General features: G+C 39.7%; 3 protein-coding genes across 3 annotated transcripts; all 3 read right to left on the bottom strand.

Annotated features, from left to right (window-relative positions):
• Window positions 1-13,561: 13,561 nt before the first annotated feature.
• Window positions 13,562-15,317, bottom strand: LOC131241873 (protein UNUSUAL FLORAL ORGANS). The gene has a single exon (XM_058240314.1). It carries the CDS (start codon window positions 15,221-15,223, stop codon window positions 13,994-13,996), a length of 1,230 nt encoding a protein of 409 aa, XP_058096297.1. The 5' UTR covers window positions 15,224-15,317; the 3' UTR covers window positions 13,562-13,993.
• Window positions 15,318-48,530: 33,213 nt separating this feature from the next.
• On the bottom strand, window positions 48,531-51,150 carry LOC131241857 (pentatricopeptide repeat-containing protein At1g79490, mitochondrial). Its single transcript, XM_058240313.1, has one exon. It carries the CDS (start codon window positions 51,116-51,118, stop codon window positions 48,629-48,631), a length of 2,490 nt encoding a protein of 829 aa, XP_058096296.1. The 5' UTR covers window positions 51,119-51,150; the 3' UTR covers window positions 48,531-48,628.
• A 2,886-nt stretch (window positions 51,151-54,036) lies between these two features.
• On the bottom strand, window positions 54,037-71,516 carry LOC131241841 (uncharacterized). The gene is made up of 2 exons (XM_058240312.1): window positions 71,083-71,516; window positions 54,037-54,416 (listed from the first exon to the last, which is right to left on the bottom strand). The coding sequence occupies exons 1-2, from the start codon at window positions 71,443-71,445 to the stop codon at window positions 54,327-54,329; spliced, it is 453 nt and encodes a 150-aa protein (XP_058096295.1). The 5' UTR covers window positions 71,446-71,516; the 3' UTR covers window positions 54,037-54,326.
• Window positions 71,517-72,089: the final 573 nt, after the last annotated feature.

The raw sequence follows: 72,089 nt of genomic DNA, 5'->3' as shown, positions 1-72,089 counted from the left end.
ATAATCCGACCGTTCACGGTCGCCTATAAAACTTTGGCTTATTTCAAACCACTCGCACCATAATCGCAACAATTCACGTAAAGCCACGAGGAAGTGACCACTCACTGGAACACGCAATCCGACTATCTCAATATCCAAATGTCCAAGTAAGAATACTACTCACACCTTCGCATATAAACCACAAATTTTCTCCTTTTATTTTTTATGTAAGACAAAAGCAAAAACCGCACTTTTTATTTTTCAAAAAGTGTTTTGGCGGCAAAAAAATATATATATTCCCAAAATTTTCAAAATGTTTTTTGATTGTTTCAAAAAACCACAAATTTCAATCATCAACACTTGAAAGTTGACCGTTGATATGACGGGCCCCATACATAAGGTCAGTGCGTCACCAACGTCTTAAAACATGTATGGAATGGCAGGCAGCCGTAGTTCGTTTTCTCTTCTTAATTGTCGTCTCAGCGTTCGGCCTCAACGCGTGAAAGACTTGGTTTCAACGACTAACCAATAATAAAAGGGTTTTGGCCGTTGAATCAGACAAAATGGACCATTATTCGAAGACTACCCTCATTGACACTTTTAATTACTGAATTGCCTCATTGTCACTTTAAATTACAGAAGTTATAGTGCTCCTAGTCGCACGTGTCCACATTGACAGTCGAATTCATTGATCCAGACTGTTCATTAGGTCCAACCCATGTTTCCTATACTACCATACAAACATCACACCAAAATATTAACCATTGATCAGTGGCCTTTAATATCTATGGTTAATATTGTTTAATCAAAAGCAGGTCCCATCAACAATCTGATCCAACAGTATGTTGGGGCTATCACCCATAAATCACTTTTGTTAGGCAATCATAGCCATCCCATATATAGCCTCGCAAAATGATGACTATAAAAAATAAAATCAAGTTAACTGATAATTCAATCAGTGTTTCGGACTTAATGGATGGTTTGGATTAATCCATATCCAAATGGACAGATGACTATGCACTCTATGACTTACAGTACGCTCTGAGAGCAATCCAGCATTTCTCATTATATTATATCATAGGGCTTTGCTAGGCACGAGGTGCACACGTGTAACATCAAGGCATATAGGTGTGGGATCCAATATATCTACACGTGGGAAATCTGGTATACTCAGCACCTCAGCTCAAATACTGGAAATAGGTGGATTGGTTAAAAATTCTCGGTCAATTTTATAAGAGCCGTACATTGTTTCGCAAATGGTGGTCCACGCGTGTGGGATTAACACGCCTCATTATATTATACTATATTATATTAGCCAAGTTGTAGTTTGGAATATGTATTTAAGGAGTGCGTTTCTCCAACTTCTCCATTGCAGGGATTTGAGTTAGTATTTCTTCATTTGAATCTCACCGTTTTCTTTTTCAATCTCATTCCTTGATAAGGTAATTCTCAACTTTTTCATTTTCTAGTTTCGAACATCTTTTAATCTTTTAAGGTTGTTTTTGGGTAGAATCCCATGCAAGCATTGAAAACGATAAATGATTAATTGAAGATGAAGTGCAAGATTAAATGGAATGTTTTTCATGATGGGGCATGTCACATAATCACACCCATTACATAATTCTCACCGTCCAATCAATGGAGCTTGATCAGTGAATATAAACCATTCTTTTGGTCCATTCATCTGTTTACAAGCCTGCTGATTTCTCCAAGCCTTGCATATTGAGAACCTTACCAGTACTATGAGTAGTTGTCCCATGTTCTCATGAACATCAACATGGTTATATAAGATTAATGCATGCATGGCCAGTAGCTTTGATTTCTGCTTTCTTCGTTGCCGCTATCATATGAATTCTCTTAATGCCAACATTTTTTTTTCCTGTTTTTTGTTGTTCTAAAGTGGGTGCTTGTAATGCAGAGGTGAATGGCGAGTGAGGTGGTTAGCCATCTAAGGGAGACATCGGTGGCAGCATACTCCAAAGTGCACAATATGGTTCTTAGCATGGTCTTCAGATTCGTGAGTGAAGAAAAAACTATTAGTTTGGACGTTGGAGGTGAACAAACACTCAGTGTCCAGTCTAGCAGTGAAAGCACAGCAACAACTAGCGTTACACAGCAATCGAGAGCTGTTGGACCGAGTGAGGGAAGCAAAAGACCTGTTCGTCCGAAGCCAAAATAAAATTCTGATGCTGTTATTAGACTACTGCATACTAATTCCCCAACAAGGATTGGTTTAGCGCGACAGGGTCTTTTGATTTTATTTTTCTCCTAGGACATGATCATTATTATTAGATTTTTTTTTTTTTCTTAAAGTGGTCCTTAACTGTTAGTTTTATTTTACTTTATTTTGTTCCGACGTGGTCATTATGTTAGATATATGCATGTATTTGGGAGTTGTTTATATTTCGCTTTTAATCCATTTACTTTTACATGAAATTATCAGTTATTGAAGAGACTAAAGCAGACATTCCTAATCTGGAGTTCTCAAGTTTTACCACTTTCACTTTAAATCCACAACAAAATTGAAAACTGTGGAAATCTCCATTCTCAAATTAACAGACTTCATGAATCTCAATGAAATTGTATGCAGTTATTACCTAAGACACTTTTTTAATTTTAATTTTAATTTTTTAATCAATAGTTCACAATTGTGGACAAATATGTAGAAAAAGTATAAGTGCATGACCGCATTTGATTATAAGGCATCCTTGAATGGAAAAATAAAAGAAAAATTAATAATTATCCAACCATGCTCTCAATGAGCATTATTGAAACATAAGTTCCCTTTGTATAAGGCTTGTTTGAATTGCAGGTAGAGATCTGATAATTATGAGACCATGGTCACTTTGTATCTTGTGACAGTGAAAATGAATATAAAATAGGGTAATTATCACTATTAGAATCCATTTTATCTTTGCTAACATAGTATAGTGGCAGTAACTCATTGATTGTAATCACTTATTATGTAATTGACTATTAGACAACACTTGGATTGTAATCAATCTATGCAATAGTCTATTACATTGCACTAGTAGGAGTTTGGAGCTTTCATTGCTGATCTCCAACTTGAATAAAGGAGGGGTTATGTCAGGTTGGCAGCCAGCATTAAAATTAAGCCATAACTTTTATAATAATGCCGGAATAAGTTTATGCAACCCAATTAATTGGGATAAGGCTTAGATGATGCTGATGTTGATGTACTAAACATACTAAAACATCCCATCATAAGAAAAAAGTGGCCCACCGTGAGAAAAGTGCTTTATTTTCCACTCTTTTCTCTCTCAAGGCATGATTGCATTGCTTCTAGTAACTACAAAATTGATTCTAAAGAAATAGCTCCGTGGAATTATTTCTTAAGAATTACTTATGTGACAAAGTGTGCTTGGTAAACAGGCATAGAAAAATAATTAATTTGCCCATGAAGGTTTCAATAGTAAATGTTGAAACCCCACCGTTTCTTGCGTTGTGGCCCGCTTAAGTCTTGGATATACCTCATTTTTAGAGTCATGCCTTAACAGCCATGGAAGTATAAGGCTGTGCAGTGGATTGCGTTGGCTGGTGGAGGAATGCTATTTGTAGCTGTGTTTGTAACTGCCAAATCAAAGCACAGCACTAGCCATGTGACGCACTTTTGTGTAACCCAGTCCATTCATCCGACTTACCTTGTGTTAAAATTTTCTTTTTAGTCCATTCATCAAGTAGGTCACACTAGTGCAACAATAGATGGTTAAAAAATGGATATCCAATTGTTCATATTCAACTTGCATGTGTGGCCCACCAGGTAGATGGGCTGGCCTACATGAGGCTAGCATATTAACCATGGGATTCCTCATTGACCTTGCACATGTCTGCTGCATTAGCACAGTGTTTGATCGGATTGGACAGATTGAATTAGAAAGGTCCACTCTCCTACACTTATATCCCTTGAGCCTATAGGTCCTATTGCCTAATACATGTGGATGGATTATTTCAATCTGGGAATTTGTTTTGGGGTCTATTTCTTCCAGTATTCAAATCAACAAACCAATGATATGGGTTCTTTATGTTCATCTGAGCATGGAATAAATCATAAATCAGCTAAAAACACATAGCAAACATTATAAAGAAGAGCTTCTGTTGCTCGAAGTTGGCTTAAACTCGGCGCTTGAAATTGGCTCAAAGGGCTGGTGGATCAAATTTTATCCCCATAGAAGGTGAATATATATCTCCCTTTACAGGAACAGAAAATAACTCTTAACTGACAAGCATTCAAGAACAATAAATAATGATAACTCTCACATCCAATATTACCATTATAAGAAATATGGATTCTCAGTGCTGAGGAAAATTGTCTAGTAATAAGAGTGACCATGTAGACTATGCACAATCTAATAGAGAGGAGCATCAAACCTTATCATTAGCACATAGTGTTAAAGAAGATGATCGATTAGATCAGGCACATGTGCTTCTTGAATTATTACTAATGGAGCAGTGCACATGTATGTTAACCTAGATCAGTACTATTGCTCATTTCGCTCATCAATCCATTTTCCCAAGCTTGTGTTATCCCACATTATAGTTAGATCAACTTAATAGGGGGCTTATGCATCTACTCAGCGGGTAATGAATGATAAGCAGCTTGGATCTCTCGACAAGTGTTTGTTAGGATTTGATAGTTTCACATACTTGATGTCGATGCTCATGAATAAAAGCCACTGTAAAGGTGGGTCAGGTCCTTAACATGCCTTAGTGGTAGACTCACAAGTTTCAACACAAGGTTCTGGGTTCGAGCACCCATTGCCGTGAAAAACCCCTATAGTGTGAGTGCATCTTTAAAAAAGAAAAAGAAAATAGAAAAAGTGAGAGTACATCTATCTCGTGCATACAGATGTGTGCCTGTATATGGATGGCCATGTTCTCCCACTCTAAGTCTCTAACTTGTTTGGGATTTCTACGGTGTATTCGCCTCAATAGTCATTGAAAAAACAATGGTAACAGTCAGAATTGAACAAAGATATGGCATCATTATCACTGTTTAGTTCCTGAAATTTTCAGGACATTCTCGATCAGAACAAGCACTGCATTTGGACTTTCTAAATTCACGTATGCTAATATGCCCACTTGCTTAAGAGTTTTTTTTTTTTTTTTTACAAAGAGAAATTAGTTCATTGGCTCCAAATAGTTATCAGAATCCAGGTAGGATTTCTCCCAGTTGATTCTAGCCACCCAAAATGCGAGTCAACGGACCAATGGTATGGATTACAGGGCCTTAGGCCTCATAAGGGTGAGTCAACCTGAGTCATCAGGTATGACTCAGCTTAAGAGACGGAGTCGTGGTCTTAAAACATGTGTTAAGGATCTGCGGCGCAATCCAATCTGATAAATGTACTATTATTTAAATACAAGATTGGCACTTTTAATTACAAAATTGCCATTATGTATTTCCGTACTTATTTGAATGAGTTATAGCACTCGGTTCCAACCCCATGGGTTAGTGGGCTTCAGCGGATTCCCAGATCCACTGAATTGGGTGGGTCCCCTGACTGTGGGGGCCCACATTGACATATTTTCCTTAAATCTCTGCCATCCATCCATTTTTACAGCTAATTTTACGCATGATTCCAAAAATGAAGCAGATCTAAATCTTTGTTGGACCATATTACATTAAAATCATCTCGAGGTTTACAAAAATGAAGTAGATCTAAATCTTAGGTGGACCACGTTACATTAAAATTGTCCCGAGGTTTATTTACCACCCAACCTCCTAATAAGGGTACAAAGACCTGGATGAAAGGACCACATGACAAATATCGGCTTGATCCAAAACTTTTGTGGTCCACACTTTGTCACTTTTGTGGCTCACAATACTTAATTTAATGGTCAATCACCACTACTGTTTCCCATGGTGTGGTCCACCTAAGATTTAGATCTGCTTAACTTCTGGAATCATAACCTAAAATGAGTTGTCAAAATGGATGAAAGGTATGGATGTCATGAAAATACACAACGGTTGACCCTAGAGTCAAGGACCACCCTTGGTGGATCCCACCGAAGTCATGCCGGGCTTAGTAGGCGATTCAACTATTAGAAAAATGTGTTGGAAATACTGAAAAATAAAAAATAAAATAAAGTTAATTATTTTTATTTTACCATGCTTAATCGTTATGGATTAATAATCTGATCATTCTCAGTCGCCTACAAAACTTCGGCTCATTTCAGACCATTCGCACCACGATCGCAACAATTCACGTAAAGTTGTGAGGAAGTGACCACTCACTAGAACACGCGACCTTATCGTCTCAATATCTAAAGCTTCAAATAAGAATACCATACACACCTTTACATATAAATCACAATTTTTTTTTCTTTTCATTTCCGACATGGGACAAAAGCACACATCGCACTTTTCATTTTTCAAAAAATATTTTGGTGGCAAAATTTATTTTAAAAAAAAAAAAAAACCCAAAATCTTCAAAATAATTTTTGATTTTTTCAAAAAACCACACATTTCAAACATCAACACTTGAAAGTTAACCGCTGATATGATGGGCCCATACATAAGGTCCGTGCGTCACCGACGTCTTAAAACGTGTGGAATGGCAGGCAGCCGTAGTTTGTTTTCTCTTCTTATTTGTCGTCTCAGCGTTTGACCTCAACGCGTGAAAGACTCAGGTATCAACGACTAACCAATAATAAAAGGGTTTTGGCCGTTGAATCAGACAAAATGGACCATTATTGGAAAACTACCCTCATTCACACTTTTAATTACTGAATTGCCTCATTGTCACTTTAAATTACAGAATTGCCATTTTGGTTGGAAATTTTCAGTCGACTTTTTCAGAGCCGTACATTGTTATGCAAACTGTGGCCCATCTGACCATTCGATCAACCTAATCCTTTGGCTTGGAAATCAATATAGTTGATCCCTTCTGATAGATGGATTGGATCTAAGATTGTGCCATGTTCCGACATGTGTGTCGATTACATAAGCTTGATTGGACCCGCGTGTGGGCAGTCTCATTGGAGGCAGATTAGATACTACAGGTTGAGCAGCGAGACTCGTTACTGAAGTTACGTCACCCAGTTATGTGGACCCGTCATGATGTATGTTTTGTATCCAAAACATTCATTCATTTGGAGAGATCATTTTAGGGCATGAGACAAAGAATGAGTCAGATCTAAATATGGAGTGGACCCACCATAGAAAACAGTGGGAAGAGTGACCCCTACCATTGAAACCTTCCTAAGGTCCACTATGATGTTTATCTGAGATCCAACGTGTTGATAAGTTAAGACAGACATAAAAGAAAGGTAAAACACAAATTTCAACTTGATCGAAAACTTTTGTGGTCCCTAGACATTTTTAACAGTGGGCATCACTCTCTCCACTGTTTTCTGTGGTGGGGTCCACTCAAGATTTTTATCTGTCTCATTCTTTCCATCATGCCATAAATTGATATCTCCAAATGGGTGGACAGTGTGGATACAACACATACACCATGGTGGGTTTCACAGAACTTGGTGACATCACTTCAGTAGCGAGTCCCGCTACTCAACCTGTCAGCATCTAATCCGCGTCCAGTCTCATTGTAGTACGCTATATTATATTCTGTTATATTAATATCTTATAATATTATATTAGCCAAGTCGTAGCTAGAATATGTATTTAAGAAGAGCATTTCTCAGACTTCTCCATTGCAGGGATTTGAGTCGGTTCTTCTTCACCAAGATATAAGCGTTTCCTTTTTAAATCTCATTCGTTGCTAAGGCAAGTCTCAGCTTCTTTTTTTTTTTTTTTTTTTCTAGTTTCTACCATCTTTTGATCATGTAAGCTTGGTTTTGGGGCAGAGACGCGACCATTTAAAATGATACACGGTCATGGCCAGATGAAGTGCAAGATTAAGAAAAGGAAGCCTTTTGTTGATGGACTGTGTCACATAATCGCACCCATTAGATAATTTCCACTGTCCAATCGATGGAGCTTGATCAGTGAATGTAAACTATTGTTTTGGTTCAATCATCTATTTGCAAGCCCACTGATTTTCCCAAGCCCCCCTTCATATTGAAAACCAAACTGCTGGTGAGGAGAGATTTGGATCATAAAGGTTGAATAATTGTCCCATGATCTCAAGAACAATCATGTAAATTACTGAATCCAGAATCGTAAAGGAACGAGCTATGTATCAAATATGGAGATCTAGTGAAGTTGTATGAATGGATGCTGAAGTCTTCAGCACCTTACACCCTTAGAGAAGCACTAGGATGGGAATATAAGCTCTTGTGGTGTGTAGGCCTGAGGACCCAACACTATTTATATAGCTTAGAGGGGAGTATGGAACCCATTGATACTTTATTCTCTATGCTCTACGCGAATTTGGTAATCCTAGTCCAACTAGAACACTATGTGATACAATTGTAGCACATCACACTTTACACTATTTTAAATGTATTACAAGTGAGTGGGGTGCACTGGTACTCCGATCACACTAGGCAATCTGGACCGTTGATCAATATTAAGACCCAACTTATAAATTAAATTCTTACCCATCAACATGGTCAACCAGACAAATGCAAGGGCCATATGTACCGTAGATTTGTCTTTTTAGTCAGCACCATTATATGAAATCTCAAAATACCAACATAAATTTATTTATTTTTTTTTTTTCCTGTTTTTGCTTGTTCTAAAGTGGGCGCTTGTAATGCAGAGTTGAATGGCGAGTGCGGTGGTTAGCGTTCTAAGGCAGACATCGGTGTCAGCATACTCCAAAGTGCAGAATATGGTTCGTGGCATGGTCATCAGTTTCGCAAGCAGAGAAAACTCCATCAGTTTGGATGAGGGAAGCGAACAAACATTCAGTGTCCAGTCTAGCCGTGAAAGTTTAGCAACGACTACGGTTACAAATCAATCAAGAGCTGCATCGCTTGCAGGTGTTGGATCAAGTGAGGGAAACAAAGGGGTTGTTGTTCGGAAGCCAAGATGAAATTCGGACGCTGTTATTAGACTACAGTGTATCAATTCCTTAAAAAAGGATTGGTCGAGTTCCACAATTATAAACTCTCTCTCTCTTTCTCTCTAGCGACGTGTTCAATACTCGTAGATTTATTTTTATTTTTTCTTTTTCGAAGTGGTCATTACTATTAAATATATGTATATATTTGGGAGTTGTTTATCTTTCTCCTTCACTTTCATCACAGATTTGGAGAATCTAAGTAAAATTCGGATCTTTCCACGTTCAATGGAAGAGCGAGGTTAGAGGCTCGCTGCTATCTTGCAGGCAGCTACGTCTCTCTCTCAACTCACACTTGTTCTCCCATGGAGCGGATTGGCTATGTGGGCCGCGTCATGATGTATGTTATATATCCAAACCGTTCATCCATTTTGACAGATTATTTTAAGTCTTGGACCAAAAACTTGGGAAGATCCATATCTCAACTGGATCATGTGGCAGAAAGCAGCGTGGTTAGTGACGCATACTATTGAAAGCTCCCCACGATGTTTATTTGCCATCCAACTGTTCATAAGGTCACAAGGACCTGGATGAAGGGAATACACAAATATCATCTTGTTCCAAAACTTCTGTGGGGCCAAGAAGCTTTCAATGGTAGGAGTTCAATCGTCCCTGCTTTATGTGGTGTCGTCCATTTGAGCTTTTGATCTGCTTATTTTTAATCAACAAAGTAAAACAATCTCGTAAAATAGATGGAAGGTGTGGATATAACACATATTATAATGGATACTACAAAACTTAGTGACGTCAACACACCGTGGAGGTCGACACCGAGCACCCTACTTCCCTTTTTGTTTTTTTTTTTTTGGCTTGTGAGTACAAGCACTGTCAGTTCACACTTTCACTGTTAGCCAATGCCAATACCTTATTGTTGAAACGAGGTATCTTTCACTCAGTCTACCACTTGAGCTACGAATAACGGTGGATCTGCTTCCTTCTCCCACGGGGTCCCACTTAGACAGGGATTATTGTAATAGCCTTCTACAGTAACTTCTGCGGAAAAAAGCTAGGTATGCCATCTTCATGCTTGTAAGAAATATGGACCAAAAAATGAGACAGATCCAACAAGTGGGCCGCACAAATGGAAAAAGTGGGGAGGAAAATGTCTACCTTTGAAACCTCTCTTCTCAATCCACCGCGATGTCTATGTGTTATCCATGTCAATCATTAAGTCATTTCTAGTAAGATGAACTGAAAGTACAAAAATATCAAGGGTCATTTAACATTTATACAAAGAATAGCTTATTTGTTTATTTCTTTAAAAAAAAAAAAAAAAGCTTTTAGAGTACCGTTTGGATCAAGGTGGTTATATGTTTAGAAAGTAGCAAATAAGATCCAATTTTATAAGTTGGGGAGAGGTTTCTTTTTGAAAAATAGTTTATTTGGCTTAAGGGATTGAGTAAACACATAGGTCTAATTTTTGAACAAGTTTGTCCTTGAAACTTTCCAAGTAATTCTCATCTTACTCTCTTCCATTATCTTTATGATTTCTCTGAGGAAAGCCCACATGAAGAATGACCCATATTGAAGGTGGGTCCCACATGATAAATAGTCCATATCAAAGGTGAGCCCATATAATGCATATGGCATATCCAAAGTGAGCCCCACATGATGGATGGCCTATATCAAAGTGTGGCCTCACACGATGGACAATCCAAATCGACCATAACCATAGAGATGCATAATTCAAAGAAAAGACAAAATAGAATGATCATAGGGTTTTGATGTATCAGGTTCTCAGTACTCAGATAAGAAACAAAACATACACATGAAGGACTCCCTACGTAAGTAGGGAGCGTACAAGTAGGAGATGGTTGCAATATATGTAAACAAGCAAAGGACATGCAGAGATAAGAATCATGACACATCGAGGTGCCAACTGATTTTGTATTTCCACTAGCAAACAAAAGACTTTTTAGCTCATTTTTTACATTCGGCCGAGCTTGAAGAAGACTTTTTGGGGTTATTTGCCAGCAGCTGGACCCTCAGGGAAAAACACACGCACCCATCACACACCGACGCACACCATAGTGGGATTTCACCACCTATGGGTTTCGAACCCAAGACCTCGTGTTGAAATTCCTCATAGTCTACCACTCGGGCAAGGACTGGAACCATTAAACATCCCTTACCTATCATTAGAACAATCATTAAACATCTCGAGCAATGACTGGAACCATTCAACATCCCTTACCTATCATTAAACATTCCTTACCTATCTTAAAGATTGCAGGTAATTCATGTTGCTTTCAGTTTGTTGTTTAGTTCCTCATGCTTGGTCATTAGGGTATGGTGTATACAGTTGGGATCTTCTAATTGGGAGACCATTAAACATCCCTTACCTATCATTAGAACGATCATTTCAAGGCCACTTGATGTACTTAGTTGCAGGATAACCATTCTAAGCTATCGTCCCATAATTAATCATGAGTCAATGATGATCCTAACCTTCGATTTATATATAGAATTAAATGGAAGCTATTAAAAAGTTTCTTTTTAATAGCCAAAATTCATCTAAAGATACTGATGGTCAAAATCATCCATTCAAAATAACTTTGTTATTATGGCATGCGCAATATAGTGTCCATAATACAAGTAGTGAAAGAATCGTCATTAATTAATCATGTATGGGACGCACCATCCCTTCAAATAAAGGGTTAGTGAGCACAGAAATGTTGATTTGGTTGCCCCATGTCAGTCCCGATCATAGGCCCTGCCTTCTATGCATATGAATGCCATAATCGTTATAACCTTATATAACATAGAATCCAACATATGGATGGTTCCATTTTAATGTTTCATGTAGGCCATGATTTTATGTTTCATATATGGGTCTCAACTCATACGTGCATTTTACAGCGTATAAACAGTGGGGCTCGCGCAAAGGCAAGCTAACCCAAGTCAGGTTGAGGATTTTCATACCAAGCCCAACCTAACTCCAACCTCAACCCAACCAAACCTAACCTAAAGTGGTTGGACCGATCAGGCTTGGGTTGACCCAAACCAAGTTGCAACCAGTAGCATATTCAAATAGGGAATCAAAGAAGCATCTGTCTCAAAAGAGAAATGATCACATGCAGTAGCTATAGTCATTTCATTCCAATTCATGAGAAAAGGTTGTCCACATCATGATAATCACATATGACGGAAAATTGGCCCAAACCGATGGTTGTCGATCTAGCCACAGCGTCAAAAGACATGACCACAATTTCCATAATAAGAGGATAATCATGATATAGCTCAACTCTTGCAAGTACTGTACACTAAATAGGAAATGTTTACATAGTTACCATCAGTTGGATACTCCCCCATCGTATCCCTAGATCTCAAAAATCTAACCTGATCCTTAACTCAGTGAGCAACACCAAAGTGAAAAATGGAAGACATACCACAGAAACTTTCAATACAATGTGGGGTCCATGATTTTGTCATCCAACCAAGTCATCAAGTGTGTTTTGTGGTATTTCATAACAGCAACAGTCGCCCTAACAGCCCCAACATTAATTAAGTCTTTTCCTATATATATATATAGACGACATAGCAGACCATTATGGACTAATAAGGCTTACCACCGTCATTGTTACGTAATAGCAGTCATGGCTCCATTTAGAATCTGTTTTAGGAGTGACAGTATATGGCTCTTCGTGGTGTTTCCCACCTGAGTTTTGGATTTGGGATTCATTCATATAATGGGTAGGCCCCGCGAAAAAAATGGATGCATGTGAAAGTTCATTGTATCTGATCATTTCAAATTATTAGTAAGTATAAATAATTAGGATAAGTTCAAAATTGTAGTGCACCTGGATGGACAGTTGGAAGAGCTGTAGCAGAAGATTCAGACCATCCCTAAAGTCACATCAATCAAATGTTTTATTAAAGCGAGTGGTGTGCGTGTGGACGGTAATAGTTTGTTGGCCTTTGCAATATAAGACTTACATTATTATGTTATTAGAAATAAAAGAGGAGAGAAGGAAACCCTAATCTGGTTACCATAATAACATATCTAGAGTTTTTCAAACCCTAACCCTAATTCCTTTTTCTTTCCTTACCCACCATCATAATGTACCACCACTGCATCTGCGCCCTGTCGCCGCCGCTGTCATCTCCATCGGCTGCACCTCCAGCTCTCACATCTATGGTATGCTTTTCTAACACTAGTAAAAAAGTTCCTATGCATGAGTCGTAAATGACTGCGGACGGTCCAAGGATTCTGGGCAAAAGGTTCGTGCAACTAAGATTTAGAAAATGGGCCAACTCACAAGTGGGCCATCCATCAAAATCACACCAATCAAATGTTACCATCTCTCAAATCAATACTATGTTTTTTCCCTGGGTACCAATCAAAAAGTTCCTGCAGAACTAAGATTCTGACAATGGCCCAACTCGTAAGTGGGCCACCTCAAAATAACACCAATCAAATATTACCATCTCTCCCATCAATACCATGATTATGGACACCAATCAAAAGCTCATATACATCATTATTTCTCCAGTCTAAAAATAACAATCCAAAGCAATCATAGGAGAATGATATAGTATCTAAAAAGGGCCAATCCAACGGACAAAAAGAAATCCATCCACCACACTAATACCCAAAACAAACAACAGAAAATGCCATGTATGTTTATCTAATAACACGAATCCATCCTGAGTAGTTCAAAAACAGCATTCTTGCGAAAACCAAACATGCATGATATAACAACCACTATCCCTACTATTGCTATCACTATTATAGTAGAATGATCGATCTTGGCACACGTGGCACACATGAATGAGATCTGGACCGTTCATCTGATTGGCCCTATAAGGGATCGTCACGTTCCAAAATCACACATTCATATGATCAGTACTGCTCACTAAATGTAGACCAATGAAGGTTGTGATTAGGTTACTAGACCAATCTGATTTCAATGCGACCCCATTTGCGGTGGGGCCCAGTGAATCTTTGGTCCATATCAATTACATGATTTGCCACACGTACAAGATCACTACTAACTACTAACTACTAACTACCGGACTTTGAAATATTAGAAAGAGAGTGATGAAGGATGAAGCAATCCCAAAGCAGGAGTGGCCAAACGGGGCTCATATGCAAATCCACGCAGACCCGGGCCAGGTGCAAACGGGCATGGTGGGACCCAATTCCATCCCTTCCGATAGAAGTCGAACAGCAGCACTGCATCCGAACCGCAGATCGTCATAACAATGAAGTCCCCATTCCCGACGCACTCAAACCCACGGCCTCCCTCCGCTTCAGCGAACTGCTCGTAAAGCTCCTGCGGCATCCGCTCCACCTCGACCCACGTCCGCCCGCACGACTGCAACCCCCACATCCGCACGCTCTTCGGCACGTTGAGCTTGTTCTTCTCCACAGCAGCCACCAACACCAGCTTTCCACGGCACTCCAACAGGCTCGGCGAGCGGAGGAACCTCCGCATCGGCGCCTGAATCTTCCACCACTCATTCGCTGACCCGTCATAGGCCAAGACACTGAACGGGCTGTAATTCATGCAGTAGTGCTTGCCGCTGACGAACACCATCCGACCCGACTCCAGACTGCAGAGTCTCGGAAGCGGGCAGGTGATGTCCCACATCGAAAAGAACCCACCAGCGTCGGCGTGGAAGCACTCCGTCGTAAGGTTCTTTACAGCGAAGGGCGATATCATGTCGTCTCCCGCCACAACTACGTTGAGCGACGAATGCCCGACAGCAAGCCCAACGGTCGGATAGAGCCTCGGTCGCTGCGTCTGGGGTAATTGGGCGATGGCTCGAGATAGTGGGTTGTAGAGAATTAGATTTTTCTCAGCCGCGTGATCGGAGACCCAAGCAATCAGGCCTCCGGATGAAGAGACAGGAGAGAATCCTGGCGGGATGAGGTTGAACACGTGGCGGTACCAGGTGTTATCACGTGGGTCGAGTATGAAACCTTGGCAGGCAACGGTTGAATCGTTGTTGGCTCTGGTTGTGAGGTTGTTGTTGTTGTTATAGACGGCGGTCGGTAATGGAGTTTTGTTAATGAAGAAAATGAACCAGTGCAGTCGAGGAGAGAGGGAGAGGTGCATTTCAAGAAAGCTGTCGGAAAATAGGAGGGCGTACCAGCGCTTGCATACGCAGCGGGATCGGAAGAAGGCGGGAGGAGGGAGGAAGGCGATTACACGTTCGAGGAGTCGCTGTGGGAGTCTGCTCCATATCCTGCTGTCCATCCATGTGCTGCTGCTGCTGCTGCTGCTGGGAATGGTGATGGTGAAGACGTCCATTTCGCTGTGGTTGTTGTAGTAGAAGATGATAGGATGCTGCTGCTGCTGCTGCGGTTTCTACTTCTACAGCTACATCTCATGAGAGGGGGTTTTCTGTTTCTCTCTCTTCTTCTGTGTTTGTCTTGTCTTTTTGGTGTATGCATGAGTACGGGTACTGTGCACGTCCGGAGGAGGTTAAATGGTGTCTGGATGATCGGGAGCGTCCATCTTGTGGGTTCTATTTTGAATGGTATTTGATTCAGTAACCACAACAAAAACCTATTTGATCGTTGATTTAGTTAGTTATTGAAATAGAAAAAGACTTTGATACTCTGGAAAAGTGTGACAGATGATACGCTTGCACTTGAAGTTACAGTCAAGTGTCTATGAAGCATTGCGTCTGCGAACCGAGCGTCGTTCACTGCCATACCATCAAATAACAGTCGGTTGTGAATAGGAAACGGATGGGTGCTGACCCCAACACCACCCAGCAAGTGGTGTGCTGGTGTTGGGTGCTGTGGGACCCACCAGGATGCTCTTGTTTTATATCCATGCCTCTTTGTGGTTATGCCCGCCCATTTTAAAGTATAAGCCGAAATGAATATAGGGTTGACTTGACTCGATTTAGCCCCGGTTCGTTTGTTAAATAGGGTATGATTTTCTTTATATTAGAGTTAGCCTGACCTAACCTAAACCCATTTAGTAAAGGGATGGACCTGGTCTATATGCGACGAGGCATCCATTCAGACTCATACCTGTTCCAGTAACGTGAGAAAATGAGAATATAAAGCACAGTAGAAATTGAATGACGCACATCCAATGATCTGCCTAATCACTATAGGATCAGAGAAGTCTAGGGGCTTTATATTCGGCCATCGAATTGTGTTAGCAATTTTCAGGTATTATTTATCAATCTCTTTCATAAATAATTGATTTTGCTTAATTTATATTTTTGTCGCCACATGAGAAGAAATATTGGGCATTGAACGACCACCACTAAAACATTTATATGGCCACATAAGTTTTATATCAGGCTAATTTTTTATTTTTTTATTTTTTCTTTTCAATTCATCTCTTTCATTCCAATATTTACCTGTGCCATTATTTACATTTTTGTTATTATGAGAAGTTGTTAAATTTATTTTTTTTATTAATTGACATTTTTATTATGAAGTGTTATTGATTAATCTTGATAAAATTAAGGTAACCCCAACCCATTAGATTTGTTTTTAAATGAGTCTACTCCAAGATCTAGATATCTTTTAATCAGACCCATTATACCTGACCCATTTATAAACGGGTCTGAGTGGATCTTCCTTTATAAGACGTTGACCCATTTATAAATGGGTTTGATAGGGTTGACTCAAGTCCAACCTAGGCCTAGACCTGCTGATTTAGTAAAAGGGTTTGGGTTTAAAATTTGGACCCAATTTCATTTAGTAAATAGGTAGTTTAATTTTAGCTGGACCCATTCTAAATCGAACCATTTACAACTTTAAAAGAAAAGCAAGCATATCTAAAGTTTGCACCATAAAATAGGAAATTTTTCTGAATTTTAAGGCATAAGCAGAGAGGAAAGCTAATACGAAGCCCAAATGAACCGCAACACAAAAACGTAACATCCACCATGAAACCATTCCGGGACTTTCATTAGTTTCGCCTGATCATGTCGAGGTGTAAGCGGAGAGAAAGCAGATCCAAAGCTTAGATGGACTACAACATAGAAAAATATGGGGATAATGACATCCTCGGTTAAAACCTTCCTAGGATCGATTGCAATATTTATTTACCATCCAAACCTGTTGATAAGGCTATATATACCTGAATGAAGAGAGAACACATGTACCAGCTTGATCCAAAACTTTTGTGTCCCCCAAGAAGTGTTTAATGTGGGCATATTCATTCAGCGTTGCTTCCTATGATATTGTGGTCTGCTTGAGCTTCTGATCTACTTCGTTTACACATTGACGGCATGGATAAACACATATATCAGGGTGGGCGCAACAGCCCCGGACACCACCTGTTGGGGTCACCACCCAATCCGCTTCCCTGTAAAAATATTTCCCCAATGGGCTAAATTCAGCTGCCTCTCATACTTCCTTCTCATCTCAGACCGTGTCCCATCGAGATTAGCGCACTCAACACGGACGGTTCTGATCGATATATAGCCTCAACGAATGCAATATATCCCAGCGATTTTCCACGTAACTCAAAATAAACCGTCCGAAATTCTGATTGATCATCATAATCGGATTAATGTACTTCCTTTTTTAACTTTTTTTTTCAACCGTCCATTATCTCCACGAATCAGTTAGTTAAGACATGTTTCAATCTAAATTTTCGTTTATGACCCGTGTAAAGTGGGGCCCATGATTTTGCTGGTTTAGTTACTGTGGCGTGTACGCCTGTGCACAGCTGTGTTTATCCGTGTTGCTACTCAGGATAGCCAGCTCGTCTAGTCCAATCACTGGGGTCCACATGCTGAGATGGTTGGATGATCCGAACCGTACATGTTCTCACTACTAACACTTAAATAACCTGTAGTTAAGATGATGCACCTTCGACTTTTAATCTTGCGAAAATTTTCACTTCAACGTTCTAAATTCATCTTCACGTGGAATGGTGACACAGTTTCAGCGAGTTTCAACGGTTTTGATCGTCTGATCATCTCGTGGACTTCTTCTCTTTTACTGTCAAGACACGGTTAAAAAGGATACAGTGGGCCAAGTGTACATAAACCTTCCCATGCACACAGTTGCATTTGGACTCGATTGCATTCAAATCACCTATCTGGACAATCCATTAGGTCCAACCCCTTTTTCTTCTAGAACGATCTAGTCCGTCAATTTTTCTGTGTCACTTGACTGGATGGATTAATCGGTATGATTTTTTCATGGCCAACTAATAAGAGTGAACTAGACGTAATTGATGGTACAGATAGGAGACATGGTGGTCGATGAGTCCAAATGCAACTGGGTGCATGGGAATTTTCCATGCACTTACATCGTTAGAGCATTACCCGCCACAACTTACACCCATCCTTTCCGCTTTTGTTTAAATACAACGGTTCAAAATAACCAAAAACAGAAATAACTGGTTTTCCATGGGATGCGGGGCCACCGCATACTGCGTACGTGTGTTCAATCTAAGCCATTCACTGGATAGAACACACTGTGAAAATGTCAAAGTACCAAAAAATAGGACAGCACATTCATCAAGGGAGCAACACGTGTACGTTGAATATGTACGCTCAACTTTTTTTCCTGACAACGTGTTTTTCTTTCACATAGAAGTGTTACCAGCTTGATCAGCAGCCCTTTTTCTCTATCTGTTTTTCTTTTTTTACTGCCAAGGGCATATCCACAGTTTACACTATCTATGAATGGTCTGGATCTAGTATATGCGCGTCATCCAATGGTGGGAACCATTCCCACCAAACCCCATGATAAGCAACTCCATCTTCATTGGCCCAATAGGCATCTAGAAAGAACGTACCGCGCTAGCGTACCTGGCGCTAGGTACATTCACGTTTACTTTCCCAAACCCATATAGCCACATGGGTGGGAGTTTCATGAGATCCAGCCCGTCCATCAGGTAGGCTGCCTCATTTAACCAGTGAATTAGAAAAATCACGACAATCCAAAAGTTGGATACGCCACACCCATCATTAGTTTTATATAGGGCCCACCTTGGTGTTTAAATGCCATCTAATCCATTCATATGACGTGACTCATCAGGGTGAAGGGATTATACCAAATCAGAGTATTCCAAAATGCATGTGGGCAATACTAAGTGAATTTAGAGGTTTTTGTATAATTTTTTGAGTGGCTCACCGAGTGTTGAATCACCCTGATTTTTTGGGTCAAGGACAAACAAGGGGTAGTGCAGCTGATGGACGGCGTGGATTTATACACGTTAATTAGTACATAGCTTAAGCGTTCTCCATCTAAAAACAGCCGTTGAAAATGGTTCACATTCAACAGAGAGTCAGAGACCATCCAGATGTGGGCGTCAGGAAAATGGTGCGGCCCACCTACTCCTGACTGGTTCCAGCCACGGTAAACATTGACCAGGGAGTTATTTGGTACTCCAGCTGCATACGAGTCTCGGTACGCAGGCACTTAGACGTGGAAACGGATTGCCCACTCCCCTACCACTAGCCCGGTGGCTGTGGTCGGTGCTATGTGCGCCCTATATGTTTCATCCATGCCGTTCATAAATTTTTAAAGATTATTTTAGCTTTTAGTACCAAAAACGAGGGGGATGTAATCTCAAATGGACCACACCACAGGAAAACAATAGTGATTGGATATCCACCATTAAAATCATCCTAAGGCCCACTGTACTTTTTATTTGACATCCAATCTGTTGATTATGTCATACAGACCTAGATGAAGGGAAAAAACAAAGATCGTCTTGATCCAAAACTTTTATAGGCCCCAAAAAGTTTTTAATGCTCGAAACTCATTCAACAGTGTTTCCTGTAATGTGGTCCACTTGAGATTGGGATGTACCTCATTTTTGGTCTCACACCTTAAAATGATCTAGAAAAATAGATGGACGGCATGGATGAAACACATACATCATGGTGGGCCTACAGAGCAACTACCACCAGCCATTGGCTGGTGGCAGGGGGAGTAGCCAATCCGTTTCCGACGTGGCACACGTGGCTTGAGAAATTCTAACCTCTTGAGTCTCATACACGTGTTTTCATTTCTAACCGTCCAATAAATAAGACTAAGCTGTTTATTCACGATACATCTTAAGCTGGAGCCCATATTTTACGGAGACGGATTGGCTACTCCCCCTGACACCAGCCCCGTGGCTGGTGGTCGGTGCTCTGTGGGCCCCACCATGATGTACGTGTTTCATCCATTCCGTTCATCCATTTTTACAGATCATTTTATGTCTTGATACAAAAAATTATAGGGATATAAATCTTAGGTGGGCCACACCACAGGAAAAAAAATAATGAATGGATATTCACCATTAAAATCCTCCTAAGGCCCACTGTACTGTTTATTTTAAATCCAATCTGTTGATTTGGTCATAAAGACCCAGATGAAGAGAAGAAATAAATATCAGATTGATCCAAAACTTTAATCGCCCCCAAAACGTTTTTAATGGTCAAAATTCATTCAACACTCTTTCCTGTCATGTGGTCCAGTTGAGATTGAGATATACTTTATTTTTATTCTCATATCATAAAATGATATATAAAAATATATGGACGGCATGGATGACACACATACATCATGGTGGGCCCCAGAGAGCACCGACCACCAGCCAATGGCTGCTGTCAGGGGGGGTAGCCAATCCGTTCCCATATTTTACTGTTTGTTTTGAATTATTTGCATGCCACGTAAGCTATTTCTGAGTAATTTCAGACTGCCTGCTTATCATCCATCACTCTCTGCCAAAGTATTTCTCAATACTGACTAAGAGAGCATAGAGCATAGATTGTGGTGCTCCCGAGGTGCACCTGGCACTTGGGGGTTTTGATGTATCAATCTATCACTTCAGAAAACTCTCTCGTCAAGGCCGAGGAAGGACGGACAAACACAGAGAAGTTCAGTTTCAGATAGAAAGAGAGAGAAGGAAGCACGGTAAAAACTGCGAGCCCAGCAAAGGAAGTGTACTTTAAATAGTACTCGCAAGGCTGGATAGAAATTCAACTCATAACTCAAAACACTCCTTTTCTCTTTTCGTATAAGCTAGATCTTGGATTATTATAATATTTCTAAGAAAAAGAGCTATCTTGCTCGAGTGCATTCGCCTCGCACGTGAACACAAGGAGCACGTGCTAAACATCAGAGCCGATATTCGGATGACCCAAACAACGTAGAATCCATAAACAAAAGAACCACCTGTATATGATCATTAACATGCGACAGATGCAGAAATAAATGGAAACGGATTAGCTACTCCCCCAGTGGACCCCAACATGATGTATGTGTCTCATCCATGCCATCCATCCATTTTTCTAGATAATTTTATTATAAAAACCCAAAACTGAGATAGATCAAAATCTCGAGCGGGCCACACAGTATTGATTGAACTCTAACCATTAAAAAATTCTTGGGGCTAAAAAAGTTTTGGATTAAGCTGATATTTATTTTTTGACTTCATCTAAGTCTATATGACCTAACCTACTAGTTTGATGTCAAATAAACATTACAATGGGCGTAGGAAGTTTTTAATTGTAGACGTTCAACTACCAGTTTCTCAGTGGAGTTATTTAATTAATTAATACTCTAGAACGTATGGTGCTGTATACGCAGGCGCACATAATATGCACGCAGTGTATACATGCATTGTAACTATCACACACTGCCAGATTCTAACCATCAGATTGGTTGGACCGAACCTAACTTCTGATTCAAAGTGCCAGTGTATCAACTATCACACACTGCCACAGTATAAAAGCTTTCCTCATTTTTGAACGGAGATCGACAACAGCTCCCAAGGCATGGAAATTGAGACACTGAGTTTCATCATACGTCCAATCCTAGTGATGGCATGTATCAGGCGGGAAGCAGTGATTTTCCACGTAGGATCTGGCCACAGAAAGCTTCTTGCCTTTTTTCCTTCCCACAACTGCTTCCCGCCAATTGCCCCCCTGTGATCCTTCCCAACGTGTCTCACCCAGTTAGATCTGGTCCATTCATCATGTGTTTCCTTCATTGAAACCTCTCGTAACTATAATCTAATCTGGTCCACTCATATGAAGGCTACAAATATTTAAATGAGATTTAGACAGGTTTTAATATTTTGAGATAAATATGGGATATTTTATAGGTAAAATCGATTCATTTGTGGAACAGAGAATTTTAATAATGAAACCCACCTGATGAAAGGAACCGATCTCTCCCATGTTTTCCATGTTAGCATGCATACCGCGAATCTATTCTTCAATATCTTAGTCGCGCGAATCGTATATTAGATTTCATGTCTTCTGTCGCTATCGTTTTTATTAACAATATTCCGTCTGCTTCTTTTTTTTTGTCTTTTGTGGTGGATCTGGGTACGTCAAACGAAAAGAGGTTCTCTTGTATCCGTCGGACGCGGATTTACTGCTAAAGGCTTTAATAAGAAGGATGGTAGTTGGGGCCCACCGTGATGTTTGTGAGAAATCCAACCCGTCCATCCATTTTTACAGTTAACTTTCGGACATGATACAAAAATCCAACTGATCCAAAACTCAAAAAGGCCATGCGAGAGGGAAAACTTGGAAAATCGTTTACCACCGTTGAAACCTTTATAAGCTCCACCTTGATTTTTATATGCCTTCTAAAGGGTTTATAAGGTCATTATCATTACTATAAAACGAAAATACTAAAAACTTAACCCCATACAAAACTTTTATAACTACAAGAATATTTGAAGGGTGCTTACTGAATCTCCATTATTTTCTTTAATGTACTATACTTGAGTTTTAAATTTATCTTTTTTTTTATTCCATGAATTCAAATAATATAAAATAACATAAATTGGGAAAATTTTTCACAAAAATCACGTTCTGTAACCTATCATGGTAAACGTAGGAAGTTATTATTCGATATTTTGTCCGATGTATATATATCATATGTACTTCATTAAAAAAAAAAAACATCATATTATATATATATATATATATATATATATATATATATATATATATGTATATATATATATATATATAATAATGATGTTTTTTTTATCTACAATGAATAAAGTACATGTGATGTATTACCGAACGAAATCCAAGTCTAGCGTGATGGTTCATTTTTTTTAGGGCTTGTTTGTACAATGATATTAAATTATAGTAAATGAGATTGCATAAGTAATTACATTTTGAAATTCGAAATGACGGAGTGTGAAATGAAATTAAAATTAACTTTGTAGGTTTTAGAAGAATGAGTCTTAGGGTCTGTTTGGTCGGTGGGATTAGAAGGGATTAGGTGGGATGGGATTCATCTGTCCTGTGTGCCAATTCCACTCCATGTTTGGGAAGAATGGAAGAGCTTGGAATTACATTAAATAGAATTGCATTGGGTCCCGTGCTGATTTCACTCAATGTTAGCAAGTTGTTGTAGGTCCCACCATGATGTGTGGCCTATATCCACACCGTCCACCCATTTATCGAGATTATTTTAGAGCATGGGCCAAAAAATCAGGTAAATCTAATGCTCAAGTGGACCCCACCATAGAAAGCAATGGGGATTGAATACTTACCGTTGAAAACTTCTTCAGGGCCACATAAGTTTTGGATCTACTTCATTTTTAGGCCCATGCCATAAAATGAGGTTATAAAAAAAAATGAACAATTTAGATATAACATGTGTGTTATTCTCAATAATTTCAAATGATGGTGGGTATATCCATTCAATGTACTATCATATTATCAACAAAGCAAGGCATTAATCTTATCCCATGGCAATAGGGGACAATCCCTGTCATGGGCAATAATTATGTATTTTGAATCTCATCCCACCTAATCCCTTCTAATCCCACTGCCCAAACAGACCCTAAGGGCCTGTTTGGCGGGGCAAATCCCATGGGATTAGGAGGGATGGAATGGATTTTAAGGTAATGATTGTGGTGTCAGTGGATTGGTTTAAGATTCATTGGATTGCTATATCCCAGGACAAATTCACTGGGTTTGTTTGGCACGCCTAGCATATCCCGAGATTTTACCTTCCAATCCGTCCATTCAAGCGATGGGATCAATTTTAAGGTAATGGTGGTGATGTCAGTGGATTGTTTTAAGATCCATGGGATTGCTTATATCCTAGGACAAGTTCGCCAGGTCTTTTTGGCTCGTCATGCATATCTCGGGATATCGCGATCACATCCCTCCTAATACCGTGGGATCAATCCAGCCAAACAGACCCTAAAAGTATGAGATGGGATCACTAATCCAACGGATGATGAGTTTATGCTTCATCTAGCTTCAACCCAAATACAATTTGAATGTAAATCCTAAATTTATTATTTAATGCTTACCTTGTAAAGATAGTATTAAAAAACATTGAATAAATCCAATCCAGCAACAATACCTTACACAAGCATTTATTATAACTTTTACAATTTCATCCACATCAATCCCACCTTATGCAGCTGGCCAAACAGGCCCTCATTGCATGGCTCACAATGACGCTCCTCACCGTCTATTCCATAGAGTTTTGACTGTTAAATGTGGATCATTGGTAGACCGGGGTCCCCTTCTGCGAACAATTTATTTGCTGGCTACTAATCAGACCATTCCATTTAATCCCTGCAACTTTTGGGTCAGGACCATACTTCACATACGCACGGGTGGTCCATACACATCTCATACACGGTCGAGATGGATCGTATGAACAATTAGGAATGGTAAGTACTTTGTAAGTGTACACGTCTCACACATGCAAACGTTGCACAGGTGCAACACGATCGAAGCCGCACATCACGCCAGGTCTTTAAAACCAGGCTGCTATGATCATCCAGTGGGCCACATATAGACAAATTTCGTGAACGACCAAGATAAACTGCTCAACGGACAAACCTCTATGTACGGATGAATCAGAAAATTGATGATCGGATCACATCTCACACACTATTACTCCTTCCCACGTACGAGGAAGTACACTTTCAAACTGCACTTTGTATCAACCTTGAGATCTTGTGTTCTAATATACTTCCATTCCAAGCTTCCTTAAAAGATTTTTTTCAAAAAAATAAAGAAAAATAAAATAAAATAAAATAAAGCCATTACCCATACACCCACTCAATTGCTAGATAGATACATTATTTCTATTTTTGTTACCCGCAGGTACAAATTTTTATGCCAAAAGTGGAAAGGGCCGGTGGGTGTGTTTGGCAGCCAGGTGGGGTGCCAAACTTGTTAATGTGCAGACTACAAAGCTACGGAGCAAAGTACAGAAAAAGATATTTAGCAAAATAGGAAGTACAAATAAAAGAAGTAACACTGAAATATAATGATTTTGTAAAGCAGGTTGGATAGAGTGCAGCAGTGGAGTGGTAAGACAGTTCAGGTGGGTTAAGTCCATTTTGGTAATTACACATACGAGTTTTGCTAACCCTACACGCACCTGTACACGCCGCACATGTGCCAGCCTAACACGTGCGGCATACAGCAAAACTCGGGCCGGTCTATTTGTCATATGGCCCCCACACTTGTAGAGTGAACTCTTTACCTTTCGAAGGGCCTTTATTTGATACTCTGCCCAAAAAGGATGCTCGATGTTCATGCATTTTGTAATGGTATACGTAGCCTATTTTAATTCAAATTAACGTCACCAACGGTGTGGACTCGGAATTATTCTGGAGAGACAATTCCAAAAACTTTACACGTGAAAAAGTGCATGTTTGTGAGAGACGACTTGCCTGCGAAAATTTCATGGTGAGCGTTCAAATCCCACTATTCACATCCAATATAAGTTTGGGTGTTTGGCTCGAAATTTGATTTAGATGCGGCTCGATTCAAACCAGGCGTCCAGATAAACCAAGAGACTGATAACCTGGTCGATCAGCTGTTTATTCAGCCAAATGAAAATTAGGTGATTTCCAACGAGAGGATTTGTCTTTTTAGTATTCACTCGACCACCATTTTAATTATGGGTGGTTACTAAGGAGGCGTTTGGCTCACGGTATTAGGCTGGATTAGTGGGATGAAAGTGCGTTTGCTCCCGTGCAAATTCTATCCTGTGTTTGGGACAATGATAATTGTTGGAATTAGGTTAAATGGAATTGTATTTGGTTCCTCTTGAAGTATGAGCACCGTAGCATTGATTTCCGTCTTTGTTATTTTAAAATTTTTGAAAAGATTTGTTGATGTCTAAAAGTTTTGTAGGTCCTACCATGATGTATGGGCTATATCCACACCATCCAAATATTTTTCAATATCATTTTGGGGCATGGGCCAAAAAATCAAGCAGATCCAAAGCTCAAGTGAACCTCACCATGGAAAGTAGTGGGGATTGAACGCGTACCATTGAAAACTTTTTGGGGGCTACTAAAGTTTTGATTCAAGCTGTTATTTGTGTTTTCCCTTCATTCAAATCTATTTGACCTTATAAACAAGTTGGATGACTAATAAACATCACGGTGGACCTTATAAAGATTTCAACGGTGGGTGTCATTGTCCCCACTACTTTCTATATTGTAGTACACGTGAGCTTTGGATCTGCCTCATTTTTGGGCCCATCTCATAAAATGAGGTTGCAAAATGGATGAACAATATGGATATAACACATATATTATTTTCAATGGTTCCAAATACTGATTAGTATACCTAAAAGATGGTCAACAAACTAACTACTGAATGCCACCATGACACAAACACACTATGGAATTATATTTATCCCAAGGTATCCCGTGATAATAAGGGATAATTCATGTTACATGCGATGATTATATTTTTTAATCTCATACCACCTAATCCTATCTAATACCATGAGCCAAACACTCTCTAAATAGTTAATAGAATAGTTAGGTTGTTAAGTGATCATAGCCTCTTAACAACCTAAATAGTTAGGTTGTTAAGTGATCATATACATTAATGCAGTTATTACCGATCAGTTCTAGTCGTGTGACACATGTCCCCAATACCATAGCTAATCAGTTCTCATCGGTCATTATCGACCATGATGTTGTTGGCCGGAAATTTGTCAATGGTAGGAAAATTTATGATTTTAACAGCTAGAGGTGTACATGAATTGAGCTAGCTCGGTTAGCTCGCTTGACTCAACTCGAAAAAGCTCGATTCTACTGGGTTCGAAGTTGAGTTCGAGCTGAGTCGAGTTGATTTTTTGAGCTCGAAAATGAGTTTGAGCCGAGTTCGAGCTGGCCCTAGCTCGACTCGACTCGAATCGAACCCAGCTCAAATCGAACTCGGATCGAACCAATTCGGTGACTCGGTTACTTTGATATTGATGTTGCTCACCAAGTGTTTGATGAAATGACTTAAAGAAGTGTAGCTAGTGGCAAGGAAGGTATGAAACGAACATCCTTTTTTTTCTTGATTTTTATGTTGCTTAGAAGGTGTTTGATAAAATACCTGTAAAACCATTGTTGTTGTCTTACATACAGTGAGATTTTGAAAGTGCAGTCCAGGTGTTTGTGAAAATGCTGCAATAGCGAACTCGGCTCGATCTTGGCTTGAAATCGGCTCAAACTAGCCTGAGCTGCTGACCAAACCGAGCCGAGCTGGCCAGTCAGGCTCGAGGACTGAGCCGAGTTCGAGCTGAGGTCAGCTAGTGGCCGAGCTGAGTCGAGCTGAGGCCAGCTTGACTCAGTTCGACTCGATGTACACCCCTATTAATAGCTGTAAAAATTCCCTTTGAGATTTACTACCATGTGACGTCTTCTGAGTTGTTTGATCTAACGTGATCAAATTATGCATTAACACTTGGATTTTCCTTATTTTAATTAAGAGTCATAGCCATATTTGATATAATCAAATGAATCCATAGAGTAGATGTTGTATGGTCACTATGGACCCCACAGTGCTACAAGTGGGGCTATGTGAAAGTGGTCCCCTCCGCTTCTCAGGAGATGAGATTTGTGAAGCCCATGTGTCGTGTGCAACATAACTCACCTATATGCCACACTTTACCATCATGGCACAGATGTTCAAGCTCTAATCCATCCATTAGAAAGGCATTATTATATTATGCCCTAGCATAACAATTACGTTGATCCACTTGTCAGCAATTGATTTCAATTTAAACATGTAGCTACTTGTATAGTGAAAGGCCTGCTTTTAATTATATGTGTGCACAAGTATGTGTATGTCAGATATACCAGAGTTATATGACTTAAATTGAATCGAATGCCTTATGACCCCAGGTGCCGAAATAGTTAGATTAGAACCAAATCTGTGAATATTAGCACAAATTGCCAGGTAATTAAGAGATTTGTGAATGAGAGGGTTAGTTCTTCGAATAAGTTTTATTTTTCCTTCAAAACAATGACTTTTATCACAATGATGGTGGCTTTGTTGCATTTGTCAAAAAATTAAATGCTTAGAGAGAAAACAGAAAATAAAAGGGAAAGTGCCGATTTTATTAAACTGAATGTGGATTCAATACAATTGGAAAAACATAAATAAATAAAGCATCTGAAAATACCGATGGCAGTTCGATTGGATAAAGCGACTGTGGATGGTTGATGGTCTTCTAAGCCTAGACGGTCGTGAGACAATCAACTAAACTTGAATGGTTGTGAGACAGCTGTGATTTGGCTAACAAATTGTGGCTGAGAGAATCACAAAGGACTTAAGAATTTTGGTTCCAACAATGAGGTCATGGATCAAACTAAATTACATTCAACTTGTTGTAGCAATGTGTTGGACAAAAGTGGAGAGACTAATTGAAGTTATGATGATTGAACTAGACTTTCTACAGTAAGGTGCTAGATAGAAGTTAAGAGGTTAAACTAGGCTAAGTTAAGATAGATGTCCATGTTGGACAAAAGATTTAATAGGCAATGTTGAACTGAATAAGAGATTTGTTTGCAGTACATGAAAAAGTGCTCAAAACGACAGGAATATTTGGCGACACTTGCCGTCGAATATACTTTAATTGTATTGTATTTTATTTGATTTGAAAAAGAAAAATTGTGGATTGTGGTGATTTTTTATTATAAAACTATTTTTATCAGGTATATGATTGATTATAGATTTATGGATTTATGATTATATATATTTAGATTATGCTTTCTCTTTTGTTAAATATATCTTTGAGTTTCAAGCTACCATTTCAAAGCCGGGTACAGTTTATTTTGATGGTGAATATACGACCTGGATGATAATAATACTTATCATTCATTCATTCACTAAAAGATAGTCGACACCATCCACCATAAATCCATCATCACCATCAATTGTAACTGGCTTTGAATCGGTTATCGAAAAACTCAGAGGCATGTCTGGAAAAGAGAGATGAACTACAGTGACCTAATTTTATCACGTCGATGATAAGCATATAAGCAACTCTTTCATTGATTATGGGAGAGTATAGTCAAAATAAAAAATTAAAACTCAAACCCTCACTATAAACTTGTTATAGTGAAATCGACCGTCTTTTTAGTTGTATTTGGATGTATTATTTAGATTAAATTGTATTAATTAATTTATGAAAATGATCAAATTGGAATTACTTGGGTATTCTTATTGTTAAACTCTTTATATTTAAGACATGTTTGATGATTTTGTTGTATTGTTAATTTCACCTTAAAATGGATTTATGAGTGTCCAGCAATATATGAGTTTGTGTCATCTATAAGCATCCATGTAATAAAATGAAACTTTCATAATTTGGATATCCTTTAATTATATTGTATTTTATTTTATTTGAAAATGAACAAACATTGGATTATAGTGATTTTAGATTGTATAAAATGTGTTTATCAAGTGTACGGTGAATTATAGTGATTTTAGATAATATAAGTGTTTATCAGGTGTATAGGCATAGCCATAATCCCGAGGCTCCAAAATTCAGTTGTTTTTTTTTTCTATATCCAAACAAAATTCGATGGTCTTGAGCTGTCGAATGTTTAAATAACTCAACCGAGGACGGTGGTTCTCAGGCATCAAATGATATACCCATAACGACGGCTCAGAATTATCATATTTATCACCGGCCAAAAACTCATTCAATTATTTTGTCTAAGTCGCTGAAAAGTTATTGTCGTTTTGTTTAATGGTTATTGACCGCCTAATTTTTCTCTATCGAAACTCTTACCCAACTACTTGAGCAAACCGATGAAAACTATTAGGCGGTTTTGAACCGTTGAATTTCGTTTTTGATAGCCCTTCTCGATGTCCATACCCATTGATTTTTCCCATAATTCGATAGTTATGGGTTGTTAAATTGGGGCCCTTTTCACATAGTGTTGGTTGGATTGGTGAGGGCCTAGAGCTTTTAATTTTCTGCTGCTTTTATTGCCCTATGTATAGTCTTTTGACTTTTGAGATCAACGGTCTGATCAGTGAGTAGCTTTGGCTCAAGTGTTTCTATTTTAAAATGAGTCCAGCTAGCCATTGCATTGTTATATGTACTTAAGTTTCTATTTCCAAACATCTTTCTTGATGTTGTTGTCTTTCAGTTTCAAATTCGGTCACATGTGATATATGAGGGCATGTTGGAACTGACTGTGCGAATCTATTACAACCGAACAACTTTAATCCCAAGCACTAAGATAGGCAAATACTTAAGAATTGACCATATACAATAGATTTAAGAAGACCAGTCGCCTATTCAGCCACTCACAAGATGTTGTTTAAACTAATTAGGCGATTATCGAAGGGAAGGGTTCATCCTCCAAAGATATGGGTTGCACCTTGCCTTCCGTATGAAATGACTTTTAGATACAAAAGAAAACAAAAAAGAAATACTTACATTCGACGACAGAAAGCAATTGCAAATCACCTTTATAAGAGAACTACTTATATTACAATAGAAATCGTCTTGCGTATACGCGTAGACTTGGATTACAAGTAAGGATTACAACTCTGGATGACTATTTTGCTTCATTGAGCTCCTTTGCTATTTATAAACTTCCTTAAGATAGCCATTTAGGTGCTTCTTCCCACGTTTAGTCGGTTACAACAACTGCTTCAGCACCACTTTGTTCTTCCAGACTCTTCTTAAATACTTATCCTAGTAACCGCTTCAGTATCGTTTTTCTTTGACCATGTTTTTTTTGTCTTTTACTGTTTGGCCATGCTCCATCTTCAATTGACGTGTATTATCCAATCATTGCTAGCTGTTATTTTTGTAGTACACGCTCGAAATATCATCAAAGATCTTAAGCGTACTATATACTTCTCGTGTAATAACACATGTCTTTTTCTAGTTGGTGGTTCCAAGAATGGTAAAAAATAAAGTACAACAAATGCATCGTTTAAAGGACTTTTTTTTTACACGCCCCCACACACTCACACCATAGTGGAATTTCACCACCTATGGGTACTTGAACCGTTGACCAGGTGTTAAAACTCTTAAGAGTCTACCACCGGAGCGAGGGTAAGGACTCGTTTAAAGGACTATGACTACGCATAGCTACGCCGACTTATGCATATTTTTTGGGCACTTTATGTATATGTTGCCTGTATCTTCTTACCATGTGCCATTTGAAAGATGACCACCTTTAAGATTTCAGTTGTACATACATCTCTAGGTGCCATGACATTTACGATGTAACACACGTTTGTGATAGAGATATATTTTAGTTTCTTACAACATGTGGATGGATTTGACTCGGACCTACATGCCATGATGGCACATGTGTGGAAACTTATGACTCTACACCCCAGGTGCAATTAGCATGCCTTTCAATATAGAGAACTATTCGAATTTGTAAAATTAGAGAAGCCTGACGGAAAAGTGTAAGTTTAAAATTTTATATTTCTAGTAAATTTTCACAGCCTCCCTTGCTATCCGGCTCACTCTGCCAGCGTACAACTTTGTACTTTGTACATTGGAGAGTGATGGATGGATGGAACGCATGCGGTTAACATTACCCAGAATTAGGGGCGTACATCAAGTCGAACCGAGTTGAGCTAGCCTTAGCTCGACTCAGCTCGGCCACTAACTGACCTCAGTTCGAACTTGGCTCGGCACGGTCCTCTAGCTTAACTGGCCAACTCGGCTCGGTTCGCTTAGCAGCTCGGGCCAGTTCGAGTCGAGTTCGAGCCGAGATCGAGTTGAGTTCGCCATTGCAGCATTTTCACAAACACATGGACTGCACCTTCAAAATCTCACTGTATTTGAGACAGCAACAATGGTTTTACAGGTATTTTATCAAACACTTTCTAAGCAACATAAAAATCAAGAAAAAAGGATATTTGTTTCATATACATACCTTCCTTGCCACCGGCCACACTTCATTGAGTCATTTCATCAAACACTTGGTGAGCGACATCAATATCAAAGTAACCGAGTCACCGAACTGGTTCGATTCGAGTTCGATTCGAGCTGGGTACGATCCAAGTCGAGTTGACTTGGGGCCAGCTCGAACTCATTTTCGAGCTAAAAAAATCAACTCAACTTAGCTCGAACTCAGCTTCAAACCGAGTCGAATTGAGCCTTTTTGAGTCGAGCCGAGCGAGCTAACTAAGCTAGCTCGGTTTGTATACACCTCTACCCGGAATTGCACACATGTTATGTAAGTAAAATTCAAACTAAATTATCCAAAATCTAAATTATGGCTACCCGTTTGGATGTCTCATTAACTAAAATTTATATTTACCTATTAGATTAATTGTTAGACATTTATTGGATGGCTGAAAAAAATCCAATGATCTTAATTATAACAAAAGAAAAAACCCACAAAATAAGTGTTCATGAATCAGATGTTGGAATTGTTCAATCAGTATGATTTTTAGATTGCCCAACAAAGTTTCCACAGTGCAGGTATTTCAATTTTAGTTAATATGTGCCCCATGTACCATTTCTAAGTGACCATGTATCAAGTGTTATATGCAGCCAGAGCATTAAAATTACTCCCATCTCAAGAATGGTTGTGTGGCTTCAAATGTACACACAGCCTAGTTCTACAGCAATCCAGACGGTCCAAATCCCTGACCATAACCATAGAAGTGCTCTGAAGAAAGAAAATTTTCTTTGAGAAGTTAATATCGACCATCTGGTTTTTCCTTTTGAATTTGGACCACACAAAATTTTACTTTTAACAATCCATTTGATAGCCATTAGTTGGATGGTTACGATTGCTTGATCAGTGTGATTTTAGAGTTGTGCCCCATCCATAATGGGACCCACAATTTGGATGGTCTGGATGACTGTACGTCTGGGTTTTGGGTACTTTTACCGGTGGACGAAGATTCCCTTAGATGTCCACTTTCCAGATTAGCACGTGTAGTGCTTGTAAATGTGCGTGCGGACATTTGTGCGTGCAAGGCTGGCAAGCCTCTTCATGATTCACGTCCTAAATGGGGATGGCTGGGTGAAACTTCCAAACACGTTTTTTTTTCAGTGGTCCAATCTCTAGCACGCATGTACCAGAGATCCAGACCGTTCATCTGGTGGTCCATGTGCTGATAGGCCATAGCCCAGAAATCGTATAAATATGATAACGCTGGCCATCCAATTGATATAATTCTTGTAGTTGTGAAAAACCTTGATTTTCTGATGGAGTATAGACATCTATACACATGCATACAGAACCACTGTATACATGGCATACATTCCCATCAATCCAGACCGTTTATATTGTTGGATATTCTTTAGACGGGGAACGCACCCATATCCTCCATTGTCTCCTTCTCCTAGTATCACTACCGTCGTCGGCCACTCCACTGAAAATGAGAACGGATTAGCTGTTACCCGGGCAACACCTAAGTGGGTGTACCCTAAACTTGTGGGAGCAACCTTGATGTATATTTTGTATATCCATGCCGTCGATCTGTTTTTCTATCTCCTTTTGGAACTCAATCCTAAAATTTAAGAATATCCAATCTCAGGTCGACCACACCACTAGAAACAGTAAAGAATGACCATTAAAAGCTTTTTGTGGCCCACAAAAGTTTTGGATGAAGATGATATTTGTATTTTCCGTTCATCCAGGTATTTTTGACATTGTAAACAGGTTGGATGGAAAATAAACATTACGAAAACCTTACGATGGTCCCTTTGAGTTTTTTAATGGCGAGACACTCAATCACCACTGTTTCCTGTGTTTTGGTCCACCTTAGACTTGAGTCTACTTGATTTGGGACCACGTCCTAAAATGGGCTGCAGAAACGGATGGACGGCGTGGATATACAAAAAATCATCAAGGTGGGCTCCACACAGATATGGTCCCGTAGCTTTCGTATAGGGCTCTTACGAGCCGATACAGTAATACCTTTAATGGACGATACCAATACCAATCCGACCATTTGTACTGGTTTCAGACGATACTTAAAACCGTGCTATATAAGAATTTCAGTAGGAAAATCTTCTGCCCGGCAAAATGTATATGTGGGCCCACCTACTGCTGACCCATAATTATTTGTGCTGTTTGCATGGTAGGAGTTGGGAGACATAAAAAATGAAAACAGGAAAAGACGTACCGCGGCCTATGTTTTCGGCCATTTTTTAAAATCGGTCTGCTTTTAAATTCTTTTAAAAAATAGGCTCATATTTATTTATTTTTTCAAAATACAGTAGAAAAAAAAATGCTCTGTTTGGCCCCTGACTGACAGTCTGCTAATAATCGGTGCAAATATCTTTTAAAATGATTATTCTACCGGTGTTTTTAAATTAATTCAACCATTACATCCCTAACAAACAGATGCAGATTCCACTCGTATAGCTATGCCATCCGTAACAAACAGATGCAAGATGATGCGTGTTTGATCCATGTTGTCCATCTTTCATGGATCATTATTTTAAGGTATGAGCGAAAAATAAGAAAAATCCTCATAAAAACAGTGGCACTAGAATGCCTACTCTTGATTTTTAGGTGGCTCACTATGGTAATTATACAAAATCTAATCCAACTATGAGGTGACCAACTAAAATTTGTGTAGGGTCAAAAACTCAAGCCCGACTGTGATATAGCTGGGCCACATGAATGTTGGGAAATATGTTGGAAATATTGAAAAATAAAATAAAATAAATTATTTTTGTTTCACCAGATAGAATCATGTAAAATGGGTTACAGGAGAATTGCTTACAGGATAAGACAAGCCTATCTAGATCTTGCGTGCAGCAATCACGAATAGTCCATTCAAGAACAATTCAACGCAGCTGATCTTCTAGCAAACTCAAACAGTGGACGTATTTGCAGTATTCTTGGATGAAGATATTTTCTGTGAGATTTGATGGATAAGGAGAGATCTGTTCGAGTTGATTGGATTTTTGGACCGGAATGGTCCAGTTTATATAGGCACCATGGTAGTGGACCATTGCTAGGTGACCATCAATGATTCAGAACGTGTGAAAAACGTTTCTAACCGTTGATCATTAATTTGGACCATTTCAGATAGTTGGATCAAAAGATTTGACCGTTGGATCATCAAGGCCGATCCATTTTCGGACCATTGTGGCTTTTAAGGCTGTTAGTCGTTCTAAAAATAGAATGAACAGTCAGATTAATAATCCGACCTTTTTCTGTAGCTTATAAAACTCAGGCTCATATTAGACCACTCGCACCCAAGCTCATATCAGACCACTCACACCTAAGTGTACAGTGTACCAACTAGCGCCATTATAGCCACATTGCCCTCACCCACGCCTGAGCGCGCATTCCAGTGTAACTCGAGCATATCTATCTCCAAAACTCTAAATAAGAATATCACGTACACCTCTACATATAAAACACAAGTTTTCTTTTCTCATTTTCGATACGAGACAAGCAAAATTATACTTTTTCATTTGAAAATTTCAACATCATTTTGGCGGCAAAATAAAATTTCCAAAATTTTAAATTTTTTGAAACCAAAATTTCAATAATGAAAGGAAATCATTTCGAGGTGACTATTATTTGTACACTTTTAAATTGCATGGTCCACTTGAATTTGAGCTGTGGGCGTAATATGGGGTGTGCAGGTGAGCATGTAGGTGGGCCATTTCATTTTTTATATGGCCATTAAAAAATGAGGTGGACCACTTTGATGCCCGTGTTAAATCTATCTAGACCACCACATGTGTCATCCTCCATTAGGCCTAGGGCTCAAATTTCTGGCCCAGCCGTAATTCTAGTGGACCACACGATTGAAAAAGGTACAGGACAATGCTCACCCTCCAAATGGTTTCCATTAATTTGTATAGCTCACCAAAATCATGATTGGACCTAATTTTTTTACACTAGCCAAAAAATTTAGTGGGCATCTAATGATTAGATTAGATTTTTGTATAATCATCACAGTGGGCCACTTAAAATTTAAGGATGGGCGTTCCCAATTTGCATGGCCCACTAAATCAAGGACCATTACTATCATTTGTGTCATACTGTTAATTTGGGTTAACGCATCTAGAGGAATTGTGTATCCCTCATCTTCTAGAATCCATAATTTATTCATAATGAGAAGGTCTCAAGTCTAATATATTAGACCACAAGGTACGGCCCACCCAACAGATAACTTACAACCTAGTAAGTGCATGTAACATCCAATCCTCCCAATAGGGTGGCCCCACCATGAGGATCATCTAGTGCCAAATATCAACTCTATCCACTCATGAGGTGTGCCACACTATAGAAAATGATTTCTAGCCATTAATAAATAATAAAATATACATGTGGTCTACTTAATAAGTGAATGTGGCTGATTTTTGCAAAAGGCAATCCTTAGCGTAATGGCAACATATTAGACAGATTGGATATCATGCACACGTGAGAGGTTGAAAGTTATTCACTGGGTTGACTGTAACTTATAGTTCAATTGATTAGATTTAATACCTTCTCATTTATGATGACAATCAATTACAAGAGATGACTTCCAACTAAATGATAATGTAATCTAGAAAAGATATATACATTATTATCTCTCTGGATATGGTGTGCCATGGAAATATATATATATATATATATATATATAACATTCTTACACGCAAATATATATAATGCAATGCATATGTACATAGGAGATTATATATATACTCCAATGCTTACTCTCAAGCTGGAGTATGGATATCACTCATGTCATTATTGAAATTATATAAAGAAGACGATGACAATCAACTTAGGCTACGAATAACACTCGAATACAACACAGTAGAATACAATATTTTCAATTGTTACTTCTCTATATGGCTTCCTTATTCTTAAATATTCTCTTCAAATGGTAGGCTATTCTCGGGTCCTTACTCTTGCTCGGAGTCTCAACTCCCAGTCAAGGGTTCGAGTACCCATAGGTGGTGAAATTCCACTAGCATGAGTGTGTGGGGTGTGTGTGGTGTGTAAAAAAAAAATAAAAATTAAAAAAAATTAAAAAAAATTAAAAAAATTAAAAAATTAAAAAATCTTAAATATTCTCTTCAAATGGTAGGCTATTCAAATTTAATAACCATTAAGCCAACCAAACTATTATTTACTTATAAAATCTTTTCAAAGGCACATGGGTAAGATTGTACAATAAATTTATAAACTACACTTACAACAATTGAGAGATGAACTACACAAACACAAGTGCAGTACTGCACATCATGTGAGTGAATCATACTCATAATTGACCAAATGCCTAATAATAAAAAGATAATGAATAAAAAAGAAAAGTTTCGATTTGCGTAAATTCTCATTGTCGACTTGGGGTCAAAGTAATGTAAAAAATTAGTAATAATAGCTGAGATGACAGTGACAAAACGGATTTAGGCGCTAGAAGCGACACTAATGATGGTGTCGGGTTGGGGAAGCTGTAGATGAAGGCGACGCTGTTGAACACAAAATCTGAAGAAATTAAAAGGTATTATAATGGGTGGTGATGCATATTGAAATGGTGGTGGTGATGATGGTAAGCATGGATTTGAAACAATGGCGGCAGCTATTATGTAATGCAAATCTGGTGTGACTCTTGGCTGCGATGGAAAACAGGGCCTGTGTGGAGATCTGGATGATGGTGGTAATGGGGAAAGGAGATGGATACCATCAAAACTAACGAGTGGGGAAGTTTTTTTTTTTTTTTAAAAAAAAAAAACAAACGAAATGGATGCCATCAAAACTAAGGAGTGGGGAGTTAATTTTTTTTTTTTAAAAAAAAAAAAAAGAAGAAGAAGAAGAAGATGCAGAGAACGATTGACTGGTTTTCAAAAAAAAAAAAATCAGTGGCAAAATCCAAACAGTGATGAAGTATAAGATGGCAGGAGGACCTGGTATGAGATGATGAATCTTTTATTCATTATCATACAAGGTCATAAAGAAAGCGGTATTAATGATAGACTCTCAAAATGGAAAGGATGGATGAGCCAAGAAACTCTGATACCATATATATATATATATATATATATATAGAGAGAGAGAGAGAGAGAGAGAGAGAGAGAGAGAGAGAGAGAGAGAGGATTTGTATATATGTCCCTCAAGAATTCTTTATTTATAACAATAATAAGAGATAAAATTTAAAAGATGCACAATTATATCTAAGGATATGGGGTGGCATTAGATGATTGAATGCACATGCACTCTCACACTCAAATATACTGCAGTATGAATTGCATGATGATTATGATCATTGTTTGTAAATCAGGTTGGGCTCAGGACTCGGTTGGTTGATTAGATGTGTCAAGAAAATTATCTTTATATCTTTATGATAAAATATATATTTAAATAACAAAAATCATGAAAAAAAAAAAAAAAAACCTCCTCATCTACGTTTTTGAATGATTAGGTGGACTTGTTTTTATTAGGCCCATTACATCAAATCCCAAGTCAGGAAATTATGAGACCGAGTCAAGTTGAAAGGACATGATTCTCCAGATGAGTTACTCAGTGAATGATCTGGCCTTGTTGAGTTGACTATTGTGGTTCAAATTTCTGGTTACCAGCAATGATTTTCAAAATAAAATGGTTTTGAAAATCTTTTAAGAAAATAATAATAAAATTATTTTAAAATAAACGGTTTCGTTTTTCAGAAGTGAGAGCAAGAAAGTTTTGTTAGGATGAGATAAGTCTCTCTTTTTAGTAGGTCCACAGGAAAGGGCTTGGGCCCACTTTGCACTTGTGCAAGCTTGCAAAAGAGCTCTGAGGAGCCTTTTTTTTTTTTTTTCCCAACTATTGGATTGATGTTTTGGTTTGATCTTACTTCTAGGATAGTTCCCCGGGTCAATGAAGCGTGACTTCTAATGTGGGGCTTGATAAAGTCCGGACGAGAGCGATATTCACCATTGGATTTAATGGGATTGGAACGGGGGCAATCTCACTCATAGTATCGCACTAAAATCATGTCTGTTTGGTTTATTAGCTATTGACATAGGTTTGGTGCGGATGAGTCCTGTGGAAGAATGGAAACTGCTAAGAGACACCACTAGAGGCTAAGTGTTTATTTAAACTTACTAAGCAAAGACATTGAAGGGGAGCCAAAGAGGCTCTTTTGAGTCTCTAAAACTAAGCAAAGACATTGAAGGGGAGCCAAAGAGGCTCTTTTGAGTCTCTAAAACTAAGCAAAGACATTAAGCTCTCTCTCTCTCTCTCTCTCTCTCTCTCTCTCTCTCTCTCTCTCTCTCTCTCTCAAATTTCTCAGCAAACTCTTCTGTTTTTAGTCTCTAACATAGATGCTTGATTTTTCTGCAGAAATTGTAAAAAAAAAAAAAAAAAAAAAGGAAGTCAGGGATGTGTGTTGCAGAAGTGTATTCCGGGTGCGGTTTTCAATTTTATAGGCAAAAGCCCACAATTTTCGGTTTAGGAGAAAAAGGCCTTATTATATTTTGGGCAATTTGTTCTAATCCTTTTGCAAACAGGCTTCATTATCTGCAGTGCAAATATCACCTTAGAGATAACAATATGATAACACATCTTAAGTCTACCTTTAAGTTCATTCTATTGTCCACCTCTTCCTTTTACAGGTGCAGTTGTCTATTTCGACGAAAATAGCCCTACCTTAAATGTCATTGGGTGCAAAAATCAAGTTTATCAGGCACACATGTACATCGAGCAAATCAATTGGCTGTTATTTTCTATGGTCCAACCCAACTAATGAAGGATCAAGTTGGATCTGCATCTAAAAGATCTTCAAGGTGGGTCCCATCTTTTCAGTGGCTTGAGTGTTTCATACGTGATATATTGGCAGCACGTGCCCAGCACACAACTTTGTCGTACATGGAGATGGATGTGAAAATATTATAATTATTAAAAGAGGATACTGGTTCCCACTCAACTTTGTACTCACCTGCATGAAACTTATTCACGTGCGTCGAAAACTTGTTCACCTAGCCATGTGGGGCCCACCATACTATGAGTATGCCATCCGACGGGTGTTTGGCTTGGTTGAATATTATTTTTTTTATTTATTTATTTTTGTTGTGGTACGGTTCCAAATCTGGAACGGCTAAAAAAGTTAAACCGTTCCAGAACCAAAATCATGTTTCGTTCCAGAAATGATATTTTGGTCTAGTGTTACTTCCATATTTCCAATAATCCAGTCTGATCATTTCTTATATTCCTTCTCTGCTTCGTCTGTTGCAGACATGCCAATTAGCTTTTTAAAATTTTATTTTATTTGATCTGAAATAAAACAAACAGTGAAAGATAGCACAAAGTGCCCTGGTAAGAGTTTGAAAAAATATATTTTTTTAAAGACATGGCTGCGTAATTTTGTTGGCATTCATATCACCTATCTGAATCAACTAATATTCCTCCCTGCTCCCTGTGCATCAATTGGTCCCCATGGTCTACATGACCTGCCCATTATGTTTTCGAAATGGTGTCTATAGGATCATCTCTTGTAGTGAGCTAAACCGTGGTATTCCCAAATATCATTGTTAATAGAAAATTGGGAAAGTAATGTGCTACTACCCACCAAATCAGGCCTACCTAACTATCATATGAACCACACCATAGAAAATGGCCATCTACAACCATTCCAAAACCCCCAAATTCACATGGTGGCTGGACCCACCTGATCTTTGGGCCATCCAGGTTTCCTGGTGGGGAAAACCTGATGGAATGCTTAGATGCCATACAAACTACGGTGGGCCCCACATGAGAAATGTTATAGGATAAGCTTCTAACATGGTGTCCCATTGTCTTTCCTCCCATGTTCTCTCCTGCAGCAAAGCTCTTTTCTTTTTCGGCATTATATACTTTGGCTTCTCCAATTTGGCCATACACGTCCCACGGCTTTATATCAACGAACGCAACCGACAAAATTGTAACTCGGATTACCCTCCAATGTCCATATCAAATCACTACCTAGCATTTGTTTTATGCATTTCAATGAGAAATATTTCATGTTTCGCCCTCTCAAGTTAGCTAGAGCAATGGGTTGGTTTGGTTGTATTGGGTTCAGCCCGTTTACTAAATGGACCACAAAGTATAGCCAGAACCCAACCCTCAACCAGCCACTCGTGTCTTTACCTGACCCAATTACAGTTTATCAAGCCCAAGTCCAAGCCTAAGCCCAATCCAACACGACCCATCTAACTGTCATAAGATCGGGCTCAACCAACCAAACCCACCCGGCACGACATAACTTAAAAGTGCTTGGGTGGGGTTCAAGTTAAACCTGTCAGAACCCACCATCCATTTAGCTTGGTCCGAACCCACCTCAGAAACTGATCAGCTGGTTGATCTGCAGGCTGATGGGACCCATTGCCACTCTAGCTATTTTACATATTTGGAAGTGGACGTTTTACAATCTCTGGTTTCAAAGAAAGCAAGGGCTTGGAGAGTTGTTGAGCCAGATCTAAAAGGTTCAGGGACGCTACTCTGGCAGGTCCATGTTATAATATTGATGGAAAACAATGAGGAAGCTGAAGCCATTGATGTGGGAACTAACCATGGATGGACGGTGGCTTCCATTCAGCTGAGTTGACTTGACTCGAAGGAATCTTTACTTGACTCGAACCGACCCAATGGGCGTGTTGGATAGAGACCGTAGTCTCTTACATTTTGTAAAGACCTGTTTGTCAAGTAAGTGACTCGGTTCCTCTTAACACGATCTGCAATTGGAAAACGGGAATAGGATTATCTTCTCAGACCAGATTCTCTCTTCTATGAGGAGAGTTCTAAACCAGTGAATCACTGGACTCTTTTCTTCTTCGTTCAACTAGCACATAATGCATCTGGGATCCACAAGCCACGTTTTTGCAGCTTGTTAACCATGGGGATCTTTTGTCTAAGAGCAAGCAACATGAACACAGACACTAGAAGGGCTGACGACTTACACAAATAGGATTTGAACTTCAGTTTAGAGCTGCTGTTCATTCAGTGAAGCATGGACTTACCAGTGAAGTTCCCCAATCTGTCCCATTTCCAGATTCTGCCATCTTCCAGATCTGGATGCAGTTTGACACTATTCAAGATGGATAGAAGGCCTGCGGATCATCAATTGCTTCGTCCTTCAGGTTCTTTCTGAGAAAAATACTCCAGGAAATGTTTTCCCCAGATATCTCTGTGCAATCTTTAACTGAAACGTGACTAACCTACACTAATCTGTACGGTCTTGGCAATCTAACGGCGAGAGAGCTGCTATCAATCCATCCTCCACAAGAAGTGTGGATTCACCACTGTTGATTGAGAATTTAACCATTTGAGAAGTCTTTCCCCACTGTTTTGAAGGATCCCCCAATCCTACAATATCCTTCCAAATCTTTGACACTTTTGTTCTTCTCTAGATGCCAGGATCCCACCCCTCATCTGCTGCTCTGTATTCTTTTCTTTTTCTTTTGGTTATGTAAGGTAACACTACCAAGGATTGAACCCTGGATCACTCACACACACTATACTTTCTCCACCAGCTCATCTAACAAGCGGGAGATAGGATGAGCTTGACATTCTTCACTTCCTAGACGAAGCATCATGCTAAACCATTGTGTCATATGCAAACTGTAAATGCGATAACGATAGACTTCCTATCTTTAAGCCGTGGATCATACTGCATCTTTCCCCTCTTGCAAACAGACTGCTCAGACCTTTTGCCACCAAAAGGAAGAGGAATGGAAATAGGGAATCCCCTTGTCTTAGACCCCTTTAGCTGCAGAAGAAGCCAGCTGGAGAGCCATTAATCAAGATGGAAAAAATGTGCCAGAGAGATGCATTCCACAATCCATCCCCTCCAAGTGCTCTTGAAACCCCTTCTTGATCAGCATATAATCCAGGAAGCCCCTGTCAACTCTATTGTAAGCTTTCTCCATATCCACTTTGCAGACAATCCCTAGAACTTTGGACAACCTTCTGGAATGGATAAATTCATTCGCCACTAGAATACCACCCAAAATCTGACAGTATTCAACGAAAGCACCCTATAAAGGAGAGATTAAGAGATGCATAACTTTTTTCAATCTATTGGCCAGTCTTGGCTAAGATCTTATAAACGCATCCCACCAGGCCGATGGATCTGTATGCTCTTTAGCTCCTTGCTTCTTCAGGATTAAACAGAAAAGGGTCATGATCAGGCTCTTATTGAGGCGGCCTCTTCTGAAAAATTCCCTGAACACTCCCAACAGATCTTGCTGATGAAATCCCAGCATCTCTATAAGAAACCAATGGTAAAGCCATCAGCTCCTGGCACTTTATCCACGTCCGCTTCTGACAGAGCACCCTTGATCTCCTCTTTATTGGGCGGGCTTTCCAGACTGAGAAAAATGTCTTCAGGAAGGGATCTGAATTGAAGGCTATTGAGAGTCGTCCAACTCGAGACTTACCTTGTAGTATAGATTTTTAAAAGATTCCACATCAGCTTCTCGGATGGCTTCTTTCTCTTTTACCAGATTGCCATCATTGATAGAACTCTTAATGGAATTCTCCACCCCCTGATGTTGGCCAGATTATGGAAAAAAGCTGTCTTGAGATATCCCTCTTTCAACCATCGCACTCTGGTTATTGTCTCCACACCAATTCCTCTTGCCACACCAAGAATTTCCACTAACTTCTACGCTCCACCCTCTCTAGTCTTTCGCACCGGCCTATATTGCATGTCTTATTCCTTGTCAATCTCCGCAATGCGCATGAGGATATGTTCTGACTTTTTGGCTTTAATCACCTTCAACTCCTTAGCCCATTCTTTTAGACTAGCTTTGATAGTCTGCAACTCTTTACCAAATCTGAAACCAGCCCATCCCACTGGATTAAAATTTTGACCATCATTCCTTAACCATATCAGGAAACCTGGCATGTTCAACCCTTTGCTTTCGAACTTGAAGGGTCTGAGACTCAGAGGTAGTCTTAGGAAGGATGGTCTGACTCACATTAGGAAAGTGTTCCCCCATTCTCTATCCATCAAGAGTCAATGTAGCCTACACATTACTGGATTTTCTTGATGGTTAGGCCATGCGGAAAGCCTCCCTTCAAAAGGAAGATCCAGCAATTCATGACAATGAATGAAATGTGTGAGGTTGGACATAATATTCTCAAATTTCCTAGCTTTTCAAATGTTAATGTGGTGACATTGAAGTCAACCCCTACTGCAGGTTTAGAGGACCGAGAGAGAGAGCTTACCCCTGCAGAAACTACTGCAGGTTTAGAGGACCAACGAAAGTTGCTTGAGCCCCAAATTTACCTTACCAGCTCATTATCGATGTCCAGCATTTTGGACTCTTGGATGGGAATGATCTCTGGTTTTCTTTTCCTCCTCAACCGTCTGATTGCCCTTCTTTTATCGTGGTGACCCAGACTACTAATATTCCACAACACAATCTTCGTGAGGAAACATTTTTGTTCCCCGCCTATTGACAATGCCTCCTGCATTCGAGACCCCTTTCGGACAAGGATTTCCTTTCATAGTTCACTTCGAGCTTCTCTATTTGGCTTGGAACATCCCTCTTTCCACCCTCGAGGCATCATCCCCGTCATCCTTCACCACGAGAGGATCGAGCATCTGATGAAGATTTTGATTCGAACCTCCAGTTGTAAGACCCAAGCTAGCTCCTTTCTTTGCAAGTCCCATAGATTCCAAATCCGACAAGTCTTCATTACCTGAGGAATCCAACTCAGTTTCTTCATCCCCCCATTTGATGACATCGGACTGCTTGAATTGAATGGAGTTGTCGTCCACTTTATAGGTTCTCCCAGGGATGGGGCGCACTTGCCATGGGACCCCTTTTTGTGTCTTTTCTGTCAGCCCCTTTACTGAGATGGTCTCCATCATGACTCATGTATCTCCACAAAATCCAACTCCAAATAAAGTCAACATAAAGCTTTCTTACTTCAATAGATTAATTGGTAAAAACTAAAAAGAAAATTGCAAATGGAAATGTTAATTGTGCGTATGGAAATACTTGCTAAAGTTGCCTTTATCCACAGAATCCAAATCACATGAGGTACGCATCACAATAATGTATTTTTTGAAAGAAAAAAAAAATAAAAAAATAAAAAAAATCCATGGATACTCATCATGTTACTGAGCAATTCCATTTTCTCATACATTTATCCTCAAGCAAACAGTTCATCAAGGACCAACTAATGCTTCTCTAATAAAATACCATGTTATAATTAAATTAGTTTTCACTGCCATATACCACAAGTAAAAAACAATCCAAGAAGCATATATAAAAATATGACAACATTATAAGTAGTTTTCAAGTATAAGAATTTTTGTATGCTCACTTATTACCCTGTCAAAAACTGATTTAGAATATATCAACTTAGTTTCATCAAACATAGTTTAAACAGCAGAGACGATTTAGAATATATCTACTTAGTTTCTTTAAACATATTTTAAACAGCAGAGGCAGGTGTGAACTAGAAAATTAAAAGTTCCAAATAGATCCCATTCGGCAATATTTCATTTATTTTGTCTATCAATACCCTTCGTGCTGAGTTGTTGCAGCAAATAAAAAAGGATTTGCAATGGGAAAAAATGTTTCTTAACACTAAAAGAAAGGCCTGTTTCAGAAAACTAGCATGAATATAATACTTGCATAGAGTACTGATATATAACATAAGCTTATTGAAGTACAAAATAGATAAGAAGTTTAAAGAAAAGAAAACAAAAGGAAAGGAAAAAAAAAAAAAGAGGAAAGAAGAAGCTTCAATGCACATCAACATGGATTCAAATACAACCACCATGACACTTCATCATACTCAGCAAATGATTTTTCTGACAAGAATCAAAATAAGGGGAAACATAATTCCTTTCTTCATTGGACTTGTCTGTCTAACTTCCATCAATTACGCTTCAATTCAATTCAAAGATAAATGGAGCCAAAAAAAAAAAACTACGGGAACATTTTTCTGTTTATTTTTTAATGGTCTTGACGAGCCAAAACAAAGAAAAGGAACACACACACACACACACACATATATATATATATATATATATATATATATATATTAAGAAAATGAACATATTATTGTAAATTAATACAAATCCTTTAATGTAACACCCATGGATTCAATTTTTACTCTATATATAAAAGCAGCACGTCCTTGCAGCCAAATGCTAATAAACGGAAGAACTTCTACACAAAAATGTTGGGTGGAGAAATCTGACATAACAGAATAATAGAATGCAAACACAGAGATAGTTCTGTTCCAATCAAGTTGGTGTTTACATACTGAAAGGTTCCAATTTAAGGCTTGAATGCACAAGTGAAGTGAACTTCGAATCAAGGTGTTCCGTATCTGTTACGATATGGCTGTAAAGACTGATACGTTTAGGTAATGACCATGACCATTACGCGTTATGGGGGTGAAACAGGGTAGATGATTTTTTTGGACCGTATCGACCGTTACGAGGCATAACGACCGTTACCCCGTAATGGATGAAAAACGGCCACTTCTTAACCACTCGTACTATAGTTTTTTGGATTAAAATATTAGATTGAAGCGATTTGGGCGAATAGAAGCTCGAGGGACATTTTTTTCAAAAAATAAAAGAAAAAGTAGTATATATACATTTTTTTTCCGATTTCTAATTCTAATGTTTGATTGGAATGTGTAAACATTAGAGACACATAACCATGCCCATGAATTCACCAAATAACCCAATACAACACTCTCAACAAAGAGTGGGCCGTTCCACTAGCAGAAATATGTTCAAAATAAAAAATGAATATAGATTTGGAATATTTACATTATTCTAGAATTTCTAGATTTTTTTTCTCAGAATTTTTTGGGCAAATTTTTTTTTTTGGAACCGTTACAGGGGCCGTAAAGGTCGTTACACCCCTGTAAAGGTCATTACACCCCCGTATCGGCCGTTACTACCGATACCCGTATCAGTAATAGTGGTGACCGTTACGGCCACCATTACTGATACGGAATACCTTGCTTCAAATCTTTACTTGAATCAAGAGGAAAGGACAAGAATAATATATTTATTAAAAAATAAATAAAAAAAAGAAGAAGAAGAAGAAGAAGAAGAAGAGAAATTACAATCATCCATAGACTTAGTACAAGAGGCCCTCTAGCACAAAAAGATGAGCCTTCAAAAAGACCTCCACCTTGGAAGCTTCATTACGAAGGCATCTCCCATTTCTTTCTCCCCAAATAGCCCATAGGGAGGCTAGAAGAACAAGATTAAAGATGCCTCCTAGTAATCATAATGAGGAAGTAAACCTCAATATTGCAGTTAGGTTCCTCTCAAGTCCAACTTAAAGTAACATAAGTTGCAATTCTGGAAACCAGAACCTCAATATGAATGCTAAGGAAATGCTCAGTACCCTGCAAAAATATGAATGCTAAGGAAATTGCAATTCAACCATTCCTGCATAATGTATCGAAAATGTTGGCAACTCCACCAAGAAATTTCAAACATGGGAGAAGTTTCTGTGTGAATGGCATGTTCGGGGAGCAAATATCTTCTACCATCCAAAAATAGAGGGTGGAAATCTTAACATGCATTTTTCTTTGGAATTGAATCTTAACATGCATTTCAAATGGACATTTGAGAACTTTAAAATTAAAAATGTTGCTAGAGGGTTCCAACCCATGGCTCTCAGTGGTAGACAGAGTAAGTTTCAACATTGGGGTCATGGGTTTGAGCCCATGTGACCTTTCAGGGGGGAAGAAAAGCTGCTAGATCCCTGCCAACCATCTTTATATGGCGAGAGATAATGTTGTGCTGACTCTCAGCGCACACTGTGTATTGAAGTCATGCACTTGAGCCCTTTACATATACAATATACATACATAAATATGGGTTTTGCTAACACCCCCACCTTCATGGGGACATCAGCAACGTCCCCAGAGATTTGAAATGACACATGTGATGACCTATCGTCAACTTGAACCATTCATGCATTCGTTCAACTAGGAGCAAGACAGTGCAAAAGTCACACCAATTGGATGATCTTAAACATCTGATCAATAGCATGGAAATGGACAGTCAAGATTGAGGGGAGAAACAAAATAGGTCCAATCATCATCTTGAATAATCTGTTTTATAGATCCCACTTTCTATTGCTTATGATTCCAAATTAGCACTTTGCTTTGCTGATTCTAACCATTTGATTTATGGCTCTTAAACAATAAACGTGTGTGCGATCATCTTGAAACATCTATTTGATAGATCCCAGTTTGTATTTCTTATTATTTCCAAAGTAGCACTTTCATTTGATGATTGTAAACCAAGTGATTTATGGCTCTTAAACAACAGACGTGTGTGTGTCTCAAGTCACATTAATCTTAACAGGTCATTCATTGCCCGCATAAATATGAAACCTTAATAAGTGTTTAAGACATGGGCAATCTGCTCCCAGTAACCGCACGTGGTGCCAAGTCCATTAAGTAGTTAAGGAAGAACAGCCGAAAAGGACAGAAAATTTAAATGAGATTAAAATCATGAAGAATTTTTCATTTCTATTTTTACCATACAAAGCATATATATAATCTTCTTCTATTTTCATATCATCAAGTTACCTTTGACAAAACCAGTGGTTTAGGAGGAGAAAGGGACCTAATTTCAGGGGCAGAACTAGGAAAAAGAGTATTAAGCTTGTGCATGAGGATGTCAGCCCGTGATGGAATCTCATTTAGAAGGAATTGCTGAACAATCGGTTTCTTAAACCACTCCAAAACAGAATCTCCCGGGCTCCTCAAAACGACCTTACTAACCTCAAATGGAGACTCTACTGAACTTAGAATCTGCGCAACGACGATCTTCAAAGTTGGCCCCGTAACTAGTTTTATCCGTCTAGGGACAACACCATAATACAACATCCTCTTCCGAAACCTATGGAGGGTGTGTATAACAGCAATAAGTGCAGCCCCAACAGATAAGCTTCGGACATCCAGGGACCATGCGATATGCTGATCAAAGACTATGGCCTTGGGGAAAAGCTTATTCTCATATGCAACTTTCCACACACAACGGGCCCGGTTTATCTGCCCCATGAGGACAAGGTAGTTAAGTAGCACATTAACAAAGTATCTGGTAGCACCTTCCTCCATCTCGTAATCAATGCCCTGAAAGAATTCCCTTACGAAAGATAGAACTGGCTTCTTCCGTTGTTCTGGACCAGTAAAAAGCCCACACATGAACGAGTGAGCCTTATGCTTCGTCACATTCAAAATTGACATTATATGCCTCTCGTTCTGCTCCTCCTGGCATCTCACAAGATGGGCCAGGATCGATGTGTAGAGTATAAGATCGACCTTGGCTGCAGACCCCACATAAATCTCAAGAAGGGGCTTAGCAGACTCATACAGCCCATTTTTCATGCATGACTCAAACAGCTGCCTGATGATGAAGTTGTTTGTCCTAATCCCTGATGCACCCATGAAACGTAGCCACCTCAAAGCAAGATCAACAGACCCATCCTTGATATAAATCATCAGAACATCACTAGCATTCACATCGACAGGAAATCCCACAGCCTTCATCTCAAGCAAAATCTTGGCTGCAACATCCACAAGCTTCTTATTTGCAAGAACTGTCAACAGCGATGTGTACGTGCTCAAACCAGGCCTCAAACCTGCATTAGTCATTGAATTGTAAAGCTTCATGGCAGAATCAACTTGACCGGATGCAGCATGCATCTCAAGGAGACAGGAATATGTGGAAGGGGTTGGCAAAAATCCCGCCTTCTCCATATCGGAGAAAACCGACATCGCAACTTCAAGCTTCCCCGACTTTGCATGAGATTCAACAATCATCGTATACAACCCAAAGTTAGGCCTAAAGCCAGACTTCTTCATCTCGTCCCAAAGCCTCACCGCAGTATCAAGCTTCCCCGCCCTAACAAACGACTCTACCAAAGAGACGTACATGGTTGCCGATGGCCTGAGCCCAGATGCCTGCATTTCCATGTACACCTTCATTGACGTATCTAACCTCCCAGCTTTCCCCATCGAATCAACCAGGGAGGCAAAGATGGCGAAGCTCGGGCGAAGGCCTGTGTCCTTCATCTCCCCGAAGAGCTTGAAAGCGGCATCAAGGCGTCCAGATTTTGCAAGGCTTGGTATCATCAACTCATAGGTCGAATCATCCAATCTACACGCAGATTCTTCCATGGCCTCATATATCTCAAATGCCTTATAAGGAAGACCCTTATTCAAGAACAATGTTATAAGCGAATTATAAGTCTGCGTGTCAATTTTACAGCCCGAATCTTTGATTTTCTTGAAACAACAAAACGAGACCTCCAATTTCCCAGCTCTGGCCAAATGCTGAATGACACGGTTGTATGCCACGAATGGTCCAGATAGATTCCGACTACCATAATCTCTGATCATATCATCGAATAGAGTCTGAATTCGATCGAAATCTCCATTCTGATTCAAACGGTCGAAAAGTAGAACATAGATTTGGTCAACTGGGTCATACCAAGATTGCCTCTTGGCCCACCCGAACAACCCCATCAATGCTTCAACCTCTCTGATTTCTTGCAATGCTCGGTTTATGTGGGACATGTTCGGGACAAAATGGAGCCTGTCCAATTGGTTCTCCATCTCCGGGCCCCACTTCCACCTCCCAACGACCTCGACGATCTTCGCGATGGCAGACGCACTTGAGAACGGCTTCTTGAGCCCGCCAACCATAACATGGTCATCAAGGCCGGGATCGACGGAGCGGATACCTTTCCCAGAGAAGATCACATCGCCGGATTCATCCAAATAGGTGATGTCACCGGTCCATTCGGGAGAACCGTCCGAGGGGGGCTGAAGAGACGCGAAGTGTCTGAAAAAAGATGGGCTTTTTATATAAATTGGGAAAAGGGAGGAAAATGGGGATTTGAAGAAATGGGTTTGTTGGGAGATTGAATGAGAAAGAGAAGAGGGTTTGATATTGTGGAGGGTTTGATGGTGAGAGGGGTAAAATTGGAATTTTGGGTTTGGGAGTTTTTTCAGTGTATTTTTGGCTAAGTTGAGATTTTTAGGAGAGAAAATGGTGTGGTACATCGCTAGTGTTCTGTGCAGCGAGAGAGAGAGAGAGAGACTCACCTTTCTATACTTTCATTGTCTCAAAAAATCAATGAAGGGTGGGGAAAGTGCAGAGTCTCTTTGCTGTCTTTGCATTAGCAGGTGATTGAAGTTCGGGAAGACGAGGGAGAATGAAAAACCAGCGAAGTGGGGAAGTAGCGATGGGCTCCTATGTTAGTTTAGCACCACTTTGAAAATGGTGGTGACTCATCTCCTCACACGTGGAGCTATCCAGACCATCCAAATTGTGACTGCCATAGTGGATGGGCGTATATCTAAAATCACACTGATCAAGAAATCTGGCTATCAAATAGATGTTCAAAGTGAAATAGTAAGTGGTCCACTTGCAAAGGGAAAATCTGATGGTTAATATCATCTTATGGGTGTAAGTTTTTAGGTATGCTCGTTCCACAGTGGGCCCGGCCATTTGGATAGTGGTACAACTAGGTCATGTGTACGGTTGATAGCTAATGACTTGAGTCTGGGCTCAGGCCAGCCCATGAAAAGGGGATACGGATTGCCTGAAGTTCTAGTAATCAGAAGCTGTCTGGGGCCCGCAGAGATGCCTGTGACAAATCCACTCCGTCCATCAGTTTTACAAGACCACAATAGGATAGAACTATAAAAATCAGGCATATCCAAGACTCAAGTGGACCACACCACACTAAACAGTGTGAACAAACATGTATCCCGTTGAAACCTTTCTGGAGCCGACCATGATGTTTATATACTATCCAAAACGTTCATAGGGTTATTGCCACTCAGATACACTGTAACCCAGAAATATCATACTGATACAAAACTTCTGTGGTACCCATAAAGTTTCCAATGGTAGGCATTCAATCCTCACTGTTTCATGTGTTGTGGACCACATGAGTCTTAGATATGACTGAATTAAAACTCTCACTCTATGTGATCTTGCAAAAGTGATGGACGGAGTGGATTTGTCACGGGCATCCTTCTGGGCCCCACACAAGCCCTTGGACTACAAGAACCTTATTTGCCTCGCCTAGACACCTAGATAGGAGTGGCAATGGACTGGGCTGGTGCCAGCCCAAAGTTAGACCAAAGCCAGCCCAATCACTTGACCCTGGCTGTAGCTCCCAGCTCTAACAGGCTAAAACACCATTGGCCTTGCCCCTGGTCTAACAAGCCGACCTGAGCTAGAGCTGGCACTAAATAAAGGTTTTTAACAAGCCCACTTTCAAAATTCTTCTTGGGGTTATCCTCCATTCAAACACGGCCTTGGATCTAATAATTATATTTCAACTACACGTGCATCGATAGAAAATAATTAACAAGTGTCTTTGGGATAATATTTTTATGGTAGCCCACTTAATGATTGGATTGGGCCAATGGGCTGGACTGAGCCATTCACCATGGACACAGCCCCCGGCCTACCATCAGGCCCAGATTGTAGGCCTGGCCTGACTCTGGAGCCAAATTTAGGAACACAAGCCCTTGCCCGACATAATCAGGCAACCTGGACCACTGCCACCCCTACTCCTAGGCTTAACAGGTTAGGTCAGGTCCAAAAAAAATCAGATGATGAAAAGTTTGGATTTAATAGGCTGTGTGTGTGTGTGTGTCTACGTTGCTTATAAATATGAATAAAATATAAATTAAAGCTAAAAATGTTAAAATTTCCATGTACATAAGCGATAATGCATATTAATTAAATAGAAAGTTAATACTGCTCTTCAACTTAATCAATCCTTGTTTTTTAAGAAATCCCTATTTAAATTGATGTCTTTCCATCTAAAGTTTTCACTTTTTACTTGATTTTATTGCAGACTAACAGCTACCATTGTAAACATTTGAATTACCCTCAACTCTTTTCTTTTTAAATAAAATGAGTTTTTTTTTTTTTAACAGGTTTAATAAGATTTGCCCAAAAATAAGTATTTTGCATATCTTTTGAAGTGTACAACATTCAACCAAATATAAGTGTTTCTTCTTTCATTTTTACTTTCTTTTTTCAAATATGGAGTTTAAATGGTTGCTAACAATGGGTAGGCCACCAAATAAGTTACATTTTCTACTTACAACAGTAGAAAAGTAACTTGTTGCAGATAAATAAGTTTGGTTTATGATTAGTTATAAGTAACTTTTTTACTTAAACTTCAGCTAATTTTTTTTTAAGCTTTTCTACTTTTCATAATTTGTTCAAGAGAGGATCAATAGAGACAGAAGAGAGAAGAAGCTGATAAGTATGTTGTTTACCAAACATACTTATCTTCTTGGGGGCATAAGTTGCTTAAGATAAGTTACTTAAGCCACAAGTAGCTTATCTTAGTTTCTACTTATTAAGAATGTAAGTATGTTTGCTAAACAACATACTTATCAGCTTCTTCTCTCTTTCGTCTCTCCTCTATCCCTTTCTTTAGCAACTTATGAAAAGTTAAAAAGCTATTAAAAAATAACTAAAGTGATCAAGTACTTTTAAGTTTAAAAAAAAAAGGTTATAACTAATCATATACCAAACTTACTTATCTGAAATAAGTTACTGATCTACTGCTGTAAGTAGAAAAAGTAACAGATTTGATAGTAACCAAACAGGCCCTAAATGCCTAGAGTCTTAGCCCTGACCTGACCCAAAGCAGGCTGGGTTACATGGAAGGTGTTCATGAAAATGCAGAATGGTCTGTACTCCAATCTGGGAGACTTTCAAGGCGTGGTCTGTCCCTGGATCAGGGCCCAATAGACCAACGATCTGGATCACTGAACCACAGCCCCCACCTGTACAAATTGATCAAGTACATACAAATTAAAAACCCATTATTCACTTCACATATAACAGGTTTTCAAATGATTCCCGCTGTCCCCATGAGTTGGGTTCAGCCAGGTGATCTTCATCATGGTGTGGCCCTCCTTTTGCATGGCTCTGAAATGTAACAGATTGTCAAGTTCACATACAGGTGCTGTATGTATGTGATCATTTCTCCTTAATTATAAAGCTCAAAGCAATACACTGCAGAGACTACAGACACTCTAATATAGCTACAACATAGTTCACCAACCCCGCAGGTCTAACCAAGATTTGGGCAGTCCACTAGGCCTGGTCACGACAGGGTGACTAGGTCGAGGTGCGCTCGGATTGAACCTGACTCAGCCGAGTCAACTGGGTTCCAAGGTGAGTCTAAGAAAGTGGAAAATAATACAAAATAGAGAATTGCTACAATATATCTCAGATAGTTGGGAGCTTTTTCAGCTGCAATGAAGATCCATTGTGCTTCTTGAAGCGTTTTGATGCAGCTCTTAATACCTTACACCATCCCTGTACACAAATGCAGAAGGAAATCAGTAAATTAGAAAAAATAAAAAATAAAAATCTATATCGTTCGTTGAGTGGGATGCACCGTAGAAGACAGTTAAGATATAATCCATGCATGGTAGTGGGGCACAAGTGAACAGTTAAATAAGGACAAGGATTTACAGTCAACAACATCTGATCAGTGTGGTTATTGAAACACGGCACAATAGAGGCTACTTGATGGACAGTATAGATTGATACATTTCCTTACCAGATGAATGATGGTCAGAGAATTCATATGCAGGGCCCTTCCATGAATGGGCCATATGCCAAAACCAACCCCGGTGAGCAGAGCAGTTAACCACTTGCTCTAAAAGCTCAAAATGATAGAGCATGGCGAATTAATCCCTTTATCTCATAGCCCAGGCCCCAAATTGCATGGTTTAGGACATCGGCCGAACCCCCCATCATGGGCCCCAAATCACATGGGTACCGCCTCACACGAGCCACCCACCTCACACGGGTGAGGCCTGCCTCACACGACCCACCTGCTTCACACAGGCCGCCCACCCCGAGTGTGCCCTTGCAACCCACAGGCAACCCTACTCGAGCCCAGTGAAAAAATCCCACTGCATTAAAATCTCCTAATTTCAACCGTCAAACATGCAATCATTGGAAAATGATCACCCCACAACGTGGTTTTTTCTGCACCTGATTCAAAGAGAGACTTGAGGACTGTTATAACATCACAAAGTTTAAGGAGATATTCGCCCACAACTGTCAGATTAGTTTGCAAGATACAATAATCAACAACTTCAACCTTTCAGTACGCCAAGAAACAAGGAAGAATATAAAATTCTATTCATGATAACTAGACTAATAAAATATGCTAAATATAGATGCAGTAATTTAGAAATGGGAGGGATTTTAGAAAGTAAAAGAGTGCTAAGAGAGTAAGTGGATTATTGTGTGAAAATGCATCTGAGGTTAGGTTTATATAAATCTGGATGTATACCTTGGTGACCCTTAATGTGGTTGCTCAATCACAATCTATAACAGTGTCTTTTCAGGGAGTTCACAGTAATTATGAAAATGCCATCTTTGCAATTCAAGTAACAACTAACACACCAAGACATTCATTCTATTGCACTTGCATGCACAACCTGATGCCCAATCGGTCAATATAATTGTACTCGATGATCCCCAGCTGATCGGACGATCTAGATTACTCTTGATCACACTTGTACATGATTGAACCCGTCAGATCACACCCGATCGTTCTGGGGGTATGATTCAAGGGCTAATCTACCCAGTGTTTGAAATATCGGTATCTCGCTATGTATCGCACCCTTGGGATGCAGATACGTATCGGTTATCGCATGAGATATATCGTTTGTATTGCGTAATTTATCGCACTTTGTGGGAAACATGGGGAAACATTGGTAAAATGGTTGAATTTTTCAATGAAACTTCAGGGATTGTTAAAAAAGACCTAATACACACTTTTAAATCATAACATTTCAAAAAAAAAGGTGCACATAATAAATTTCTTTTGTATAGGGTCCTAAGCTATGCAATGTTTAACTAAACTAATGCAACTATATTTAAATTGAATGCATGACATTTATAAATATATCAAAGACATGTATGAAAACACGACCAACTCATTGAAAAGCAAAAGAAGTAAAAATTGAGAAATATACATATCAATGATGGGGATTGGTTATAGCCTAGACCCACATAGAGTTGCGTGGTGGCTCGTAATCATCGTCTCCATCTCAACGGGGCAGAGAATAGTATTGTTGTTCCACAAATCGACAATATTGTGCCCAGGTCGTAGTAGAGTAGTACCAATTAAAATACTCACTGATATAACGTTGGTACTCATCATCTCCAAACTGAATCAATATGTCCATCCGTGGGTACTGCATAATTGTCACAGTATATGGCTGATATGTATCTGGGAAGGGCACATATGAAGCTCCTTGGTATCCATATTGATAGCTATATATCCATACTAGTGCTCATATCCCTACCAATATGCAGAAGTAAACTCCTGATCATAGTTGAAAAATGATGTGCCGTAATTGCTGGAGTCACTCGCCGCATATCCACTAGGTCCATATACTGTGGCACAGAACTCGAGCTACTCTCTTGTGTTTGTGATCTATATCTATGTTGTGGCCTGTAACTTGAGCTCCCCTCCCTTGTCTATTATCCAAATCTAGAGTCACCTCGCTTGTCACGAATGCTTGTGTCCCTCCTATATTTTGCCAGCAGCTCCTCTTCAAAATTTGAAAGTTTCTTGGTTTGTTTTTTTCTTCGGTAGCCTTTGACGCTCATATGTCTTATTGTAGATAAGACGGGGTCATGGTTCTTCTAGACGAGAACCATGGTCAGGATCCTACGTGGCATGATCGAAATTCTCCTCCCCAGTGAAAGGGCTAAGAGACCTCTGATCCTGACTCCCACCTACGCCACCACCATCCCCGTCACCATCATCACCATCCACATTGTCATCATCTGGTAAGGGCACATATGAAGCTCCTTGGTACCCATATTGATGGCTATATCCATACTGCTGCTCATATCATTGCCAATATGAGAAAGTGAACTCCTCTTTAGTAACCTTTGACACTCGTATATCTTATTCTAAATAAGACAAGGTCGTAGTTCTCTTGGACGAGAACCATGGTCAGGGCCCTGCATGGCATTATCAAAATTTACCTCCCTAGTGAAAGGGCTAAGATGCCTTTGATCCTGAATCCCCCCCGTGCCGCCACCATCCCCATCGCTATCATCACCATCATTGTTACTGTCATTAGAGTCATCATCACCCTTATCGTTGCCATCACCATCACTGGACACATCCCCTGCATCATTCTCTTACTCAATCTCAGTGTGAGACAATGTCTCCTCGCCACGTGTCTTGCATAATAGTGACTACCGCGGGCTACCCTCCGGACACATCGTCAATGGGTCGAATACCTCATCAAGAGACATCTGCTGCTCCACATGTGCGTCAACATCAATCCCATGTGTCACTGCCTCCACTGCAGCATGTGGCTCTAGTCTCCCATCCAAGGTATCCAAGTCAACTAACCTAACCATTGGTAAATTGAGTCATCCTCCTCATCCTCAACATATGCATGTCATATGATCGTCATTAGGTCCAATGGATCTTCTTGTGCTTTTCTCCTTCCTTCCACATGGAGTAACCTCTCTTATAACTTCATATTGTAGTGATAATATACTAACTTTTGATGCCTCTCATACCCTAGTATATTATGCTTATTTGTGTAGATGAGGAAGAATGTACTCCAATCCCTTTCACAGGAGGGCGAGGACAACGTCTGTGCAAGCACACAGACAACCAGTCGCTGTAAAACCTCGCAATCAGTCCTCTACATGTACCACCATTCACCTGCGTATCATAAAATTCTTTCATTAGTTTTAAAATTTTCAAAATAATATGAAATTTAAGTTTACCGTAATAACTCACATGTCATCATGGTGTTCTTGACTTCACCGCAAGGGGCACCCAAACATCCCAACCGCGTCACGGAATCTAACAATTTGTTGATGTTCTAGTGATAATACACCAACTTTTGAAGCCTCTCATTAGTTTTAAATTTTCCAAAAGAATATGAAATTTAAGTTTACCGCAATAACTCATATGTCATCATGATGTTCTTAACTTCACCGCAGGGGGCACCCAAAGATGCCAACCACATCACAGAATCTAACAATTTGTTGATAGCGTATAACAACCAGGGTAAGTATGGAATGGTTGAGATGAAGACAGTGAGAATGTAAGTGCGGAACATATTAACCTCACTACTGAATGTGCCTTTCCCCATACAGTCAGGGAATAAGTGATTGTACACCTCGTAATAATCTTTAATGAATTGTCTTCGTAAAGTTTTCGGCTGTAGTGGCATCTAGGACTCAGGAAATACACTAAAAACCAACATCTACACACCAGTACAACCGTCGTTTATTATTGCATATAGAAAAAATTTCATATAAGTACTTACTGGCCTGATGTAGTAGGTGAGAAGGCATCCTTTTCCAACGATCGTTTATTATTGCATGCACCCACTTATATGCATTGGGAGCTTTAGCCTTGATGACATCTTTCATCAACTGTACGGATGGATACAATGACCCCGTCGACAGATTTGTCTCATTGTCCACCATTCTCAACACCATATAAATGGGCTTTAGAATACCCACTATACTACCCACGCGATCCTAGAATATATTTGTCAGCACCAGCTCCTCGATTCTCCAGGTAACTCTCTTCACCCTCTTTTTCTATTCTTCGTAATCATGAGAGGTGAAAAGTTCTCGTAACCCTTGTTTATGTTTGAGGAGGTTACTTAAGGTGATATAATTAATTACAAACCACATTGCCCCGAGGCGCACTATATCCCTCCACCACACTTCTCAAGCATCGCGGCTAATAACCAGGTGTGGTTGTATATGAAGTTTGTGATGAGTCGTATATCAGTAGCAACGGTCATCACCGACAGCCTATCCTCGATTGCCTCCAACATGAGATCAATGAAATCAGTTGCGCAAAAGGTCCAATACATATGATACTTGTTTTGAATATCCTTCTCCGCCTTGACAAATGCACTCCCATTGTCCGTAACAAACTGCACAATATTTCTCCTCCCAACATCTTGCATGACACTATGTATTAGTTTGTAAATGTAATTTGAATCTTTAATCTTATTACTCGCATCTACAAATTTTAAGAATACCTCCCGTCTCCTCTAATAAATCATAAAATTTATAACCGACATCTTCGTCGGTCCGATCCAGCCGTCACACATGATGGTGCAGCCGTACATCTCCCATTACTACTTATATAAATCCACATGTCTTCATTTATGCATATTCATCATCCAAATACTTCCCCATGATCTCAAAGGACGTGGGAGGTTGCACACCCTCACCCCCAGGCTGCACTTCACTTATCGTATTCTTGAAGTGCGGGCTTGTTATGGCATTCGCGGGGATTTGATCGTATATAAAAAAAAAAAAAAAACTTTGCTATAAATTTTCTAACTTTTTTCCTGTGAACGTTGGGAAATTAGCGCTCAGGCTGCTTTTATGTTGTTTGTGGTTGGGGGTGATTTAGCTTAGTCCAAAGTCTGTTTTCGAAATTTTGGCTCAAAATGATTGTTCTCTCTTGGGTAGAAGTTTTGTATGAAATGAAGAGAGGTGAAGGCTATTTATAGCCTTTTGTGATGGCATTTTGGTAATTGTTGGGTTTGTGAAGGGTAAAAGCTAACATGGCAGCTTGTGATTGGTTGAGGAGAGAAAAATGTCATGTGGCATGCTCTTATAAGCTCTTGGGGTTTGGTAAAAGGGTAAATAGGGTGAACTACGGGGGTAATTTCATATGAAAGTTGACTTTGGGAGGGGAGATAGCTGTGTGCTTAGAGGGGACACCTATCAGATAAGGAGCAGCACTCCAATTACCGCCGGCGGACTACCGCCTTGGCAGGGTTCCCTCTGGGTTTTGGCTGGTGGGCTTGAAGTCCTTCCGAAGGATACAAATGACTATGTACCTGATGAGTAGTGTTCTTTTGTCCTTTCTGTTTATGTATCATCTATGTACATTCTTCCATATATATCAAAGTTTGTTCGTCCGATGTTGCCTTTCTCATTGCCTTTTGAGCCCTTCTGTTGATCCTATGATGCTGGCTGTTGATGATTTGGATCCCTCCAACTTCCTGGGTGAGCCCCACGCCTGATTTGTGCGAGATCTAGGCCCGGGCGGTAGTTGGACTACCGCGGGCGGTAGTCTGACTATCGCCCGTTGACATTTGTGCTGTTTTTTTATGCCGTCAGTCTGTGGATGCAGAGAGAGCACGCAGGTGGTACTCGGATTACCGCCCCTACTCATTTTTGTTCTAGCAAGGTCCGTTCTTCTCTGTTCATCTAAAGCTGATGTCCCTGTTATTCCCTCTTTGTTCTGATCGTCGGATCATTCCTTTTGTCCCTTTCCTTTCCCTTTTGTCCCCTCTATCTTCTTCTTCCCTTTGTCCTTTTTCTCCTTTGTCTTTTACTTCATGGCTGGTCTTGGGAAGCATGTTGGTGGGTCCAACAATGATGAGGGGATGGGCCCTCTTGAAGTGAATGATGCCTCTTCTTTACTAGCTCATGATGGCATGGTGAGTGGGAGCCCATTTATGAATTTTGATGGTGGGTTAGTAGGGCCACTTGAGGAAGTGAATGCCATTTATGGTGTAGCTCCTACTACCATTAATGGTGAAATGGGTGGAGATGTGGTGTTGGAGGATGGTTTGGGAGATGATTGGAGATTTGATGGCTTGGATGATCCCACGTTTGGTGGGCCATTTGATGGGCTGGCTTTTGGAGGCTTAGGCATGGATATGCCATCGGATGGTATGGATGGAGCTATGATGATGATGGATGGACCGGATCTTGCCATGGGTGATGGTATGGGTTGCCACCAAATGTGGAACCATCCAAGCCATCAAATCTCCAATCATCTCCCAAACCATCCTCCAACACCACATCTCCACCTATTCCACCATTAATGGTAGTAGGAGCCACACCATAAATGGCATTCACTTCCTCAAGTGGCCCTACCAACCCACCATCAATACCCATAAATGGGCTCCCACCCACCATGCCATCATGAGCATGGAATGCCAAATCGGTTACGTATCGGCCGATACGTAACGGTAACGGTGTGAACCGTTACCCGTTTCGGGGCCGAAACGGCCGATTCGATTTTTTGTACCCGTATCGGCCGATACGGGACCGATACGGCCGTGAAACGGTAACTTTTTTTTTAGCTCTGTTTTTGCTGTTTTTTTGAAACCTCTTGCTTCCAAACTGTTTCTAACTCCTTCTACTACTAATTTCGACCAACCTTAGCTAGGTATTTGATAGAAAAACACATTATATTATAGATTTTTTTGAATCAAAGCTCGGTGGGCCATTTTTCAGAAATTCGTCAAAAATAGGTATTTATACTTTTTTAATATATTTTGCTGTTTTAATCATGTCATATGATGTGTTAATCATAGTAGAACATGTTAATGTGCATTTTACAGATTTGGGGTGCCATTTAATAATTTTTTAATATTTTTTTCTATTTACGCATGAATTTTGGCCCCTTTTTTTAAAATTCGAAAAATCAGTTTTTAATGGTTGTTTTGCTGTTTTAATCATGCCATTTGATGTATTAATCATAGTAGAACATGTTAATGTGCATTTTACAGATTTCGGGTGCCATTTTATATTTTTTTCTATTTACGCATTTATTTTGGCCCTTTTTTTGAAAATTCGAAAAATCAGTTTTTAATGGTTGTTTTGCTGTTTTAATCATGCCATTTGATGTATTAATCATAGTAGAACATGTTAATGTGCATTTTACAGATTTGGCGTGCCATTTTATATTTTTTTAATATTTTTTTCTATTTACGCATTTATTTTGGCCCTTTTTTTGAAAATTCGAAAAACCATTTTTAAATGATTCTTTTGCTGTTTTAATGATGTCATATGATGTGTTAATCATAGTAGAACATGTTAATGTGCATTTTACAGATTTGGGGTTCCATTTTATATATTTTTTATATTTTTTTCTATTTACGCATTTATTTTGGCCCTTTTTTTGAAAATTCGAAAAATCATTTTTTAATGATTCTTTTGCTGTTTTAATGATGCCATATGATGTGTTAATCATAGTAGAACATGTTAATATGCATTTTACAGATTTGGGGTGCCATTTTATATTTTTTTAATATTTTTTTCTATTTACGCATTTATTTTGGCCCTTTTTTTGAAAATTCGAAAAATCATTTTTTAATGATTCTTTTGCTGTTTTAATGATGCCATATGATGTGTTAATCATAGTAGAACATGTTAATGTGCATTTTACATATTTGGGGTGCCATTTTATATTTTTTTCTATTTACGCATGAATTTTGGCCCTCAAAAATAATTGCAAACACCTAAATGTAAGATATTTTCATATTACATTCATTCTAATATATCTATCATTGATAGTAGAAGTTAGAAAATTAAATATATGAATTTTGTAGTCAAATTCAGGTTATCTGGTTCATAAATTCATCAGACAGTCCGATACAACTTCTCACCAAAGAGTGGACCGTTACACCACCATAAACATGTTCCAATTTATAAATGAATGCATATTTGGAATGCTTAGAATATTCCGGATTTAATCCATATTTTTTTGGCAAAAAAAAAAATTTGCGCCGTTACAGGCCGTTACGCCCCCGTATCCGTATCGGTTTTGGAGGTCACCGTTACGCCCACCGATACCGATACGGGACACCTTGATCATGAGCTAGCAAAGAAGAGGCATCACTCACTTCAAGAGAGCCCATCCCCTCATCATTGTTGGACCCACCAACATGCTCCCCAAGTTCAGCCATGAAGTAAAAGACAAAGGAGAAAAGGACAAAGGGAAGAAGAAGACAAAGAGGGGACAAAAGGGAAAGCAAAAGGACAAAAGGAATGATCTGGCGATCAAAGCAGAGAGGGAATAACAGGGACAACAACTTTGGACGAACAGAGAAGAATAGACCTTGCTAGAACAAAAGATAATCCGAGTACCGCCTGCATGCTCTCTCTGCATCCACAGATTGACAGCGCCAGAAAATAGCACAAATGTCAACGAGCAGTAGTCAGACTACTTTGGATCCCTCCAACTTCCTAGGTGGGCCCCATGTTTGATTCGTGCGAGATCTAGGCCCGGGCGGTAGTCAAACTACTGCTAGCAGTAATTGGAGTGTCGCTCCCCTCTGAGCACACAACTGTCCCCCCTTATAAAGTCAACTTTTATATGAAATTACCCCTGTAGTTCACCCTATTTACCCTTTTACCAAACCCTAAGAGCTTATAAGAGCATGTCACATAGCATTTCTCTTTCCTCAACCAATCACAAGGCATTTCTCTTTCCTCAACCAATCACAAGGCATTTCTATTTACCCTTTTACCAATCACAAGGCATTTCTATTTACCCTTTTACCAAACACTAAGAGCTTATAAGAGCATGTCACATGGCATTTCTCTTTCCTCAACCAATCACAAGCTGTCATGTCAGCTTTTACCCTTCACAAAGCCCAACAATTACCAAAATGCCATCACAAAAGGCTATAAATAGCCTTCACCTCTCTTCATTTTACATAACACTTCTACCCAAGAGAGAACATTCTCAAAATTTTCTAAGGGAGAGTGAGAGAGAGAGAGAGAGAGGAAGAGAGTGAGGGTGAGCAAGAGCTCCAAACCTTTAAGATCCGATCTTTTAGCTACCCCTTAGCCTCCTCCAAGTCATCTCGATCCCACGGTCTAGCCTGGATTGGTCATGGTGTATTCCATGTTCTAGCCATCTTAAGAGCAAGTCAAAGATCATCCCATTCTCTATTTAAGCATTCATCATATCATCATCTCTCCTCTCAACTCCCTTATTACTCTAGATCACTAGCAAATGTATGCTCTGTGACTTGTCATATATCGGATCCTGTCACATTAGAAACTCATAGTGATATAGTCCACTTTTTTATTATTACATTAGCATCATTACATTCACCTTTCTAGACATTCTTCAGACGTATGCTCTGTAGCTTGCCGGAATCTCGGATCTTGCTACATCAGAACTCCGAGTGTGCCTAGTCCTACTCCAACTATATTATTTGTCCCTTGAGATTACTTACCACATAGAGTAGAGACCGTACACTTGTACAGGTAGAGGGTGCCTAACACCTTCCCTCTTTGTAACTGAGGTCTCTTACTCGAAATCCCGAATCACAGACCAGGAGTCAACTTAAAGCAAGAGAGTCATCGGATTCTCTATCTTTACATATTCTGTAGGTTCTAGCCGACTACAGGATTTTAAGTTAAGTGGCTAATGGCGACTCCAAGTCTATTTGCACTATTAATCCAAATCTACATCAATCAAATCGCCTCCGCACACAAACACAAATCAAAAGAACATAACACATTCTTTCCAACACCAAGCGTGGGCGCCGATTTCCCAACGTTCACATTTCCTCACATCCCCTCCACTAAACATGTCATTTATTTTCTTTTGTCTCTCATGCCTCTTTGTACATCCTCGGATCTGAAGGTAGATCCAGCACCCGTATGCTACTGCTCCTGCCCATGCCCTATAATCCTCCCTGCTTACTACGCTCCCCTCCACCACCCTTAGAACTCTCCTTTGCATCACTACCCCCTGTTTCACTCCCCCCACCATGCTCATGGATAGACCCCTTAAATCTAGGCCTACTCATGTCCCACCTCCTCTCTTGATCCCTCTCCCATTGATCTTGTATTGACTCTTGAACTGCGCGTCTATATTCCGGATCATCATCGTCATCGAGATCCACTACATACTCGTCACCTACATATGGTGGCTCCCCCAACTCCTCCCTAATCTCTCTCTCTCTCTCTCTCTCTCTCTCTCTCTCTCTCTCTCTCTCTCGTGCATGTTGTTCATCTTTTGTCTTCACATTTTTTTTTCAATATGGCCATCATCTCTTCTCGCACATCTTGTGGGCACTTAGGGCAGTCCACAACATTATGATACCCTCTCGCTAAATTTTCCACGCCATCTAAAACTTTTGTGGGCCCCAGTAAGTTTCTAATTGTGGATATCCCTACTGTGTCGTTGACCAGAGAATTAGATAACTCTCATTTTTAGGACCATTCCTTAAAATAATCTGGCAAAATGGATGGGCGATATGGATATATAGCACATGCACCAAGGTGGGCCCTAAGAAGTTTTAACATAATATTCTTTTACAGATAAAATATGTTGGAAAGAAGAGGAGGGAGACAACCTGATATAGGGTGGTGATACGGCTGACCCCCTTCCGATAATTGATTTGGGAGTATACATAATTTATATGGCCATGTATCGAGTAGTGGGGGGATAACTTACTTGAAGAAGCATTTAGCGGGAGGGTATCACAATGTTGTGGATTGCCCTAAGTGCCCACAGGATGTGTGAGAAAAGATGGGGACCATATTGAAAAAAAAAATGTGAAGACAAAAGATGAACGACATGCACGGGAGAGAGAGATTATGGAGGAGTTGGGGCAGCCGCCATATGTAGGTGACAAGTATATAGTGGATCTTAATGACGATGATGACTCGAATATAAACGCGCAGTTCAAGAGTCCATACGTGATCAACGGGAGAGGGATTAAGAGAGGAGGTGTGACACGAGTAGGCCTAGATTTAAGGGGTCTATCCATGAGCGTGATGGGGGGAGTGGAGCAGGGGGTAGTGAAGCAAGGGAGAGTTTTAGGGGTGGTGGAGGGGAGGGTAGTAAGTGGGGAGGATTATGGGGCATGGGCAGAAGTAGTAGCATGCGGGTGCAGAATCTACCTTCAGATTCGAGGATGTACAAAGAGGCATGAGACACACGAAAGAAAATAAATGATATGTTTAGTGGAGGGGAAGTGAGGAAGAAAGTTTGAAAGTTTATAGCGAAGGTTTTTTTATCTACGATCAAATCCCCGCGAATGCCGTAGCAAACCCGCACTTCAAGAATATGATAAGTGAAGTGCAGCCTGGGGGTGAGGGTGTGCAACCACCTACACCCTTTAAGATCATGGGGAAGTATTTGGATGATGAGTATGCAGAGATGAAGACATATGTGGATTCATATAAGTAGTACTGAGAGATGTACGGCTGCACTATCATGTGTGATGGTTGGACTGAACCGACGAATATATTGGTCATAAATTTTATGATCTATTGCAGGGAACGGGCGGTATTCCTAAAGTCTGTAGATGCGAGTAATAAGATTAAAGATTCAAACTACATTTATAAACTAATGCACAATGTCATGCAAGACGTTGGGAGGAGAAACATTATCCAGTTTGTTACGGACAATGGGAGTGCATTTGTCAAGGTGGGGAAAGATATTCAAAACAAATATCATATGTATCGGACTCTCTGCGCAGCCGATTTCATCGATCTCATGCTGGAGGTGATCGGGGATAGGCCGTTGGTGATGATCGTTACTACTGATGCACGACTCATCACAAACTTCATATACAACCACACCTGGTTATTAGCTGTGATGCGTGAAAGGTGTGGTGCGGATATAGTGCGCCTTTGGGCAATGCGGTTCGTAATAAATTATATTGCCTTAAGTAGCCTCCTAAAACACAAACAGGGGTTATGAGAGCTTTTTACCTCTCATGATTACGAAGAATGGAAAAAGAGTGTGAAGAGAATAACATGGAGATTTGAGGAGTTGGTGCTGACAAAATACATGCAGGGATCGCGTGTGTATTTTAGTGGGTATTTTAAAGCCCATTTATGTGGTGTTGAAAATGGTGGACAATGAGATAAATCCGTCGACGGGGTCGTTGTATCTGTCCGTACAGTTGATGAAAGATGCCATCAAGGCTAAAGCTCCTAATGCATATAAGTGGGTGCATGTAATAATAGAAGACCATTGGAAAAGGACGCTTTCTCACCTACTACATCAGGCTGGTAAGTACTAATATGAATTTTTTTCTATATGCAATAATAAATGACAACCGTACTTATGTGTAGATGTTGGTTTTCAATGTATTTCTTGAATCCCAGATACTACTACAACCGGAATCTCTATATGCAATAATAAACGACGGCTGTACTGATGTGTAAATGTTAGTTTTCAGCATATTTCCTGAATCCTAGATACCACTACAGCCGGAATCTCTGTGAAAACAATTCATTAAAGAGGGTTGTACATGAGGTGTACAATCACTTATTCCCCGACTGTACGAGGAAAGGCACAGTTGATAGTGAGGTAAATATGTTCCGCACTTACATTCTCATTGTGTTTATCTCGACCATTCCATACTTACTCTGGTTGCTATACACCATCAACATATTGTCAGATTCAGTGACAGGGTTGGAATATTTGGGTGCCTCCTGTGGTGAAGTCAAGGAACACCATGATGGCATATGAGTTATTGCGGTAAACTTAAATTTCATATTATTTTGGAAAATCTAAAACTAATCAAAGAATTTTATGATACACAGGCGAATGGTGATCCATGAATGGGACTGACTGCAAGGTTTTACAACGACTGGTTGTTCGCGTGCTTGCGTTTATGGTGTCATCGTCACCCTGTGAAAGGAATTGAAATACATTCTCCCTTATCTACACAAATACGCGCAATAGAGTAGGGTATGAGAGGCTTCAGAAGTTAGTGTATTGTCACTACAATATAAAGTTACAAGAGAGGCTGCTCTGCGCAGAAGGAAGAAGAAAAGCACAGGAAGACTCACTGGACTTGATGACAGTCGGACAACATCCATATGTTGAGGATGAGGAGGATGACCTAGTTTACTGGTGGGTTAGGTTAGATGACTTGGATAACTCGGATGGGCGACCAGAGCCACATGTTGCGGCAGAGGCACATCCATATGTTGAGGATGAGGAGGATGACCTAGTTTACTGGTGGGTTAGGTTAGATGACTTGGATAACTCGGATGGGCGACCAGAGCCACATGTTGCGGCAGAGGCAGTGACATAAGGGATTGATGTTGACGTACATGTGGAGCAGCGTGGGTCTCCTAATGAGGCATTTGACCCATTGATGAGGAGTCTGGAGGGCAGCCCATTGCAGTCACTATCACGCGGCACACGTGCCGGGGAGACATTGTCGGACACCGAGCCTGAGTCAGAGTGATGTAGGGGATGGGTCTGGTAATAGTGATGACAACGATAAAGGTGATGACGACTCTGATAACTGTAATGATGATGGCGACGGGGATGGCGGCGGCGCGAGTGGGAGTCAAGATCAGAGGCCTCTTAGCCCTTTCACTGGGGAGGAGAATTTCGATCATGCTACACAAGATCCTAATGGTTCTCGTCCACAAGAACCACGACCCTATCTTATTTACAATAAGATATACAAGCGTCAAAGGCTATTGAAGAAAAGCAGACTTAGAAACGTTCAGATTTTGAGGAGTTGCTAGCAAAACGCATGAGAGACACAAGAGTTCGTGGCAAGCGATGTGGCTTTAGATTCGAATCACGGACGGGGGAGGAGAGCTCGAGTTACAGGCCACAACATGGATATGGATCACAAACATAGGAGAGTAGCTCGAGTTTTGTGTCATAGTATGGGCATGGATATGGACCTAGTGGATATGCGGCAAGTGACTCCAGCAGTTGCAACATATCATTTTTCAGCTATAGTCAAGAGTTCGCTTTTGCATATGGGCAGGGATATGAGCAGCAGTATGGATATGGCCAGCAATATAGATACCAAGGAGCTTCATATGTGCCCTTCCTAGATCGATATCAGCCACAGACTAAGACGATTGAGCAGTACTCACGGATGGACGTATTGATTCAGTTCGGAGAAGATGAGTACCAGTGTTATGTCAGGGAGTATCTTAACTGGTACCACTCTACTATGACCTAGGCACGGTATTGTCGATTTGTGGAGTAGCAATACTATTCCCAGCCCCGTCGAGATGGAGACTATGATTACGAGCCACTGCATAACTTTATATGGGTCTAGGCCACAACCGGTCCCCACCATTGATATGTATATTTCTCAATTTTTATTTCTTTTGCTTTTCAATGAATTGGTTGTGTTTTCATACATGTCTTTGATATATTTATAAATGTCATGCATTCAATTTAAATATAGTTGAATTAGTTCAGTTAAACATCGCATAGCTTAGGACCCTATACAAAGGAAATTTATTATGTGCACCTTTTTTTGAGATGTTATGATTTAAAAGTGTGTATTGAGGTCTTTTTTAACAATCCTTGAAGTTTCATTGAAAAATTCAATCATTTCCCCAATGTTTCCCAAAAAGTAGTGTGATACAAACAATATATCTCATGCGATAACCGATACATATCTATATCCCAAGGGTGCGATACATAACGTGATACCGAACACTAGGTATTTGTACACTACCTTTTAATAGTCACATTGAAAGTAATGTCAAAGAAAAATGATTACTAAATAATCATTTCCATTTTTATTATTTACATGTGTAAAGAGCAGCAAATACTATGAGTGCTTCCCACCTCCACAAGCACACACGTGCATGGGTACATGGGCGCTAGAGGTGGTGTGGCATGTGCAAGAGTGCTTGGGGTGTACTTTGCAATTGACTTGGAAGCGCCCTTGCGAGGATCTGAGGAGTCTTAAAGTTCCACTAGAATCGATCTAGACCATTCATGGTAGATCTAGGTAGAACAACCATTAATCATACTCCTGGGATGATCGGGTCTGATTTCATGGACTAATTCGTGAATACCTCAATTGGGAGCAATCTAGACCATTTGATCCTTCAAGATTGTCCAGTATAATTCAAACAATCAGAGTGCTCTCACCAGCATGGGATCATCTCTTGGCATGTTAACCATTAGTTGAGTGTTAATGACTAGAAACTGCTTAGATGGGTGCCAAAAGGACTAAACAGTGACTATTCAGAGTGATTAAATAGTCACATTATAGATTGTGACTGTTTACATTGACTAAATAGTCACATTAAAGGCCAGCAAAATGTCCATCCAAACTTTGTATAATAAAACCAACCTTCATGCAGTCTCACAATAATCTGTAAAAACCAACCTTCAGAGTGACTAGAAACCGTTTAAAAGGGTGCCAGAAGGGGTTTCTACTATAGATTGTGACTGTTCAGGTGACAAAATAGTCACATTAAAGGCCAGCAAAGTGTCCATCCAAGACCTTGTATAAAACCAACCTTCATGCATTCTCACACTAATCAACAAACTGTCATAGCCCTCTTGTACTTTCTAAAATCCTCTCTCATTTTTTTATACTTAATGCATCTTTGTTATGTTTATTATGCCATTTGAGAATGCTGGTTATCTTGACATAATTCTAATTTTTTTCTAGTCTTGACATATTAGAAGGTTTCCTAGAGTCAGATTTGCTGTTAAACCTTCTTGCAACCCAATCCAACAATTGAAAGGAAGCAAATATCAGCTTAAAGATAGTGGTAGTGTAACACTCCTGAAGCCTGCTTTAAGTTTCTTCTTTTTTTTTCATTTCAGTTCACTTCGTATAACAAGAGCAGCATTTTCTTTTGTACCGTCCAGCGTTGCAGGTGGGTCTCACCTTTGAGTAACCTAAGTCATCACCCCAGTGAGGCCATCATGTGATATAGGGCATGGCCTAATATCTCCTCTTTAAAATGATACTAGCCACCCATTCCATGAAAATGGTACCAGTACAATCATCAATGTCCAATGGGCCCAATCACATGGATTTGGCTTACCAAAAGCTGGGATGACCATATGCTCGATCAAATCTTACTATATACAAAATAAATATCAATAGATAGAAGTCTTTTATGGGTATTTCCAAATTTCCGCAACTAAGTCACATTTTCTTTTTCTTTTCCCACTTTTTCTCTAAAAACTGAAAAGAGGAAACAAAAATCTCAATTGGGTATTTCTCCATTTCGAAAATAAAATCATCAGCAAACATTTTTCTTCCTTTTTTTTTTCACATTTTGAGAAAGAAACACAGTTTGTGAATTTGGGGATTTTGCAATTTCTTGATATTCTGCTAGGAGAAACAATTCCCAAAGTAGAAAGAGTATTTTCCTCAATTCTCGAAAAGACCACAAACCAAACCGAAACCATCGAGTGAGAAAGAACGGATCTTACCTTCCGAGGAGCTGAACCCTGAACAGGGGTGGGAGAGAAATCAAAGGTCTGCTTCTTCTTCTTCTTCTTCTTATTGCTATTAGACACCGTCATCTTCAACGCCTTCTGAATCTTTACACTCGCCTTCTTGAGCTTTTCTTGCAGCATCTTCTGCGACCCATCTCCAATCTTTCTCCGCTTTTCAGCGAAAGGAATACAGTCGATCGAAATCAAGGAATGGTTGTGGCGGGGGAGTAATGGAGACCAGATACCGCTCTGATGGTAGTCGAAATCAAAGGGAGATGTGTCCGGGAATTTGCAGAGAAGATCCCGAGACATGGAGGGCTCTAGATACTCCACCGTTATAACACGTTCAATGAACATTGATGCAGAGTTTGAACACACAACAGAGGGAGAGGGAGACAGAGAGAGAGAGCGTAAGAGAGAGAGGGGAGCTGAAGAGCAGACGCTCTCACTCCTTTAATTCGAATGAGTTCTTTTTTCTTGCGTCGCGACATAGAGACACTAGTATGTGTTGCCCCCATAGGGCCCACACACAACGATTGTAAAATAATCAGCACCATCCATAATCTGGAGGCATATTTTAGATGGTTTTATTTTCAGAAATTTCGTTCGAAAATTAAAATTTACTGATGATTTAAGAATTTGTATTCCTTTTCATTGGTCTATATTTAGATTCATAAACCAATGGGCCGAACTTTCTGTTCAATGCGAATTCACTAATATGCGTTTGTAGGTGCTTCCCAGAAAATAGACGGTTCCGATTATTAGTTCATATCTTCGTTTGGGCCCTGATCGAGCGACAAATTGTAGCGATTCTTAGTCGAGACATACACAAAAAGAGCTCTTTCGAATTCGGATAAAGCGGAAAAGGTGACCGTTGCAAATTGGAAGGTTGCTAGTCCCACGTGTATCCTTGTCCACACGCGGCAAACGTCCCAACCTGGCAAGTATATTGAACATCCGACGGGTGCATTAGGGGACCACACAGTGAAAAATGGTCATAT

Source organism: Magnolia sinica, chromosome 1 (genome assembly GCF_029962835.1).
Source record: "Magnolia sinica isolate HGM2019 chromosome 1, MsV1, whole genome shotgun sequence".
Taxonomy (NCBI): domain Eukaryota; kingdom Viridiplantae; phylum Streptophyta; class Magnoliopsida; order Magnoliales; family Magnoliaceae; genus Magnolia; species Magnolia sinica.
The sequence above is the reverse complement of the archived record's forward strand: the minus strand, read 5'-3'. Positions and strand labels throughout refer to the sequence as shown.

Bases quoted from the DNA above. Each gene is read 5' to 3' on its own strand.
- LOC131241873 (XM_058240314.1), bottom strand. From the start codon at position 15,223: ATGGACGTCTTCACCATCACCATTCCCAGCAGCAGCAGCAGCAGCAGC.
- LOC131241857 (XM_058240313.1), bottom strand. From the start codon at position 51,118: ATGTACCACACCATTTTCTCTCCTAAAAATCTCAACTTAGCCAAAAAT.
- LOC131241841 (XM_058240312.1), bottom strand. From the start codon at position 71,445: ATGTTCATTGAACGTGTTATAACGGTGGAGTATCTAGAGCCCTCCATG. The intron at 54,417-71,082 runs GTAAGATCCGTT...ATTTGTGTACAG, and splicing joins AGGGTTCAGCTCCTCGGAAG to GGATGGTGTAAGGTATTAAG.